The sequence below is a fragment of the Micromys minutus genome (genome assembly GCF_963924665.1).
Source record: "Micromys minutus genome assembly, chromosome: 13".
Taxonomy (NCBI): Eukaryota; Metazoa; Chordata; class Mammalia; order Rodentia; family Muridae; genus Micromys; species Micromys minutus.
The window spans coordinates 11,059,655-11,129,428 of NC_137982.1; the positions used below are offsets into that span (position 1 = coordinate 11,059,655).

Consider the following 69,774-nt stretch of genomic DNA (forward strand, 5'->3'; position numbering starts at 1 on the left):
GGCACCTGGAGGTTTCTCCATGCCTACTATGTGCCGCCAGGCACAACTGGGTGACCCTTTTTTTCCCTTTCACAGTTGCATTGTGGTCCATTGTGTGATTGTCCCATCACTTATGTCCCCAGGACATTTTGGGTCCTTTCCAATTCTCTTGGAACAATGCTTCAATGACTATCCTTGTCCATTGCAAGCAGTTCTGTAGGGAATTGTGTGTTTTGAATATGCACAATCTACTTCTTATCTAGAGAGGTGAAGATGGCTTATGCCACCAAGAATGTCATTCGAGCAGTGTGGGCTTTAATCACCTCTCTGGGTCATGTCCAGGGTAGCCCACTGGGGGCTCCACAGGCTTGAGGGTGGGCTTCCTAGACCATGGAGCCTAGAGGACTCACGGCTTCTACATACACCTGATAAAATCCAGTTTCTAGGGGTACCCACCTTCCTTGCCCTCTTCACTTCCCTTGCCCCCTGTAAATCAGACCCTTGCTCTTCACTGGGCATGGCCCGTGTTTGCCTCTCTCTGCCCATAGGCTGTTCCCTCCCCTGGGAATGTTCTCAGTCTCCTTCCCTGTGACCTTTGAGGTGCAGGCTACATGAAGTCCCCTATAACCATCAGTCTCAGCTGGCCTCTGTGTTTCCTTAGCTGTGAATGGTTTCCTCTTAAGTGGGAAGAAACTGGGGAAGGAGAGGGCAAAGTTAGATAGAAGTCATGCAATGCAGGCTCCGAGGGAAGCTGGGGTGATGGCGCATTGTCACCTACAGACCAGGCTATCTGAGCAGGCCTGACCTAACCCTCTGAGACCTCTAGAAGTCTGAGGCACAGGAAAAAAAGCAAGTGGTACTTAGGAGTCTAAACTAGGTCCACACTTCCCAGTGATAACCTGAGGAATGAAGGAAGACTCAAATCCTGGCTCCTTTGGAGAGGGGAGAGGGTCTGAAAAAAATAAAGGTGCAGAAAGAAATGGAAGTGTCAGCCACCAAAGGGGCTAGATACAAGTGTTGCCCCGGGACAGAGGCAACCAGTCAACAGGCGACAACTTTGTACAACAAACTAAGATTGCTCAACATAGCAATAACAAAACAGAAAGAAAAAAAGAAAAAAAAATGTTATTTAAAAAACCCCAAAAAACAAACAAACAAAAACCAGCTAAAAGAGTACTTCAGTTGGAAACCGCCACAAACTTGTTAGTTCATGCTAGGTGTTTTTTTGTTGTTTTGTTTAGTTTTATTAGACTAATTGGACGTATGAGAAGGGGGCTGCACGCACCACAGAAAAATAGCTCTCACTGTAGCACCTGCTGTAAGTCAGACCACATGCGGGGTCTCCCGTTCCACACTAGGGTACAAGGGGCGACCGCGCCCAGTCGGTCCCAGTGGGAAGGGAACCCAGATGTCTCCGAGATCCAGGACAGATACCCGCCTCCCCCGCGGGCCGCAAGGCCCTCCCTGCAGGGCGGTCCCCAGCTAGGGCGGGATGGGACGGCCGATTACTTAAAGGTTGGGGCGAGCAAGGGGCCGCGGCCAGAGCCTGGGTCCTCACCGCCGCCATGGCTCCGTACGGCTCCCTGCTGCACTGCGCGCTGCTCGTCCTAGGGCTGAGCGCATTGTCGCCTTCCCATGCAGCCACCGCATCGCGGGGCAGGGCCCAAGAGAGGGCGCCCCAAAGTCGGGTGTCTGAGGCGCGGGTGAGTGCCCGGGGTGTCCAGGCTCCCCGAGTAATTGTCTATTGTAAGTTCTTGCAGATACAGCGCTAGGAAAAGGGGAGTAATTCAGGTGTAGAATGGAAAAACTGTTTTGTTGCTTTGTAAGTATGTCTTGCGGCTTCGGGGGCTCCTGGGGGCGGGTGGTGGGACCCGGGGTCAAAGCTGTTCCCTCCCTGCAGGCTAACCTCACCTTGGCCGGATCTTTCCCCAGTACTGATTCGGTCCCCGTCTCCTTTATCATGTCTAATTACTGTCCTTCTTGCTGGTCTTTCTCAGTCAGATTCCTCTGCGTTTGCTATTTGTCGTGTCCGTCCCCTCCCCGCTGTTTTCTCTGTGAAAGTCTGTGGACAGAACTGTTCTTTTCTCTCCTCTCTACCCGGACTCTTGTCTCCTCCCCTCCCCGACCCCTTCATTTTTTTTCACTCTTTCCCCCTTTATGTTCTCCACTGTCCTCTACCCAGCTGAGTTTTTCTCCTCAACCGCTTCTGACTTCTCCTGCCTGTCTTGTGTTCCAACCAGACCTTCCTCTGTCTGGGGTAACCTGCTGACTTCCCTCCTTAGGTGCAAACCTAACATCAGTCCCATTGGCACCCCCAGAGCATGTCTGGCACCCCCAACCCTCTCCTAACAGGTTCTCCTGCAGACTTCAGGCTCCATCCCTACCCCCTTTCCAAGGCGTGAAAATTTGGTGGGTGGGGTGCTGGGGGCGGGGCAGGAGGGAGGAGGCAGGCAGCTCAGGAGGCCACTTGGACCCACTAAGCCACTCCTTTCTTGGGCTGTGATGGAAGGGGGCTGAACTGACCCCACCCCTTCCAAGGAGCAAAAACAAACAGGACATGGGACCTAGGATCAGGCCGCTTCCCTTTTGATCCTCGGTTTCCCCATTTGCAGGGTAGGGATGGATAATGGGTTCTAAGCCATGAAGGTGCTGGAAGAGAGCACCTGGGGACCAGGAGATTGGCCACTGCCATCTGGGAGCATGAATCCACAGATGCAGAGAGTACCTTTGGACAGCCTGCCCCTTTGTGCCTTAGCTGTCCCCCCAAAAAGGGAGGGCTCACTCTGCCTTCGCTGTCACATCACCAAGTAGGAGAGCAGAAAGGGAGACAGACAGCCTGGCCTAGCCAGAGCTGAAGACTAGAATAGATGTTTTCCTAACTCCCAGAAAGGGGTTGATTCTCCTCTACTATAGGGAGAGCGTGAGGCTCAAGTGAGTCACTCTTGGTGCTGGAACCTGCCTTCCCTCATGCCTGGGGTCTCCCCTTGCTGAGGCCCACACTTCTGCTCAAGTTCGGTCCTGTCTCTCTGCAGCCCAGCACGATGGTGGTGGAGCACCCCGAATTCCTGAAGGCAGGGAAGGAGCCCGGCCTGCAGATCTGGCGTGTGGAGAAGTTTGACCTGGTACCTGTGCCCCCCAACCTCTATGGAGACTTCTTCACGGGTGATGCCTATGTCATCCTGAAGACAGTGCAGCTGAGGAACGGGAATCTGCAGTATGACCTCCACTATTGGCTGGGTGAGGGAAGTGCCCCTGCTCAGCCCCGCCCCACCTCCACTATTGGCTGGGTGAGGGAAGTGCCCCTGCTCAGCCCCGCCCCACCTCCACTATTGGCTGGGTGAGGGAAGTGCCCCTGCTCAGCCCCGCCCCACCTCCACTATTGGCTGGGTGAGGGAAGTGCCCCTGCTCAGCCCCGCCTCACCTCCACTATTGGCTGGGTGAGGGAAGTGCCCCTGCTCAGCCCCGCCCCACCTCCACTATTGGCTGGGTGAGGGAAGTGCCCCTGCTCAGCCCCGCCCCACCTCCACTATTGGCTGGGTGAGGGAAGTGCCCCTGCTCAGCCCCGCCCCACCTCCACTATTGGCTGGGTGAGGGAAGTGCCCCTGCTCAGCCCCGCCCCACCTCCACTATTGGCTGGGTGAGGGAAGTGCCCCTGCTCAGCCCCGCCCCACCTCCACTATTGGCTGGGTGAGGGAAGTGCTCCTGCTCAGCCCCACCCCACCCCCAGACTCCAACAGCATTGCCATACCTGGAATCTTTGAACTGAATCCTCTATATGTCAAGCCTTTCTCAGTGGTTTCATGACACTACACTCTAGGGCCAGCCTGGACAGTTCAGATCCTAGCTCTGCCTCTTGACCTGTGATCTGCCCTTTGGCAACTCACCAGTGGATTTTTTTTTTCCTTTTTCTGTAGAACGGACACACTGACGGGTATGCTATCTCAAGTTTTGTAGATGTCACGGAGATTCTACATTCCCCTCACCCCTGGACCTCCCACCAACCCCCCCCCCTTCGTGCTTCCTTGTCTCAGCTCCAGTCAGTCCTTCACTTCAGAGCTAGGAGCCTAGAGCCTCTGACACTGGCTCTGATCTGTTTGTTTTAAGGGCTCCTTATTATACAGATGGAGTAGCTGAGGTTCCCAGAAAGCAGGGAGGTCAGAGTGGGCTGTTGGCTCTGCCTGCCTCCTCCCCTAAGGGCCGAGACCACCTTCTGGAAGCCCGTCTCATGCTGCCCTTGTGTTCCCTAGGCAACGAGTGCAGCCAGGATGAGAGCGGGGCTGCCGCCATCTTTACTGTACAGCTGGATGACTACCTGAACGGCCGGGCCGTGCAGCACCGCGAGGTTCAGGGCTTTGAGTCGTCCACATTCCAAGGCTACTTCAAGTCTGGACTTAAGTACAAGGTGGGTCTGGTCAATGGCAGGGCTCCCAGTCTTTCAGCCTTGCAGAGAGATGGACAGACAGGCCGGGTGTCAAGCTTCGGAGGCTAGCAGCCGGGAACCCTGGGGTCCTTACCGCCATGGTCTTGGATGAGCTTTTTTATTCCTTATCTTACAATGAAAAGATTCTCTACAGCCTGGTAGAGTTTTCACAGCATTGCAGTGAGCTCACGGGAGGCCCTCTCACATCGGCCCAGGGAATGTGCCAAGTCCTGATTCTGCACTGACCTGGCACCAGGGTTGTTGAGGCTTTGTTGGCAGAGGGAGGGCCCTGTGATACGTATTTGACAGATCCCTCTTCCTGATCACCATCCCCATCATTTTCCTCTTGAACTTGGACTTTTACAAGTCGTGTCCCCCCCACCAAGCTTTCAGCCACAGCAAAATCAAGCTGGGAACCCAGGAAACTGAACCCCAATATGCTGTGCAACCTCTAGCCAGCCCCTTCATACCCAGGGCCTGCCTTTCCTCTCTGGTTGCTGGTGAACCAGTTATACCTGCCCAGGGCCAGGGAGAGGATGTGGTGAAGAGAGAGCTGGGAAATATCCCACATGGGGCTTGGCTCCTTGAAGTGCTCAAGAGAAGCCAGATATTTGTGAAGCTCAGCTCTCTTTGTGTAGGGCTAGAGAGGGGATCACAAGTTTATGAAACAGATGAGCCTCGATCTCTCATTTTATAGGAGCTAGGGCAACTAAAGTACAGAGAGTTGACCGAGTAATTGGACTAGGGATATAGAGTCAGTTAAGGCAGGGGCTAAGACCAGAACCACATTGCCTGCCTGTGTCCCAGTGTTGTCCCCACCAAGCCACCCTGTTTCCCATGACTGGGTTCTAAGGAGGACACATGCTCTACCCATGTCCCGGACCCTCTCTGGGCTTCAGACTCCTCTTTTGTCATTGCAGAAGTGACTCCTTCTTTCCCAGGTGAGAGGCAGGGATTGAGTGGTGGAGTGTGTCTGTGAGACTTAGATAACAAGGCAGGGTGTGTCCTGGAGCAGCCGCCTAGGCTGGGTGGGGCTGGGCTGCCTTCCCGGTGCTCTCCTCAGCTCTATTTGCTGAGTTACCGTGGCTGAGCAGCCGTTCTTCCTCCTGCTGTTGTCTGGGGTCCTTGCAATCCTGGGAAAGAAGAGATGGGAAGCCTAGCCCTGGGCTGCAGAAAGACCCATATAGTCTCTCCATTGACTATTCACTTAGCAGACGGTTTCAAACTCCTAGATCAAGCTGGGCAGAGTGGTACGCACTTTTTGAAGCCAGAATTAAGGAGGCAGAAGATCAGGAGTTCAATGTAATCTTCTGCTAGATACTGTGTCTGAGGCCAAGTTATGTACACACTGTGTGTGTGTGTGCATATACACACATGTGCGCACACATAGACACACGGACATGCGTACACATGCACACAGGCTGGTACACACATGTATATGAAGGAACGAGAGGAAGCAGACAGATCTGTCTCACTTCCACTTGTGGCTGTCATCCTGCAGACGGTACTGGGAACGTATATGACCTTGTTTTATCCCTGAAGGTAACCCTGGGAGGAGACCCAAGGCTCATAAGGGTCACACAACTGTCCGTGGTGGAAGCTGTGTTCAAGCCCAGCCCCGCCCCAATCTGTCAGGTTCTTCACTGAGCTCTGGGGGTCCAGGTGAGGCAGATGGCTTCCGTTCTGAGGATTTGAGGGTACTGGCAGGAATCGGAAGTCCACTGAAGGCAGGAAGGAGGAGGGGAGTCCACAGGATTCACATGGTCAGCCCTCATGGGGCTAAGTTACCTGTTGCTTTGGGAAAAGGTGAGCAGATAGGAATGTGTCATGAACACACGGGCAGATTACCTGAACATTGCAGAGCAGGCAATGGACACCCAGGTTTGAAGTGGTAGGTTCGACACGCTGAGGCTTTTCTATGGGGTTCCATTTCATTCTCGCTGTTGCTGTTAGGGTGTCGGTGATAGTCCCATTTCACAGATGGGAAGGCTGAGGTCCTGTGGAATGAACCTGCAAGCTAGTAGGATGGATGTTCTTACATCGCGTGCCTTCCACGGAATGTGCTATGTACTGTACTCAGTTCATGTCAGACCGCTAGGTACTGGCTAGTACTGACTCCATTGTGTAACTGAGGAAAGTGTGGTGCTCCCGCCCAGGGTCACACAGCTGGAGAGTCACGCAGAGAAAATGCCGACTCAAGTGTGAAGGGTCTAACGCAGCCCAGAGCCAGCCCAGAGTGGATGTCTTGAGTCCCTGACCCTCCATCTTAGCCCTGTGAGGCTTATCACCTGCATGTCTAACTAGCCACTCCTAGCTGCTCCCATATCAAGGGGATTTTCTGGAATGTTCTGGACCATGCTCTGAGATCTACTTGAGAGGTAGACCCTGATCAGGGCTCAGATTTGTGCCTTCAGTCATGAAGGAAGCTGGCCCCTGGGGACAGATGAGACCCACAGCCAACCCTGTTTACCACCTTCCTGCCTGTCCCCAGGCCGCCCCCGCACTTGGCTGGCTCAGACCAAGGCTCCCAGCCTCCCGACCCTCATCTATTATAGATGCGAAGGAGCCAGGGTTGTCACACAAGACGTGTTTCTATGAAAGCCTCCTGGGAACCACTTGTGTCTCGGAGTCAGAGAAGGGGCAGAGAGGGGGCGTGGAGCGGGCAGGGAGAGCTGTGTTTATTGTTGTTACCCTGGTCCTTCCTCAGTCACTGTCCTGAGTGGGGGTGGGAAGGGTTCTAGTCCCTTATCACATGCCCTCCCCTTCACCTTCACCCAGAGCCCTGACCCTCCACCCCAGAAAAGGTTGGGGAAAAGGTTTAAGTCGTTTGCTTCAAGGAAAGCTGGGTCAATGAGTCTCAAGAGCCCCAGACTTCGAGACAGAGTCCAGACATCCTCTGGGTCCTTTGTGTGGAAGGTGCACATTCCAGCCTCGCCAAGGAGATTTTCAGGTTTGACGTTTTAGGGTTTTCTCATGGACGTATTTAGTGCCCTCCTCCCATATCTCAGTAGCCGAGTAAGTCAAGCTTGATATACATTAGCCAAGACTGAGAAGCAGCCAGCTCTCTGAAGTGAAGGACCCTGGGATCCCACCCCTGTAGGCAAAGACCAGATGTGGTTGGTCACTTCAGTTCTTCCACAAACCTCTCTCTCAGCCTCATGACATTAATTCAGAGAGTGGCCACTTAAACAGCTCACCCTGTGGAATTTTGTTCAAAAAATTTGAAAATGATCTCTTTCTCTCTCACCAAAAATTAGACAGCAACAATCAATCCTTTTATAAAAAAAAGTTTAAAAGAAGTAATAGAAAAAAATTCTAAAAGTTCCTATTCTTTTTCTTGGAGATCCACTGGTGTCTTCTGAGAACTAGCTTTATTTATTGTGTGCATGTGTATATGTGTGTATGTATGTATGTATGCGTATATATATACACGTGTGTATGTATATATGTATATGTGTATATACATATGTATGTGCATGTATGTATGTGTATATATATGTATGTGTAGCTATGTGAGTGTGTGTATGAGTATATGTATGTGCATATATGTGTGTATGTATATGTATATACATGTGTATATGTATGTATGCATATATATTTGTGTATGTGGGTATGTGTGTAGGTATGTGTGTATGTATATATATGTGCATGTGTATATACATATGCATGTGTATATATGCATGTATGTGTATGTATATGTATGTACATGTGTATATGTATGTGTGTATGTATATATATGTGAGTATGTGTATGCATGTGTATATATATGTATGTGTATATATAGGTGTGTATATGTGTGTATATGTGTGTATGTATATATATGTGTATGTGTATGCATGTATATATATGTGTGTGTGTGTGTATATGTGTGTGTGTGAGGGGTGTATCTCTCCAAGTGTTATTCTCTGGGTCAGCAGCAATGAATAGAATACATCAGGACTCTCAGGCCACCAGATTCTTGGTGCCTCATGCCATGACTGTTCCCGTCTCAGAGGCTGGCTGTTGTGAGTCCTTATGGACAGCGGTGTCCAGCCTGACTGCTGCTCAGTCATCTGGCTCTGGGGTCCTGTGGTGACTGTGGAGGAAGCACAGGGTGCTAGGGTATGCTGCCCAGTGTCTGCCCCTCACCTCGTTCCCAGATGCCTCAACCTTGCCTCCTTCAGCCCTCACCTCATTCTTGGGTCTTAGGCATCATGGCCACCCGAACTCAGGTTTATTCTTCCTATGCTGGGAAAAGTTCCTGGCTGTCTGCCAACTTGTGTAGCCCTGCCCCACAGTGAGGTCATTCCACCCAGAGGCACCACTCTGCCTCCTGATGGACAGTGCTCTAAAGGAAAGCCTTTCCCTCCCACACCAAGAAAGGACACCAGAGGGCGCTCCAGCCCCCAGAAACTCGAAACTGCTTGTACCTGGGCCTAAGATCTGATAGTGGGAGGAAGAACATGATTTTGCAGGTTCCAACACACTGGTTTGATCCCGGCAGCACTGCCCATCCCACTGTGAGAGCTTGGGCGAGTCCCTCCATGTGTGGGCTCTTCTCTTGTCTGTGAAATACATGTGGAATGCGTGTTGTAGTGGGTATGATCATGTGACAAACATGTCCATTCCACTTGCTGTTACTGTGCCTAACAGGAGCCTCCTAAAATGGCTGCCTCTGCCTCTTTACTCCCATCAAGAGTGTATGGCTAGGGTCAGTGCAAAGAGAGGGTCAGACGGGGTCTTGGCTGGGGTGGTCTGAGAACCTAGAGAAGCCTCTGGGCTTCTAGCCCTGCGGTGTGTGGAACAGGGAGACACATGAGACCCACAGCAGGGAACAATCTGGAAGCCTTGGGTGTGCCACAGGCTTGCTGAGCTTGCCTGAGGAAATCACTTCTCTGGGCTTTGACTTACGCTGGGCAAAGTGAGGGCAAGTAAGGTGGAGGGCTGGTGAGCGCCTAAAGCTGGAGACATCCCAGACAGCTTCCTTTGGCTTCCTACTGAAACAAGGGTGTGTGTGTGTGTGTGTGTGTGTGTGTGTGTGGCTGAAGGATGGAGGCGAAGCCCGAGGCTGAGTGAGGGGAGGTGGCTATTGAAAGACATCCACTGTAAGGCTGTCCCTTTCCTCTACCCGCATGAAGGCTCATTAGGATCCGTGGGCTTGTGGTACCCCCGCAGGAGGAAGGGGACAGGATGATGTGGGCTGGGGGTGTCCAAGACGATCTTCAGAGAACCTCGCAGGATGGGAAGGACCGTAATGAGTTGGATTAGCACACTACCAATGAGTGTCTTGCAGAACAGGCGCTGGAACGGGGTGAGGTGGAGAAGAGTGTGGTGGGCTAGGGAGAGACTGTGAAACAGGGCAAGCCTGGGTGTTCACCACAGGAGACTTTGGGATGTTCGTGTTGATTGTGTAATGGTCAGTGTCCGCGAGTAAGGAACATCTCCTACACTTTGATGAACGCCTTCCTTGGAGAAGAGCTTGTGTAGTGCACCACAGCATGCTCCCTGGGGAATGCTGGTTTTGGAGAGGGATGTTTACAGTCCTTTGATCCAGGAAGTGGCTCCAGGGCCCGGAGTGTTAGGTTTTAGTTTTAGTTTTAGGTAGAGTGTTAGGCTCAATGGGATGTAGTGTGTAGGGAATCTAACTTCTTAGCCATGTGATTTTGGTAAATGTTATCCATTTTTCTGAACCTCAGAAAAGAATGTCTCAGTATCAGACACAGTAACAGTGAAAGTCCTGGGTTAGCTGAGCATCTGTCCATTGACCAGAAGTTTCCTTTCCTCAGTTCTGGGCCCCCTTTGTATCTACTTCACCAGACCTCCTCCCCTGGACTAACACTGTCCCCCTTGACCTGACAGAAAGGAGGCGTGGCATCTGGATTCAAACACGTGGTACCCAATGAGGTGGTGGTACAGAGGCTCTTCCAGGTCAAAGGACGTCGAGTAGTCCGTGCCACAGAAGTACCTGTGTCCTGGGACAGTTTCAACAATGGAGACTGCTTCATTCTGGACCTGGGAAACGTGAGTCTTGCCTGCCCTTTTCCAAGTTCCAAGTTCACCACAGGTCTGACTCGGGGAGGGTAAAACACTTGTGAAAGGAAGTGCATGAACACTTGGGGGATAGTGACCAGAGGCCAACAGATGTGTCAGTCAGACAGGTCTAGAATGGATAAATCTGGTGGTACTATATTCCCACATGTAGACTCAAGTTTGTCTTGCAAGTGAGCATGCATGGATCTCGGGTGCTCCGCAAGAGCATCCAGGGCTCCTGAGCTGCCTCTTCGGCCTCAGCATAGTTTCTTGTTGAAGTGATACAGCAAGCTCTGTTATAATCCCAGCTGCTGTTCTGAATTTCACCCGGGGAGTCTACCTGCCCAACTCCTAACTGTGGGTCAAGAAACAAAGCGCCACAGCCCCCTGCAAAGTGCTGGTTGTTTCTCCCAGTCCCTCTGCCCCGAGGGCAGCCATGGGAACTCTCAATAGGGTAGACCCGGTTTAGACCCCCCCCTCCCTTTTCTGCACATTTCTGAAATTTTGTGCAGGAGGCCTTTCTCTCTTATGGCGAATTCTTTTTTTTAAACCTTGCATATCTGATATTCCTCCATATTGTTGGGGTTCACTCACTCTTGCTTTGTAAGAGTCAACTCTGCCGGGACCCAGGTGCTCCATTGTTCCTGTTGCTGATGGACACTTGGGTGGCCTCTGGTTTGGGCTGTTCTGAGCATTCCGACACTTCCGTATCACACTTCATCCCTGAAGGGATTCAGGGCAGAAACTCAAGAAGGAACTGAAGCAGAAACCACGGAGGCACACTGCTTACCTGCCTACCTAGGGAAGTTGCTGCCCACAGTGGGCTGGGGCGCCCGCATCAGTGACCAATCAAGACAATCATTCATAGACATGGCCACAGGCCAGTCTGATTTGGGCAATTCCTCTTCCCAGGTGACTCTAGGTTGTGTCACAATGTTGACAGTAAAAATAACTATCATGTAGGCAAGATGTAGGTCAGAAACGCTAAGGATGCTGCAAACAAGTGGTGCTTGCAGTTCTGCTTCCCACCAGCAGGGGTCTCTATAACAGAAGCGCAGGGATGACATAACTTGTAAGTAAGAATTGATTTAGGTTCACAGGCTGGGGAGGGGGAGATCTGGCAGCACTGTCTGGATACTGACTGGGTGCTTTATAAAATGGCCAGTGTAGACAGGCAAATGGCTATGTGTAAACCAGTCAAGATACAGAGGTAAACTGATACAGAGGAAAAATTGAACCCCTGAAAAACATTAATCCTGCTAGTCACCTCACAACCGACAGAGGTCTTTTCCCCCACCACTGCCGCTATGCCACCAGACTTTAACACGACCTCCAGAGGAACAGGTCATATGCGAGCCACAGCAGCCAGCAATCTAGATGTCATTGTACAATCAGTATCCTTAAATGCAGATCACTCCGTCGCCCTTGGGTGATGTGTGCTCTGTCAGCCCTCACCTGGGCAAGCACAGGCCCACGGAGAGCGTGTGCACAGCCCCAGTCTGTGTGCTGACATTCTGCGTGGGGGGCTTGTGCAGAGGCTGGACCCTGACTTCCCGGGGGCTCTGTCTTCTTACAGAATATTTATCAGTGGTGTGGCTCCAAAAGCAACAGGTTTGAAAGGCTGAAGGCCACACAGGTATCCAAGGGCATCCGTGACAACGAGAGGAGCGGACGTGCCCAAGTACACGTGTCTGAAGAGGGCGGAGAGCCGGAAGCGATGCTCCAGGTGTCTGTGGGGTGTGGGTGGGGTGGACAGGGGCCAGGTAGTAAGGCCCCTTCCCTGCCTCTGAAGACCTTGCTCTGTTGTTTCTTTGTTTTGTTTTGTTTTGTTTTGTTTTTTAATCTGGTCTGAACATTTAGGGGGTGGGAAGATAGCTTCCTGATAACTTCCCTGAGATCTGAGCTGGAATCTCAGGGTGTGAGGCATGCTGGGAGTGCACGTCACAGCCTTCAGCAAAGAGGGCCGAGTCTTCCAGAGAAGCAGGCCAGGAAAGAGGTCCTCCCAACAATCCTTGAGGACTAGCTGCCAGTACCCTCTCCTGACGAGCATGCTTATTTATAGCTCCTTCAGTTAACTGATGGGTTTGTCAGCTCAGCTACCAGGCTTTGAGAATCTGCCAACAGAGTCAAGGCTCCCCAGGAAAAGGAGGGGCTAGTTCTGATTTTTTTGCGAAGGGATTTTATGGGGGAAAGGATCCAGACACCAGGGATAGTAGCAGGGATGGAACAGAGCAAAGGGAAGCTCTGTAGCGATGACAGCTGAGGCTGACCGGCTCCTGACAGCAGCGGAGACAAGTGAGCCGGTCTTTCCAGATCTCTGTTGTTTTTTTCTGTGAACACGGAGTGGTGAGATCCCCTCCAGTCCTGGCTAGAAGTTTCCCAATTGTCTTTGGCTCAAGTGCTCAAATGCAAAGCAGATGGGGGAGGTGGGGGGTGGGGAGTGGGGGTGGGGATTCAGCCTGGGGGTGGAGCACAGGGAGGGAAGGACAGCTGGTGGGTGATGTGAATCTCAGGAGTAGATTCACGATGTCAGGGCCAGGCAGGTTCCATGTGAAACATGAACATGGCTGTCCGTGAAGCCTGGCCTCCTGGGGCGCTCCCTCAGAAGCCCCATGTTCATGGCCACTCTTCCACCCCACTTTGACACCTCCTCCAGGTGCTGGGCCCCAAGCCAGCTCTGCCCGAAGGTACCGAGGACACAGCCAAGGAAGATGCAGCCAATCGAAAGCTGGCTAAGCTCTATAAGGTGAGCCCCAGGGTCGGCCGGGAGGCAGGAGGCCCTGTTCTTTCCAGCTACCCTGGCTGGGAATTAATGTCTCAGGTCCCAGTGTGTCCGTTATTATGCCGAAGCCAGAGCGTAAGAGGGGATCCTGGGCTCTTCTGGACCATACAGCACTTGGTTCCCTGCTCCTTCCCTGCAAAGTAGAAGCAACTTTTGTTGTGGTGGTGGTTTGCTTGGGTTAGGTTTGCGAGATTTCTTACTGTTATTTGTTTGACGGGATCTGGTCTTATTGGACAGCCTAGGCTAGCTTTGACCTTCATGCCTTAGCCCTCTAAGTCCTGGGGTTACCGGTCACCACTGCTGTGTCCAGCCAGAGGGTCATCTTTGTGAAATTTTGTAGGATTTCTGGGAGTCTGAGCTGGGGTGCTGGTGATGACACTGTCTAAGGAAAGCATTACACTACAGAGCCAGGCAAGGGATGATGTCTTCCTTGTGTGCGTTTGGGTCTGCTTTTCAGTTCTGAGGCGATTGTTGGGCCTTGGCTTGTGCACACTAGGCAGATGCCAGCCCTTGGCCCTTCCGTGTCTTTATAGAATCTGGGGTGAGGGTCATGGGCTTTGCTGTGTGGCAGTCCCCAGCTCCCAGATCTCCCTCCCCAGGGACTCAGAAGTCCCTGCTTACCCAGAGTGGGTCTTGTGAAATTTGGGTAGTGGACAACTCTTGTTTCTAAGTTGAACTAATTCTTTATGTTGGAATTTCTTAGATGTATAGAAATATTGCAGATAGTTCATAACCCTTATCTGGTTTCTCCTTAGCCTAATATAAGTAAGCAGGCACATTTGTCAGCTAAGCGACCAAGACTGGTGAATGCAGGCCACCAATGATAGGTGTGATTCTGTTTCTCCCAAGTTTTGTCCCCAGCATGGTCCAGTCTGGCATACCATGCTTGCCTGTCGACATTTTTTTTTTTTTTTTTTTTTTTGTTATTCATGGTTTCAAAAGCTACATCTTCTCAGAGGCCCCACACTTTTACTTAGACAGGGTCTCACATATCCTGGGCTGGCCTTCAACTCTCTACTAGCTAAGGATACATTTCTGGTCTTCCCGCCTCTACCTCCTTCTAGGACCGCAGGTGTGCACCGCAACCCCTGGTTTATGTGGTGCTGGGGGAATAGAAGCTCTCAGGCTTTGTGCATGCTAGGGCAGCACTCGACCATGCTAGGGCTACGCGCTGAACCTCAAGCTCCTCCTCCCCCCTTCCACCCACCCACTCTCCTGCTCCAGGTACAGGAACATCCGTGTTGCATGCGAGGTGAAGAGCCGAGGAAGGCTTGGCTGTGCTGCGGAGCTGGGTGGGCCTGGACACTGATCCTCCCCTCTCCTACCTCTGGTGCCCACACGCCCCCTTCTCTGTCCCCACAGGTCTCCAACGGTGCGGGTAGCATGTCAGTCTCCCTCGTAGCGGATGAGAACCCCTTCGCCCAGGGCGCCCTGAGATCCGAGGACTGTTTCATCCTGGACCATGGCAGAGATGGGAAAATCTTTGTTTGGAAAGGTATGGGGAGGATTCTAGGTTTCTCCTGTCACCACAGGCTTCTAGGATCTCAGTCCCAGGGAGGACAGAGCGCTGGAGGCTGCTGGGACAGTGAAAGCAATCAGCATTTTAAATCAGTGTCACATATATATGTGGATCTAGTGCTTCCTGGGCCCAGCATGCTGAACGGGGTTAAACAGTATGTTATTGGAAGGGAAGGGAGGGAAGTGGGTAGAGACAGCAGGAACTTGAGAGGCTCCCAGGGCTGAGTTGACTGTCTAAGGGATGTGAGCATAGACTGGCCAGGGCCTTGCCTGACTCTTCAAGGCTCTCAAGGGCTGGAGCAGAGGCTAGGCTGCGGCTACGGAGGATGATCTCGCCTTGAAAGGAGGCTTCTGTGTAAAATGTGCAGCCTGGGTGTCTGCACAGATTCAGCAAGCTAATTTCCTATGACCTCCCTGAGACCCCTGTTTCCTTATATACGAGGGCACAAGTCAGCCATGACCCCTGTGACTTAAGGCTTCTGTGTGGATTAAATGCAATTATCCACGAACCTGTGTTCAGTAAATCAACCACAGTGGTTGTCACGCTGTTACTGGCCAGGAGAGGGGGAGCGTCTTGGAACTAGCAACCCTCGGCACTTAGGGGTGATGCTTCCTGGCTATTGTCTAAGTGTGAGGAGAGCAGGCAAGTGGGCTGGCTAGCCCTCCCCAGGGACCTCTGCTGCCAACCTTGCACTGTTCCTCTGATTTCTGACAGGCAAGCAGGCCAACATGGAAGAGCGGAAGGCTGCTCTCAAAACAGCTTCTGACTTCATTTCCAAGATGGAGTACCCCAGGCAGACTCAGGTGAGGGTCTGATGCTAGGCATGTTCTGTAGGGGTGAGGGATGGAGAGGGTACCCCATTCTTCTTAGGGACTAGCCAGCACCCAAGGCCCCCTAAGACCCCTGCTAGGGAGCCTTGTCACATCCGAAGCCTCTCCTCCCTTTCCAGGTTTCTGTCCTCCCAGAGGGCGGCGAGACCCCTCTCTTTAAGCAGTTCTTTAAGAACTGGCGGGACCCAGACCAGACGGATGGCCCCGGCCTGGGCTACCTCTCCAGCCACATTGCCAATGTGGAGCGCGTGCCCTTCGATGCTGCTACGCTGCACACCTCCACCGCCATGGCCGCCCAGCATGGCATGGATGATGATGGAACCGGCCAGAAACAGGTAATCGGAGCCACAGGTCTACAGCAGAGGATCCCACAGCCCAGGCTCAGGCACTGGTCCCGACACCAGCTGAAGGATGTCATGGGGCTTATCAATGTAGCCAATGTGGGGAGAACAAGAAAAGGGGTCTCAAGACCTCCCCGCCCCCAAGTCCATCTTCACGGCGTGGACATGAGCTTTGGGTTTAAATACAGAGAGAGTTGGGGCTAGATATGAATCAGCAGCCTTGGGCCAAGCATGGCCTGGTTAATCACCGCATATCAGGTTCAGAAGGCGAGGCCAGCTTGACTCCAGGGTGTTGCCCCACCCTCTTGGATATTCACCATCACTGGAGGCGACCAGCCCCTCAAGAGTAAGCAGAGATTTAGGACAATGACTTATCTGTGTGCCTTTAGCCTTGAAGGTGCAAAGACAGGTGTGCTTGGTGTGCAAGACTTCCCTTAAGGAAGTAACATGTTCACAAGCAAGTGACCCAGAACATGGAATCCTCTGAATTCCATGTTCTGGCTTCGGTTGGCCTGGGAGCCAGTGCTTCCCAACAAAAAGCAGTTTTAAGTGCTTGTTAAGTATCACTGTGTCTTGACTGGCTCAGTCTAGATGCCTCGCCTCCTTTCCGTGTCTTCCTCCCAGACAGCTATGGCCGGCCCTCTGCCGCCCCGAGGGTGTTTCAAGTTTTCACCACAGTTGGGATGCAGGAGAGTCTTCACTTTCACTTGGTTTGTTTTTTGGCAGCAAACATCCCCTGAGTACCTACTGTGTGCCAGGCTCTTTGCCAGGCTCCCAGACCCCATCTTCTTCCTAAGGATCACCTGGGAGGGAGGGGAGGGATCACAGCCACAGCAGAGTCTTGAAATCTGTTGTTCTGGGAGTTGAAGGAAAGCTCTGGGATTCTGTGGGAACACAGAAAGGGTGTGGGGCTGGGGTGGCTGGGATTGGCTATCACAGTAGGAATAGGAGTTTGCTGCGAGGGAGTAGGGGGCACATTCCAGGCAGGGCCTGCTATTTGAGGAGGAAGGTGCCTGTGGCATTCTCAGGAGGGACTGTGAATGCAATTCATGGGGTACGGCAGTAATAAAATATTTTGGGTTTTCTTTTGTTTTTAGTAGATTTATGACAGATTTGGTTCTGTGCTTTAGAAGCCCACCATAAGAATAGATAGGAGGCAGAAACGTGAGCTGGAACATCTGGGAGTGAGGGTCTTTGTGATTGGTTAGGGAGAGAAGATGAAGCACTCGGGATGCAAGCGCAGAGGTGGAGGTGGGTTTGTAGATGCTTAGGGCCCAGAGTCCATTCCAGGACAGTGTCCACTGTCTCCCTAAGAGACGTAGTGACAGTCACCATTACTGTCGTGGGTGCTGTTCTTTCCTTGCTACTGGACGGTGTGTAGAGAAGGCAGCAAACGCATTTGGTAGACGGAGAGTTGAGCCTGGTCATTTTACGCAACCTCTCTGAACCTCACCTTCAAAATTCCACGCTGGAGGCTCAGTGCCTCCACTTTACCCCCAGGTGTCGCTGCAGGGCCTCCCGATGACTGGTTGCTAGCGCTGTCTGTACAGATCCGCCTGCAGAGGGGTCACTCTGAGGCCACCCAACTATGGCCCGGATGAATGAGATGACCCATAAAATTTATAGGGAGAGTGGAAATATTGGTGATTTAAGGCCGGTCCTGTTAATAGCAGTTGGCCATGATAGAGCCAGCTTGTGGTAGGGTCGTCGTGGTATTTTCATGACTAGAATTTAAGGTTTGACACCGTTTAAGGCTGTTGTCACCATCACTATTCAGGTGAGAAAACAGAGGGGGAGGGGCTTAGGTTTGACTTGGGCCTGGCTCAATCTTCTAATCTAGAGCTGTCTTGTGGGGCTCTTCAGGGGGAAGAACAGGTCATCTGGCCAGATGTGGTGGGAGGAGCCAGAGCAGGAACCCTGGGATCGTACCCTGCTGTGCCTCTCCATGACTCTGTGTGCCAGACAAATTATTTAACTTTGCTTGGGCCTAGACGACACCCACTCCCATGAAAATCTTGTCCCGTCTCTACACTGTCCACTATACTGGGGTCTCCAGCTCACCCAGGGTGACAGAGAGCACAGTGCAGTGTCTGATCTCAGCTCTGCCTCCGCAGATCTGGAGAATCGAAGGTTCCAACAAGGTGCCAGTGGACCCTGCCACATACGGGCAATTCTATGGAGGTGACAGCTACATCATTCTGTACAACTACCGCCATGGTGGCCGTCAGGGACAGATCATCTACAACTGGTGAGGACCCTGGGTTGTCTGCTGGGTCTTAGGGGGAGTGTGGGGCCATGACTGTGTCTAACATGCAAAGAGAAGAGACTGAGTTGATCTGAGGGAGTCTGGTGTATAGAGGTCTGAGCCATACCTTGATGGGACCCATACTTACGCAGAGTCACAACCCTGAACTTCTTGTCATCAGAATATAACTTAGGGACAGAAACACACCTGTCCTGTCCCTAAGTTATATTCAGCAGCTCCTGCCAGGCAGTGCCAAGTGCTAATACCAATTTTCCTTCCAGAGGCTTTCATTGTAATAATTACAGATTATCCTGTAATACAGAAATATGTTTTATATATATCAACATATATATATATATATATATCAATTACAATAATTTTTTAAATAATTGTTTCACAGCAAAGCATAGAATCACATTGCTCCAGACCCAAAGCAAAGCCCAGAGGTGCCTTTCTGAACTTTTCGTTACACCTGTGACTCATCCGCCAAGCCCCACCCTTTCCTCTTGAGCAGTTTGGCAATTTTATTTATTCTTTTTGCATAATTACTGGAAGGATGTATAATGTAAGCACACGCTAAGTGCATTGCCCTGTAGCTGGCCTTTTGGCTTTTACCTTCCTGGAAACTGACAGCTTCCTGATGTGGGTGTTTGTCTAACAGCCATTCCTTTGGGTTGCTGTACCATGGTTTATTGACAAGCTCCCACACCCATGCATATGTGGTTGCTAGTCCACTGTGCCATCAGCATTCATGACGGTTAGCAAATAGGTGGGTGTTTAGAGATGTTTCTATGGTGAGTTCCCAGGACTGGATTGCTAGACCTATTTCCCCAGCTAGTGCTTGGGCCTTTCATATCCCTGTATTCCTGCCAGCTCCCTGCTGGAGACCGTGATCCGGGGCCCACCTCAGCAGACTGTGTTGTTAAACTCATGGATGCTTGCCAACCTGATAGTTTATAAATCGGTATCTTGTTAGACTTTAAATTTGCATTTTTGGGTCAAGGTGTGGCTCACTGGTTTGCATACTGGTGGCTCTGGAACCCTCCTTAACTACTGAAAAACAATAAGAAACTGGTGTCCCTGTTGGTAGACAGACTTTTGTCTGAATAATAGTTGTCACACTTCTTCTCTGTTGAAGTTTTCATTTTGAAATAACTTTAGACCCATTGAAGCAGAACCAAACCAAACCAATCAATCAACCAACCAACCAACCAACCAACCAACCAACCAACCAACCAAAACAAAACGAGAAACCCTAGTCAGTTCTCACGTAGGTTCTGCTCCACCTGCTTTTCTTCACAGCCTCGGCTGCTATGGGCCAGCTGATGCAAGGCTAGGCATCTGTCCGTGCACATGTCTGTGCACCTACCTGTCCATGCACCTGTCTGTGCAGCTGTCTGTTAACCAGCTGATGCAAGGCTGGGCATCTGTCTGTGTCTACTCTGTGTCACCAGATCTCTATTACTCAGCCTTTCCTGGCCCAGGCCCTAATCCAAGATCCCGTGGAACATCTCTAGGGCTTAGAACCCCACAAGGGGTCCCCTCAACCTTCTGGGATTGGGACACAACAGCCTGTCCTTTTCCTTTATGACCATAAATCCATGAAGAGTGATAAATGCTCAGGAGTCATGTACAGGGACTGTTTGGCAATCCCACACTTTTAAAAGCATCTGCTACAATTCAGTTTTATGAGGCAGGGTTTTTCTGTGTAGCCCTGGCTGTCCTAGAACTTATGCTATAAACCAGGCTGGCCTTGAACTCACAGAGATCCACATGCCTCCAATTCCCGAGTGCTGTCACTAAAGGCATGCACCACCATTGCCTGGCCGAGAGCATCAGTATTTTAAAGCTAAATACAGATATCATTATAGCAGGGACAAGGGGATGCTGAAGTTTGAACCCAGAGCCTGGTACATGTTCGGCAAGCCTCTGCCAGTGATCTATAAATAAGCCCTACAGCAAGCAGATTCATGGGCTGCTAGAGGTCAGGGCTCTATGGAAACTAGAGCTGTGTCTCCTTCTTCTAGGCAGGGTGCCCAGTCTACCCAGGATGAGGTTGCTGCTTCCGCCATCCTGACTGCACAGTTGGATGAGGAGCTGGGAGGAACTCCTGTCCAGGTGAGCCAGAGCAGTACCTCTTAGGGCTTCAGTCAGGGCCTTGACTGTCTACTCACTTAGCTGCTTGATTATCCATACATTCATCCATGCATCTGCTCACTCACCCACTCTTCCATCCATCCATCCACCCACCTACCCATCACCCCTCCATCTATTCACTTATCATTCCACCCACCCATCCATCCATTCACCCATCCATCTATCCACCTACCCACCCACCCATCCATCCATCATCTATTCATCTATCCATCCACCCACCTACCCATCCATCATCTATTCATCCATCCATCCATCCATCCACCTACCCAACCATTCATCCATCCATCCATCCATCCATCCATCCATCCATCCACCCACCCAACCAACCATCCATCCATCTATCCATCCATCCATCCATCCACCCATCTACCCATCACCCCTCCATCTATCCACTTATCTATCCACCCATCCATCCATCATCTATTCATCCATCCATCCACCCACCTACCCATCCATCCATCCATCCATCCATCCACCCACCCAACCAACCATCCATCCATCCATCCATCCATCCATCCATCCACCCACCCAACCAACCATCCATCCATCCATCCATCCATCCATCCATCCATCCATCCATCCATCCATCCACCCAACCATCCATCCACCCACCTATCCATCCATTCACCCAACCATTCATCCATCCATCCACCCACCCACCCATCCATCCATCCATCCATTCATCCATCCATCCATCCATCCATCCATCCATCCATCCACCCAACCATCCATCCACCCACCTATCCATCCATTCACCCAACCATTCATCCATCCATCCACCCACCCACCCACCCATCCATCCATCCATCCATCCATCCAGCCAGCCAGCCAGCCCTCCATCCATCCATCCACCCACCCATCCATCCACTCATTCATCCATCCATCCATCCATCCATCCATCCATCCATCCATCCACCCACCTATCCATCCATCCACCTATCTATCCATTCATCCACTCATCCACCCATCCATCTATCCATCTGTCTATCTACTCACCTACGCACATGATACACATTTATACAGGGCTTCTATGCACTAGACTTAATGTCAATATCTAGATATATAGGCACTGTCCTTACAGGGCATTGTCTCCATGCCCTCCCTTGGTTGTCCAGCAGGGGATGACAGTTGATCCCTGCAGAGCACATGTAGGATGAGGAAATACATGTGCTGTGTTTAGATCTAAGTAAGAAGACAGGCTAGGGACAGGGGAGATTTGGGAGTTGGGATCACATGGGGGGTACAGTGGTGCCTCCAGAGCTGAAAGGCTCTTTGCATCGCCTCCACCCTCCCATGTGTCTGGGACTGACATCAGCATTCTGGAAGAATGTACTCAAGTAACTGGTCCTTCCTTTTAAGGTTATGTTTATAAACTTGGGCTTCCTTGGTTCTTGGACCAGACTCAGGGGCTGCAAGGCAAGGCTTCACAGGGGAAGATGGTGGGAAACCAGCACCCAGGGGACCTGGGCAGTGACATCATCTCCAGCTTTCTCCTCTCAGTACCATGGTGTTGTAGAGTCATGATGCTTGCTGCATGGTGCTCACAACAATAGTCAGACGCAGTGTGGTAGCCTTACTGGAGGAATGGTCCAGAACCACATCCAAGAAAAAAGAAAAGAAAAGCTGACTTTCTCCTTTCCCACTGCCAGAGCCGAGTGGTCCAAGGCAAAGAGCCTGCACACCTCATGAGCTTGTTTGGCGGGAAGCCCATGATCATCTACAAGGGTGGCACCTCCCGAGATGGTGGGCAGACGACTCCTGCCAGTACCCGCCTCTTCCAAGTCCGAGCCAGCAGCTCTGGAGCCACCAGGGCTGTTGAGGTAATGCCAGGTTCCAGAACATGGGCAAGTCTGCCCTCCTAAAATCTTCTAGGCCCAATGAGTAGACCCCCAGTAGCCTGGGGTTGGGTGGGCCTGGGTGGGAGGATGAGGAAGATTTTCAGAGCTTCCTGTCCCGGCGGCCCCTTCACCTCTCCAGGATTCCTCACACACTTTCCATCACTACCTTCCCTAGAACTCATTCTGTGCAGCCATGACACCGTTTCTGATTCCATTCTCATAGACTACTATGGTCTTGGCCCTGTGGAGAATTATTCCATTACTGCCTTTGCTTTGAAATACAACTTTGGTTAATTCAGCCCCAAATTCCAGAAAGTTCTTCCTCACACAGTGCATCTGAGAAGCATGAAAATTAGCCAGACCTTTCAGTCTCCAAACTCTGCTCTCCGAGTCTGTCCAGCTGCAGGGTCTCCTGGCTGTAAGGAGGGGGCAGGGTTATTCTGGCTCCTCATTAGCTGAGTGCTGTCTGTCCCACCCACCTCCAGGTGATGCCTAAGGCTGGTGCTCTGAACTCCAACGATGCCTTTGTGCTGAAAACCCCCTCAGCTGCCTACCTGTGGGTGGGTGCAGGAGCCAGCCAGGCCGAGAAGACCGGTGCCCAGGAGCTGCTGAAGGTGCTGCGGGCACAGCACGTGCAGGTGCAGGAAGGCAGCGAGCCAGGTGCGAGCGGGGACCCACCGATCGCCACTGCCCCAAGGCTCCAGCTCCACATCCGTCTCTGGTGCCTTCACCCTCGTGTGGTGATGGAGTGAGGGTGGTAGCCAGTGATGGACAATCTTCTGTCTCCTGAAGAAAGGGGAACTTGGCATGGGTGGTCTAAGAGGGCCTCGGGGGATGATGGACATTTCCTAGGAAGTCTCGTGAGAGCAATGAATGAGAGAGTCAGAGAGGCCACTTGCACCCTCAGATCTATAGAGAGGATGGCCCCACTGCAGCCCTCAGCCCTCTTTCTGCTGATACTCAGAACCCCTCCACCCCACCCCCACCCACACACTTTCTTGGTATCTCACAGAAGCGGTGAAGGAAGCTTGCTCTATGTGTTCTCTGCCCATGCGTGCGTGCGTGGACATGCAGCCTCCGTCCAGCAGATGCCTCTATTAAGATGGGTGTTCTATACCTCCCAACCCAGTTTGGTGGCTGATGGTCCCTGTGGCTTTGGAGGACTTGAAATGTGGCCGGTGGGAATGAGTGGACATGAAGAAGTTGTATCTTTGATGGTGATACATATCTTTAGAAATGGCCACAGACAGGCAGAGCACACATAGACGTCAGGTGATGTAGAAAGAGCGTGGGCATTGGGCTTCAAAAAGATTTGCCTCCTGGATTTTCCTCTCCCAGGCTGTGTTGGGTGAATTGCTGTCTCTGGGCCTCTACCACCTCGTGTGCTGAGTGGAGCTAATTAGCCCCACCCTGTAGTGTTGGTGACTCAGTGCCTGGTCTCCTGCCAGCTTATGGATTATGGGTGTGGCACTAGGAACCTGATAGGTTGGTGAATTGTCAGCAAAGCCGATGATCTGGGATTGGGGTTGTCCCTCTTTGTCCGATGGTGCAAATGGCTCCAGCTGCCATGGGAAGTCTTGAATGCCCTCATGAGGACAGAGAAACGGGAAGAAGATAACTACCTGCTTGTTCTCCCCAGACCTTTCTTCCCCTTTTCTTCCATCCTGAGCCTCTTGGGATCCTTGAGTGAAAAACAGCCAGCTAGATTTGGGCACAGTTTGGTCTGGGGTCTGGTGAGATGTGCTCCTGGGGCAAGGGTTTCTCTTGGCAACTGATGTGATCTCCCCTCACAGATGGCTTCTGGGAGGCTCTGGGTGGGAAGACTGCCTACCGCACATCCCCCAGACTTAAGGACAAGAAGATGGATGCCCATCCTCCACGCCTCTTTGCCTGCTCCAACAGGATTGGACGATTTGTGGTGAGTCTGGAGGTGACACCACACCTTGTGCCTAGGGTTCAGGGGTCAGAGCCTGGAGAAACACTTGATGGCCCAGAGCAGGGAAAGGGCCACTGAAGGCACACCCTCTCCTTAAACTCATCCTGGGAACTGATGGGGCTGATGTTCCTTCCTTGACCCCCCTTTAACCCTTCCCAGATCGAAGAGGTTCCTGGCGAGCTTATGCAGGAAGACCTGGCTACTGATGACGTCATGCTCCTGGACACCTGGGACCAGGTGAGTGAAGAAGAGAGACAGAGAAGATCTGGGTAGAGGGAGAAGCTGGACTCTTAGCTCCAAGAAGAGCCACCACAGGGAGGACATAAAAGAGGCAACACCAGGTGCTTCTGGGAATGGCTGCAAGCCACACCCTCTCTCTGAACCTTCCTGTAACATGGAAGTGGTGGGACCTACCTAGCAGATACATGGCCGTTGGGGTGTGCTTGGCACCCTAGAAACCCAGGTCACATAACCCTACATCATGTTATTCTCCCCTAGCTCCAGGGGAGTGCGAATCCTGGCTTTAAATATGTCTTTGTAGAAGGTTGAACTTAGTAGTGTGTTGTGTGCAGGTGTAAACTTCCCAGTGTGATTTGGAGGCTTGAAAATGTAGCTGCCGAGCTCTGAGCCCTCTTGTGCCAACTGCTGGGATAGCTGCTGTGGAGGCCCCAGTGGGATGGCATCATTCATTCATTCATTCATTCATTCATTCATCCAATATCAGTTGATGAATATCTATCTGCACAGTGCTCTGTGTTGAGGATGCTGAGAGGGAAAGATTGCATCAAGTTGACCTCTATCCCCCTTTGAATCTATTCCCGTGGGAATGTCAGCTCAGTAACTCTTCTAGCAAGTGTCTGTTCCCAGCATCCTCCAGGCTGTAGATGGCTGAACACAAAGTCCCATGTCTTTCTCCCATGAGGCACCCTTGACACAGCTCAGGGGAGGAACAGTGTTGGCAGCTTGAACGATATGACTGCTGTCACTGACTTAGCAGCCAGTGACATTACCTGCTTATGCACCTCCTCCGCGGTCCTCGGTCAGTGTTTCTTAGCATCACTCACTGTCTCCTAAGAAAAATGCTAAGTGTCAAAGGGACACAGGACCAGTCCTGACTCAGAAGGCCTTCCAGTTCTGTAAGGAACACACTTGTCAATAAGGAAAAGCCATCGAGCCTGGCTTTTTCTCCTCTGAGGCATTTGATAAAATCGATTGCCACTGGAAAACGGCAGTCTGGTTATCTTGAGAGAAGCGTAAAACTAGGTGGCAGAGCTGGGGAGATGGCCTAGTAGAAAGTACTCGCTACCCACACATGAGGATCTGAGTTCAGGTCTTCAGAACCCAAGGAAAAGCCGAGGGTGATGGGTGTGTCATGCTCCTGAGGAAGAGGGGTGTTGGGAAATCAGAGGTAGGAGACTCCCCAGAAGCTCAGGGGCTAGCTTATCTGGCTACATCACTATGAACAAGAAGATCCTACCTCAAACAAAGTGTAACGCAAGGACCCACAGCCAGGGTTGTCCTCTGACCTCCATGTGCGCAATGTGGCTCAAGTACACATATGTACACACACACACACACACACATACATACACACACACACATACATACACACACACATACATACACACACATACATACACACATACAAACATACACACACATATACACACACATACACACACATACATACACACACATACATACACACACAAACACACACATACAGACACATACATACACACACATACACACACATACATACACACACATACATACACACATACAAACATACACACACACACATACACACATATACACACACATATACACACACATACACATACATACACACACATACATACACACATACACACTTACATACACACACGCATACACACATGCATACATACACACACATACACACACACTTACATACACACACGCATACACACATGCATACATACACACACATACACACACATACACACACATACATACACACACAAACACACATACACATACACACACATACAGACACATACATACACACACAAACACACACACACACATACGATGGTGTGTAAGAATCAACAGAGGCTTTTATATGTCATAAGTCTCACAGTGACCTGGGCTTTTCATTACAAGCTTTACACACATGTCAGTCAAGATGGGCATTCTAGAGCATTTGTTGAATGGATGATGAAGAATCTGTCCACTCATCTGTTGAATGAATGCGTCTACACCTTTAAAGGTGTGACTTGTGAGCTCTTAGGGCTTTCCAACAACTCTGCCACTGTTTTGCAATGCTTGTGAGTATGCAGGCTGGGATGAGAAAACATGAGGAATGGTGTAACCTGAGTTAAACTGGACCTTCCCACCAAAGGGACACCCCTTCAGCTTCATCCCAGTGAAGGTGATGGCCCAGCTCCCAGATTCTCCTGTGTTTCAGGAGAAGTTGAAAACCCAGACTCTTATGACATCATTGATAACTAACTTGGGAGACAATGCTATCGCAGGCCAACACATGAGAATGACAAACACTCAGTGCTTTGCAGCGTATTCCATGCCCTTCCAGATACTGTCTGAAGGCTCTTAGTGGTGGAGAGTTTTGTCTTTTGTTGGCACCCAGGACCTGGCTCCACCTTGGTTCTTTATGAGGCAGTGACTGTTGCTGGCACCTTACGTGATTTCATTTTCACTTCTCACCTCCAGATCTTTGTCTGGGTTGGAAAGGACTCTCAGGAAGAGGAAAAGACAGAAGCTTTGACCTCTGGTGAGGACCCAAGGGGGGGGGCGTCTCTGGTTGTGGGGGGGTGGGTCTTAGGCTGTAGTTGGGGTGGGGGTCTTTGGCTGTGGGTAGGTAGGGCTGGAATTTTTTGGCTGAGGTTGAGTCTTTGGCTGTAAGTGAGGGTGCGGTGTGGGCCTTTGGATGTGGGTGAGAGTAAGATAAAGGTTGGGGGTTGGTAGGAGCAGCTTTTCCTGCTGTTCTAGGAGTTAGCATCGGTGGGAATGGGAACTTCCTGCTCATAGTCTGACCTAGGGTCCTACTTGGGGTGATATCCCAATAGTTGTTTTGGGGGACCAGAGGCAACCAGTTCATAGACAGAAAGTTTACTTTGGAAGTTTCAGCCTGGGGTTGGCTAACTTCCATGACTGAGCCTGTGTGAGGCATCGAGGTGGGAGGTGTGTACAAAGTAAAGCCATGGAGACTTGGAGGGGAGATGACAGCATGGGGTTTTCACCTTCATCACCTTCAAGGTGTCGCTTCAGAATGCCTGAGGGCTTACTGGGGAAAGAAGGAATCCAGGAAAGCCCATGTCTAATTCCTAGCATGCCCAAGGGATTCCTTTGTTAGGGACCCCAAGTAGGAAAGCAGGATCCTGGAAGCCATTCTAGAGGCTGGGAATCTAAGAGCAGTTTATTTAATATCTTTTAACCACCAGGGGGGAAATGATACACGCAGGGAAGGGCTGTGGATGTCGTGAAGCAGGAATTTGTTCTTCCTGTGTTGGGGGAATTTATGTGGGATCTTTGTCTGTATTCAGTGTTGGTGATCAGTGGGGCTATTCTCTCCCTGAGGAGAGCACACTGAAAGCCCCTGGGTCTCCTTCCCCTTGTGTGTCTGCAGCTAAACGGTACATTGAGACGGACCCAGCGAATCGCGACAGGCGGACCCCCATCACTGTTGTTAGGCAGGGCTTTGAACCTCCTTCCTTTGTGGGCTGGTTCCTCGGCTGGGATGACAACTACTGGTCTGTGGATCCCTTGGACAGAGCCTTGGCTGAGCTGGCTGCCTGAGTAAGGACCAGAGCCACCAATGTCACCAATCAGTGCCTTTGAGGGTTGGCCATCTTCCAAAGAGATCATATGGCAAGCAGGAAACTATGGTGTGCGCGCGAGTGTTTTTGTTTTATTTTTTACGGTAGCTAAAACAAGCCCTGTGAAAACTCAGGGCCTTTACAGAATTTCTTCAGATATCTGTACTTTGGAAATTAAACCCAATAAAAGCTTTTTGAAGTGTGTTCTCCCCAGGTGTTTCACTGCTTTCTAAATTCTATGGCTCTGGACTCTCCCAGCTTATGACCCTGGTGATCCAGAGGTGCCCAGGCAGATGCCTCCCATGGGCCTGTGAGGAAAAAAGATGGATTTTTACCCATCTTGGTCCTTGAGAAGCTGATGGAGCACTGGGGAAAGCTGTGCATAGACCGTACTGTGGAGTGTCCTTGTCTGCTTCCCATTGTTGTGATAAAGACACTGACCAAAAGCAACTCGAGGAGGAAACTTCTGCCATCTTATAACTTAGATCCTGTCATTAAAGGAAATCAGGTCAGGGACTCAAGACAGGAACCTAGAGGCAGGAACCAAAGAAGAAGAAGAAGCCATGGAAGAACGCTATTTATTTGGTTTGCTCCCCAACCCGCTCCGGGGTGACACCTCCCCTAGTGGGCTGGGCCTTCCCACATCCATCATTAACCAGAAAACTGTCCCCATTGACTTGCCTACAGGCTACCTAATAGATGACCCTGTCTTGTGTCTAGCAGACAAAAGGAAACAAGCACAGGAAACCCAGGATGCGGGCTGACATAAGGGAGTCCAAGAGGGAAAGAAGGCTGAGTGAAAATCTCTTATTGTTTAGTTTAGTGAAATTTGCAAAGCTTTTAGATAGGCCTGGGCCAAAGGTAAAATGTCTTGTGTGTGTGTTTTTTTTTTTTTTTTTTTTTTTTTTTGTTCTTGTTTGTGTTTTAGTTTGATAGAATGGTCTGTTTTTGTTTCTTTTTTTCAAATGTGAAGCCCAGATCCTTGCAAGGTAGACAAGTACTCTCTACCACTGAGCTGTATTCCTAAGTCATTTTCTCTCTTGTTGTGTATGTGTGTGCAGGTGTGTATGTAAAGGTCAGAGGACAACTTTGAGAAGTCCCATCTTTTCTCCTGCCACTATGTGGGTTCTAGAGATCAAACGCAGGTCACAAAGCTTGCCAAAAGCTCCTCTACCTTCTGAGCAGCTTCATCTTCCTTTCCCGAATCTGTTCTATTTGGTTTGAAGAAAGGCTCTCAGACTAAGGTGCCCAGATTTGGTTTGAATTGCAAATCTCAGCCTCCCTCAAAGCTGAGATTCTAGGTATGTACCGCTATGTCCAGTTTTTTTTTTTTTTTTTTTTTTTGGTCTTGTTTTCATATATCAAGCTGTGTATAAAGGATTTTAGTTGCTCTTAGGTGTATATTCAGTGATATTATAGGAATATAATGTGATGTAAGCTGTTAGCATTACCTGTACCAAAAAGAATTTAAAATATTTTATGTGTTTGAGTATTTCACACACACACACACACACACGCACACGCGCACACACAGGGTGCATCTGAACAGGTGAGAAAAAGGCATTGTGTCTCCTGGAACTGCAGTTGCAGACACTTGTGAGCTGCCATGTGGGTGCTGAAAATCTAACCTGGGTCCTTTTGAAGAGCATCTAGTTCTCTTTAACAGTTGAGCCATCTCTCCAGACCAACCCCAACATTTTTCTTACTGTTGGACAGAATAAGAGCCTTAGAACGGTGGTGGGGATAGAGTTCAAAGCCAAACCCATTCCCTGGAGTAGGAAGTGGGCATACTGCACTGTCATGGGCCCACATCCTGTGATATCTACCTGTACCAGCTATAAAATCTCCTCTGTTCATTCTGCTGCTCAAAAGACTCTTTGGTGAGATCTCTGCATTGGCAACTGCCGCGGCCAGAGATGCTCCTGGATATACCCGTTTGTAGCCCTTGATGTGCAATGTGGTCCCTGTAGGCCTTGATTGCTGCTGGTGCACCAGCACCAAAGCTCCCCTTAGGGTATCCCCATGCACTGTCTCAAAAGCCTTTCTCCACAGAGGTGCCAGACCAGTGCAAGGAGCTAAAGACCAGGGCTTGTTCCCTTCCTTCCTTCCTTCCTTCCTTCCTTCCTTCCTTCCTTCCTTTATTTCTTCCTCCCTCCCTCCCTGCCCCCTCCCTTACTCCTTCTCTCCTTCCTTCTGCTTTCTTTTTTCTGGCTATCCTCCCCTTGGTCCACCCCACTCCAATTATGGAATGGCTTCTGTACGTGGACTGTAGAGTTGAGCTCGGGGAGAGGTTTGAATGATGGAAACCTGAGAGAGTTGTGTGTGTTTACACTATTGTTTCCAACTCTGGCTGGGCCCTGATACTCTCCAGAGAGCTTTTTAGAAGCGTGAATCTCTTGTGGTCCTTTCTCCGGAGATTCTGAGTCATTGCCTGAGTGTTGAGGGCAACCGAGGAGGAATTTTCCAGGTGGAAGAGGCGATGGGTTGGTTGTGGAGGCAGATCATTACAAGCAGGGCTGTAGCAAAAACAAAGGCGGGTGCTGTGGGGAGACTGGTGCGCTCAGGGTCAGATACGTGGCTGGAGCAGCCTGGGAACGCTGGACTTCAACGCTGAGCAGTAGGCAGGTGCCTTGAGCACCTTGTCAAGAGACTTGCCCTTGATTTCAGGACTGCCTTGCCTAGGAATCAAAGCAACTAACCTGCTAAGTGTAACACGCTGAAAATGCATAGCAGGAGTCTGTTCTTAGGGCCTATGAGCAATTTTTTCCCCAGAGATAAAGCATTTTATCTTGGAGTGTAACCCATGAAGCTCGGGCCAGAAGTAAACAACAAAAAAGCTTCAGAAAGTTCCCGAAATTGACCTGGTCTGCTAGATCTCCCTTCCCAAATTTATATAAGCTGTTAAGGACACTGAGAGACACCCTTAGAGAAGCCAGGCTGCCTCAGAGCAGCTCAGAATGACTGAAGGGTCTAGAAGAGACACCCCTGAGCCCGTTGAGCTACCAGTTCCTGTGAGCTCCGTTTCTGTGAGCCGTTCCCCTTGCTGTGGTGGGCTGCGATGATGCAGCTGTCTCTGAACCATCTAGTCCTGTAAGCAACCCCCCAAAAAGCCCATTCGGTTCATCTAATTGGACTTCAGTTGTATCACTATCTGGGTGAACAGGTTTTTTTCACACCTCCCCAGGGACAGCATCACACAACAGGGCTCTTCCTACAGGGAGGTGGGAAGCTGCTCTGGACAAAGTCAGCTTACTTCTTGGAAATCTGTGGTTCTGGCTTAACCCAATGTAGGACTCCTGCTAAGTGGCAGAAAATTACATGTACAGATTTTAGTGCAACATGGGAGAAAGCCTGTCTTGTGCTGGGTTGGATAGGATGTATTGAACTGTATGTGATAGAGAACCGGCCCAGACCAAATTGCTTCAGGATCTCTCTGTGAGCCCAGAGTCTACGGGCCTGGAGTCTAACTGAAACTATGTCTAGGTTTCCCACTGTCTCTCTTGGCTTTGAGCATCATTTTGGTAGCAAAATGTCTGCAGGTCTTTTGGCTCTCAACTGTACATGGGCAAGCTTAGGAAAAGACAGATTCACCGTTTGTAGAATCTGTTTTTCTGGGAGAGAAAGGATGAGCTGCTTCCAAGTCCACTATCCATTTCTCAAGAGTCCTCACACCACTCCTGGTGAGAGCACAGGTCAGAGAGGTGCATCTGGCTGCTGGGTGAATTTCTCCTCTCCTGAATGAACATTTTCAGTGGGATCCCTGGGAACACTGCAGAGATCCCAGGGAAGCTGGACAAAGTGGATGGCAATTATTTATTTTATTTTATTTTATTTTTACTTTTTGTGGGGGACAAGATGCTAAGACTAAAAATTTGACCGTAGACTTCCTACAACTTTGTGGTGTATAGTCATTCTCAGAGGGTTTGATTTCGAACCTGTTTCTTCCTTCCCCAGCAAAATCTTAAGGATTTATGTACTTGTATTTTTAGGGGCATTTGCCTGCACGTATATATGTGCACCATATGTGTCTCTGGTGCTCAAGGAAGCCAGGGACTGTTGGATCTCCTAGAACTGAGTTGCAACTGATTGTGAGCTGCCTTTTGTGACAGACAAGACAGTGCAGGAGCTCCTCCATCTTGTATTCTTGCCGAGGCCGTTTCAGGTTGACCTTTATGGAGAATCCTTTGGACATTGCCTAACTTTATTTTAGGATCCTAAGGTCAGGATGTTTCAGCTAACTTATCTTAATGTCTGCTGATGTGGAACCCCCTCCAGCTACCTAGTATGGCTTCTGTCTAATTGCTTGCTTGCTTCTGAGAAGCCTGCCCCTGAAGCTGCTAAGCAAGTGTGAGACCAAACAGGAACAAGAACAATACACCTTGCAAGCTATTGGGAGAGACCAAAACAGGAAAAATACACCTTGTAGGTTAAGGGTTCTGTTTTCAGTTAAGACAATTAAGTTCCTGTCTGTCCTGTGTTTGACCCATCTGTACCAGATGTGCTTGATCACATGTGGAGGTACATGGGCAGGAAATTATGTCAAGATGTATGCTTTCCCCTGATTGGTCCTGATGGCAAATGCAATGAATAATGGGTTTTACCTTCTTAAGTCTCTGCAAAATGTGACTCATAGCCATTTCTTGGGGACCTGGGTATTGACTTGGCAACAGTCCATCCATTCTGCCAGTATTTAATTAAAGCTTGCTTCAAATTTGGCTTTAACTTGTGGTAGTGGTCTTATTCTGGACTGGTGGGATTAACACAAGATGTCAGAATGGGTTTCTGTCTTCAGAAATCTCATGCTCTGAACACTCGGGGCTATACCTGGGTCCCCAAATCCTTGTCCCAGACTGGCATTCCAGGAGGCTATTTCAGTTGACTATAAGCTGTGTCTGAATGATCATCTCTTCTCCGTGTTTCAATGTGGATCCTGAAACCGAGCCTGGGGTTCTCTGAAAGAGGAACAAGTTCTCCTCACCTTTGATTCACCTTTCCAGTTCCTTCCCCCAGAATCTTAAAAAAAAAAGTTCTGTATATGTGGGTGTCATGGCAGATCTGGGGAGATCAGAAAACAACCCATGGGAGTCAGTCCCCTCTTTCCACCATGTGTGTCCTGGGAACTGAACTCAGGTCATCAGGGTTGGGGGCCGGTGGCTTTACTCACGGAGCCAGCTTGCTGTTCCTTCCCAGAATCTTTTAAGGAATATCTGTAATGTTTGTTATGAGAGTCAAGTTTCTAGATTCCTAAAATCTGTTTCGACAATGGCTTTCAGCTTTCTCTTACCCAACCTCCAGGCAACAAGAGCAGACCCCAAAAAGTTGCCTGTGTCCTCTGTGTCTTCTTTAGACAAATCCTAGTGTCGCCTGTGCCTGCGCCCACTCTCTACCTGATGCCATGGGCATCACTCTAAGAGACAGACAGCCCTGACTTTATCCAGAGTCCCCACAGGCTGGTCCACACACACCAGGCAGGCCTGTGACTTGCAAGTGAACAGTGGCAACCTGCTGTGCAAGCATTCGCCCTGGAGACATTGCTCTTTCCTGAGCACCATCTTTAGTTGGTGCAGGTATTCATAGAGTTGAATACAGAGCTAAAGTTGTCCAGCAGTTCTGATGTCTTCAAGTCATGATAGCCTGACCAGAGTGTCCCCGCCTTAAGTACAAGTCCCCCTATTTGTGCAGTTTTCAAAAATGGTCTACAGCTTTCAACACATTCTCATAAGGACAGCAGATAGAAACCAGCCAAGGTGATGCTCCAGGCTGGGCGGTGCAGAGACTGGATGCTACAGAGGGAGAAACCCTCAGGAGCATGATTTTTGAACCGGGATCTTCAGAATTCAATGAGGCTCGTTTGTGATCTTACAAACAGTATTCAAACTCCATTTAACTGGTAAGAGCATCTAAGGCCATAAAGCATAGTTGAGTGGAGACTCAGTTAACTGTTTTTATTTATTTTTTTAATATTTTATGTGCATTGGTGTTTTACCTGCGTGTATGTCTGTGTAAGGGTGTTGGGTTCCCTGGGACTAGAGTTACAGACAGTTGTGAGCCACTATGTGGGTGCTGGGAATTGAACCCAAGTCCTCTGGAAGTGCTCTTAACCACTGAGCCATCTCTCAGCCCCCAGGGCCAAAGTTAAAGGCTGCCTTTCACAGCTGATTAACAACCTCATTGTCCTCCCTGAATAACTTAAGTGTCACAGATGTGACCTCCCAGCAGCAGACATGTGAAAATCACTGGTGGGTAACCAGGTCTGGAGAGACAGGCAGTACGGGGACTCACAAGAAACAACATATCTGAAAGCACAATCAAACAAGTCTTTTGAGTCCTTTCCTTTGTTCCATCCCAGCCAGTGTTGTAAACATGTGATTACAGACTGGACCAACTCTCTGCCCTGAATTGGTAAAATCCAACCTAAAACTGAAGTTACAATTTAAGGCCCCCTTCAAGTATGAATGCAAAGTCCAGTGAACATCTTCAGAACAGAAACAAGACTCACGGAGTCGGGTCACAGGGCACACACTTTATTGTACATGGCTGAGGGGAGGATGCGTGGAAACCCTCACACCAGCACCCCTTCCTATAGGCTCACTTTCCCCCACCCTCCCTGTGACTGCTTTAGCCTACTGCATTACTAATTCGAAAGGCACAGAAGCAAAGGCCAATTAGAAAACCAAGGGCATTGTTTGCTACCTCTGAGGTGTTTTCAATGGGACACAGTTTCCTGGTCCTCAGTGGAGGGCTAGCCACTTCTCCAAACAGATAAAATCATCATTTTAAATTCAAAATGTAAATGCAACTTGAGTCTGGGAGGAAGTGCTCTTTACAGCTCTAGAAAACCCGGCTGGGCTCAAGGCTTAGGAGCAGGGTGGTGCCATGGGTTCAGTGGGCTTGGCAGGAAACAGCTCCGGGCAGGTGTCCACAGCACTACTGTTACAGGAAGCCGTTCTTTCAGGCTCCTCCAGCTCAATCAAGACCCTCCAAGATGCTGCAAAAGCCACCACCAAGGTGTTCAGGGCAAAGGATGGATGTCACAGTAAGAAACTGTGGTCCAGAGAGGTGGACCACTTCCTCTATTGGTATCAATGTTTTATATGAGAAAAAAAAAAAAAAAACCCACAAAACTAATCAAACATAAGCATTCTCCTTCTGCATGGAGAGCTCAGCATGGTGTCTATACAAGATCAATCACAAGCTCCACATGTTAGGAATTCCTTATGCTACTTAAGCAGGATTAGTAATCAAAATATATCACAGTATATAATAGTTAATAGTATTCAGAGAGTCAAGTATAATGGGTTACTTAAAACGTTTAGAGGTGCTTCAATACTTAAGCTAATTAAATGGACATAACAATTTATTGACAGAACTTGGTGTTATTTTTAAAAATCAAAATGATTTAAAAACCTGATCCATGAAAATAGGCAAAAGTAAGAAAGGAGCACTTCTGTGGCAGGAATTAGCTGCCTTAAAGGCCACATTCGGAGGGGGCATTAAGTTGTGGAGGGAGGCCCAAGAGGCTTCTAAAAACTGCACCTACTGTTTTCAGAAGGACTGTGGCAGGAATGACATCTGGTCTCGGAAGGGCCAGCGTGAGCCTCTCTGTTGGCTCTGACAGGATCAAGCAGGAGGAGGGAGAGGATCACTCCAAAACAAGGTCTGGGCTTAGTGTAGATGGATGTCCTTTGGGGAAATGTCCTTCAGATTTCCTGAAGGTCGAGGCGGCGGTGGTAAACACCTGTAAGCACTTGTGAGGCTGAGGCAAGGGTACCTCTGAGTTCGAGGCCAGGATAGCCAAGGCTACTCGGAGAGACCCTGTCTCAAAACAAAACAATCCAAAAGACCCCATGAATGGAAGGCACAGGTGGCCAGAGAAGAGGGTGGAGCAATGCTTCAGTGTCACAGAACATTTATCTGGGCTCAGATGGTGTGTCTAGGATGTGTCCCTTGCCCTGACTTGCCTGCTTGCTCATGGTTCAGAACGCGTTTAAGAAAGTCAGATGGCCTCAACCTATTTCAGAATAAACTTAGAGAGTAAGAGTATTGTGCCTAAGTCAGCCTCTTTCTCCTATTTACAAGCCAACATGTCTCTGTTTTGGTGCTAAGGATTAAGCCCAGAGCCTTGAGCATTCTAAGCGAGTGCTCTGTCACTGAGCGACATTCCCGGCTCCAAAGTGAGTGTCTCATCCGCTTTTATAATTCCTATCCATTCTAAGAGCCCCTGCCTATACTGTACATACAGGAAAGGAGAGGGAGGGGACAGTCAAGCTTTCAGCTAATCTCCCCGTGAGTTAAAGACTAATTTTGTCCCCACTTTACCCTGGGAAGGATCAGCACAGCTCCCCATAGACCTGGACAGCTCACTTATTAGAGCCCATGATGCCCTTCAACATGTCGATGGGCAGAGGGAAGACAATGGTGGAGTTTTTCTCGGCAGCGATGGTGGTCAGGGTTTGAAGGTACCGGAGCTGAAGGGCGGCAGGAGACTCGGTGATAACCATGGACGCTTCTTTCAGAGCTCTGGACGCATTCATTTCCCCTTCGGCTGCGATCACCTGCGCAGGGGGAGGAAGAGCTCAGCTGGCAAATGGCATGGGGCCACGTAGCCGTCTTCAAGTCAGACAGCATAGGGGACTTGCCAGGAATCCATCAGTCCCCTAGACGCCCAGTTCTCAGATAGTCTTTGTCCTGAAACTGAATTGCTCAAGCATGTGTCTGGCTCAAGGTACTCTCTTCTACCGCTGCCTCGTCTCCCAGGCAGGGGTGAAACTGTTGGGCCAGGTACCAGACAAAGGCCCAGCCCACTGCGCTGCAAAGGGGTGAGAGACTGACTTAAATGCGTGGATAGAAACCCCTAACAAGTTAGGTGGATTTCCAGTCCTTTGAAATCAAAGAAAGGAAGTGTGCAGATCATGTTTGATGAAGTTGACAAACGAGTTTTAGCACACTGACTTGAGTGCATGAACGGCAACAGACAAAAGCTGCACCTGTCACTTAACGTCTCTTAGTTCTATCCAGATAAAAACGAATGGGTTAGTGTTGCATGCCTTCTCTTTCTATGAGGAGTACTAAGCAGCCACAGACACGAGTGACTGCCACACGCACAGCATTCAGAGGAGTGTGTCCAGTAAACAAGCATACTAAGGGGAAAGTCTGAAACACCCACAGAATCCCCTTCATACTTACAGAAGGCTTCCTATCTAGCCCATCCTAAATGTATGGCTGTAGGTTGATAAACTAGTTCCGAGTAAGTTGCCCTGGTCATGGTGTTTCAGGACAGCATAGAAAAGTAGCTAATACACTACACTCTTGAAATGGGGCAGCACCTCATGGTACCATCAGGAGGTAGATGACACACAAAGCAGGGAAATCAAGTTCTGACTAAGTAAGTGGAAACCTATAGAGGAACAGTGAGGGAGAAGCCCAGACCTGAGACAGGTGTGTGTGTGTGTGTGTGTGTGTGTGTGTGTGTAATATGGTTTTTGTTTTTCTTCTTTGTTTTTGAGACAGGGTCTCACTATGAAGCTCTGGCTGGTGCGTGCTAAGCAAGTGCTCTGATACTGAGCTACACTCCCGGCTCAGAGTGAGTCTGTCATCTGCTTTTATGATTCCTATCCACTCTAAGTGCCCCTACCTATTCTAGTTTCAGACTCATGGAGATCCCATTTGCCTAATGTGAGTGATGGCTAAGGAAGGGGAGGAGACAGGATCTGAGTCCTAATCCAAATTCTTGTTCATGTGTAGCGTCATTAGATAGGATAGAGGTACCAGGCACCACACGGAACCAGGTAGGTAACAGTGTTCTGAGGCAAACACTGGCGAATGCACGAATACACTCCCACAAAGTGTGGCAGGTTCACGCTCTCTTCCTTGTCATCTCTTACATCCAATTGGACATACTGTCATCTGGGCATGGACCACAGATAGTTCGTTTCCCTCTTCCAATCAATAAACAATGTGTTGGCCAGGAAGCCAGACCCACTCGGATGGGCACACATTTAGTTCATCAAAAAGCAACAAACTACCAAAGAGGTGACCAGATGTCACAGGCTTTCTTTCTAGATAGAACCCAAGGACACTTGGACGTGGAGAGCATCTTCGAGCAAAGCAAGCTCCTTGTGGCTGGGTGGGTCTCTGGCCAAACGTGCAGCAATTTGGTGTCAACACACGCCATTCTCACAAACCACCTATACTTTGATTATGGGGTTCACTGCTGGAGCCTGAGCCCATGAGCTGATCTTTGTTTGAAATGAGAGTTGGTAATGTGACTAGAGCGCCTGCCCCCATCTGTGCCTTCCTGTGCGGATAGCCCTGAGCAGCTTCCTTTGCTCAGACTATGTTTGGGAGCAGGCCTGTGCTCAGTTTGTTTTCTGCGTAGTATTATGTCCTATGAATAACCATGCCCGTATCTGTCCAACTCAGGATGAGGACCAGAACATTTCCAGGGTGGGATGAAGTGCTGCCAGGACATACCACTTGTAAATGTGCGTGTGTATCTGTGAGGAGGTGAGTGTGTGTCTGTGAGGAAGTGAGTGTGTATCTGTGAGGAAGTGAGTGTGTGTCTGTGAGGAGGTGAGTGTGTGTCTGTGAGGAAGTGAGTGTGTGTCTGTGAGGAAGTGAGTGTGTGTCTGTGAGGAGGTGAGTGTGTGTCTGTGAGGAGGTGAGTGTGTGCCTGTGAGGAAGTGAGTGTGTGTCTGTGAGGAAGTGAGTGTGTGTCTGTGAGGAAGTGAGTGTGTGTCTGTGAGGAAGTGAGTGTGTGTCTGTGAGGAAGTGAGTGTGTGTCTGTGAGGAAGTGAGTGTGTGTCTGTGAGGAAGTGAGTGTGTGTCTGTGAGGAAGTGAGTGTGTATCTGTGAGGAAGTGAGTGTGTGTCTGTGAGGAGGTGAGTGTGTGTCTGTGAGGAAGTGAGTGTGTGTCTGTGAGGAAGTGAGTGTGTGTCTGTGAGGAGGTGAGTGTGTGTCTGTGAGGAGGTGAGTGTGTGCCTGTGAGGAAGTGAGTGTGTGTCTGTGAGGAAGTGAGTGTGTGTTTGTGAGGAAGTGAGTGTGTGTCTGTGAGGAAGTGAGTGTGTATCTGAGGTACATACTGAGAATGGAGTGATTGGCCACAGGTTCTGCCAACATCAGTTTTTGGTACACTTTTCTAGACTGTCTTCCAAAGTGGTGGAACCAATGGGTGTCCCCACAGCACACAGGGCATCAGTTCACACCACGTTTTCAAGCCATCCTGATGGGTATCTAGTATAGCATCTGCCAATTACGGTAAGGGCTTTTATTCTGAAGCCTGTGTGTAGGGTCTTCACCTACTCTCTTCTGCAACTTGCCTACTGAAGGGGCCAACTTCTGCTTCCCATGAGACCTTGCATGTGAGCTCACAGCTATTTCAGAGTATTTTACTGGTGTTTTTCTGAAGCAGGTCACACTGTGTGAACACTAACCTTGGGGACAGTCAGCCATGAGCCAGGCTCATGTCACAGCTGCCAGGCTCATCTTATAGCCTCATCCAAGGACAGCATTCTAAATGACCTCTTTAGCTTTGCTCCTTGTTATGAAGTGAAGAAGGCAACTGTTGAGAACATTGTGGAAGGTCCATGGTGGGCGGCTCTGGAGGAATCAGGAAGGGAAGGAGGGGAGTAGGACGGTCTCATTCCTAATCAACCGTGGGACCTTGAGGAAATCACTCAGGATGGCAAACAAGTTTCATTTCTAGGGATAACTCCAAGTAGTTGAGGGTTTTGTCTGGAGCGCTGCTCTGATCTCATTTAAAGGAATCTGGATGCCAAGGCTAAGCTTGGCGAGAACAGCTCTGTGTTAATTACTGACTCGGGGTAAAGGTGAAGGTTCCTGGACCCTTTATTCTGAAACTCGGTAGGAGACATTATTCTGTGGTCTAATGATGGGCTTCAGGTTCGTGTCAAGTAATAAGGTAAAGGCAATTCCCACTTTTCGGATAACTGGGAGGTGACAGGGAACATTTAACAACACTGTGCTGTTTTAGTTCCTGAAAGTGAGGAATCTGCAGGAAAACATTTGAGATTTCTGCAATATCAACATGAGTGTACTTGAAAGACATGACAAGAACTTCTGGAGGCAGACAGAAGCACAGGGCGCTGCTCAATTTGGCAGCAGCTAAGAAATGATAGTGGCCAGTCTGCGCTTAAATGGGTATCCTGAGACGGACAGGGTTCTGTGTTCAGCCAGTCACCAGCCACTATGACTTTCTAATGATGACAAACTGGCTTTCCCTGGTGTTTAGGAGATCTGTCAGAGGCACAGCAAACCCTCCTATGAAAACTGTGTAGCTGGGGCTGTGTGGCCATGATCGAATGTGGTCTCATCCTTGTATCAGAGAATCCCTCTTCTAACAGGAAGCCTCTGTCCTAACTGCTCCAAGGAATACTATGACCTCAGGAGTGAGAAGCCTTCCACCATGGGCTGTGTGCAGCTCTAACAAGGTCTACCTGTACCTCCAGTCCTTGGGTTTGATGAGATGCCTTCATATTTTGACATGTTGTCATTGTACAGGAAACTTTTTTTTTTTTTTGAGGTTACCTTAACAAATATTTCCTCAGCACTACCAGAAGGACATTCACTCAGGCGCTTAAGACAAAGGCGGAGATGAGAAGAAAGAGCAAACACGGAAAGAGAAGGAAGATGTAGAAACAGACAGGAGGAAAGAAATGCAGAAGGAAGAGGCTCCCGGGGGAAAGGGGGAAAAAGACCGGAATAAGCGAGGGACAGACAGAGCAAGCTGACACACTGTCACGTGCTCTGACAGTCAACTTGCCTTTAATAATGAGTGGGGAAAATAAAGCCTGCGGCTCACAGACTTGAGACAATGAGACAGCTTTAATCAACCAGTGCTCCCATGAGACTCAAGTGGAAAGGCCAGGTACATGACACTGCGCAGTGCGGTTCCTGCTAATAACGCAACGACTTAGTCAAATAAAGCGCAAGTACAGGACCAGGGAGGCGGCCCACGGAGAGGGTGTTTTCTGTACCATCTTGAGGGCCAGACTTTGGATTCCCCAGTAATCATGTAAAAGCAAAACACGGTAGCACGCTCTGTAAACTCAGTATGGAGGAAGGCGGGTGGCTCCTGAGGCCTTGCTGGCCAGACAGTCTCACCAGATGGTTCAGAAAGGCCTTGTCTCAAAAATTCACATGCATACTGCATACAACACACACACACACACACACACACACACACGCATGCACGCACACAGGCTCACACATAGGCATGCACATGCACTCGAGCACCTATTTAAGGTGATGACCTCTGAGGAGAGAGTTTGAGGTGATGGGCAGGACTTTACTAAACGTTCACGGCTATTTTACTCTTTCAGTGAGATTGTGGAATTTAAGGAAACCAAACTAAAACCAAGTAACACAAGAACCTAAGGCAACAGAAAACATTACCTTGGCTCTAGCCTCGCGGGCGGCTTCCGCCTCTGCAGCCATGGCTCTCTGGAGCTGTACGGGCAGCTTCACATCCTTAATCTCCACGCGCTCCACCTTTATCCCCCAGTCGTCCGTGGCATCGTCCAGTGTACTCTGCAAAGAGAAGGGGCGGCAAGCGAGGCACTGTCACCTGTCCCAATGCCAAGAATGGCACATTCACTGGGATGTGTATGGGCAAGATGGGTAAGGTTTGGTGGGTGGCAGAGAAACCTCGGCAGAGGAATGCCAAAGCCGGGGCTGGAGAGCAAGGAAACAGATGTGATGCTGTGACCCCTGTGCTAAGGTCAGTTGGCAAACTTGTAAGGGGCCATAAAGGAACTGTCTGTAGTCTCCACTGCAGCTGTTCCACATTCTGCGCTGGTCGGGAGCAGTGTGGGTAATGGACAAGCAGGCAGCTGAGGCTGTGGTCCAGTGAGCCATTATTACACACAGAGTAGTCAGCCTCGGGCTAACTCCCCAGTAGTCTGCCTGCCCTAGTAGACGGGAGCATGTAGGTGGTGGTAATGCTCAGGTAGAGATGCAAGGCCACTCCATGGTGCAGAGTGGTCTATTCAACACCAAACAAGCTGCAGAGTTTAATCATGATGAAACCTCTATGAAGCCGAGTTAGCATTTATAGCACGGTAACTTCACTGAACAAGCCATGAACATCCACGGCACAGGCGAGACTGGAGAGCAAGGTGATCACATGGGCCTCACGTCTGAAGGCCAGAGCTTTAGCAGTGCCTATACAGTTTTGCAGAATAACCCCCAAGCCATGACGATCCACTAGGATAATATGGATTCTGGGTAGGGGAGAGGGGAGTTAACACCAGAAGGAATTTAAAAACAGCATGCACCTGAGTGAACCCACGGGTGTTTGTCTGAAAACATCTGTAAAGTCTGGAAAACCTGAGAAGGAAAAAGACTGACCCATCCCCATCTGGGTGAAGGGTGATGAGCTCAGCCTCAGCTCTCCGACTCTGGCTGACTAACCAGCAGTGAGCACTGCACCTGCACACAGGTGCCAGCTCCTCTCGGGCCTCACCTGCATGTGGTGTGCGATCTCTTCTCTGTCGGAGAGGATCTGGGACAGGTTCTTGGTGCCCAGCGCATTCCTGAGGGTTGTTTGTGCCAAAAGACGGGTTGCCGAATCTGCATTGGTGATATTTGCCACAGCCAGGGTTGCGTTCTGAACTCGGTAATAGACCACACCATCCACGCTGATTGTCACCGAGTCCTTAGTGAGGACCTACAGGAGGAGGAAGGCAATCACACACCAGCCAGGGCTTCGCCGTTGACATTCCACAAACCCTTAAGCAATAGCTGATGTTCTTCGGAAGGCATCGGACGGTTATTTATACCCCTTTAGAGATTTAATAAGGTTCTCCTATGTATCCGAGTTCACAGATGCATTCAGCCCCTCAACAAAATCTGAGATGCCACTCAAAGGCTGACATTATTCTGGCTCCTTTCTTCCCGCCATTCGAATGACTTCTCCGTGGACTTCCTGACTCTCAGGAAGGCTACCCTGTGCACATCCACTGTGCCTCTGTGCAGTGACCCACTGAGGAGACTCGAGGTGGATACCTCTGCTTCTCCTTACACAGTGAGTTTCTTAGGGGCGGCTCTTCTGTTTCTCTAGCACTGGCAGTGTGACTGACACTCGGTGGAGGGCCACAAGGTGAGAGACAGAACTGTAAGGATGCCCTAGGATGTGAGCCTAGCAGGCGGTGGTGGGCTGTAACCATGTGACCTGCTAACCCTTCATCTGTAGAATGAGGCTGGCAGCACTGCCTCCTAACCCTAACCATAGTTCTGCCAACCAAGGGAGGAGGTGTCCTGCAGGAAGTCTTTTGAAAGCATCCCAACCATGTCAATGAGAAGTAACGGTTACAGCAGAGCCGCTCTGAGGCCTTAGTTCTGCCAGGCACCAAAGTAACCCTCCTCTCCTTTGTTTCGAAATCTAAAACACCTCTGACTCAAGAGCAGGGGCGTTTGGTGACAAATGTGCAGGGTGTGACTGTCTTGGGAGACAACCTCTCTTAACGTGGTGGGGAAATAAACTACTCAGATTCCTGCCACTGTGGCTGCCACAGCTGCCACCTCTCAACAGGGCGGCTTCTCTGAGCACTGGTTATTGCAGGCAGTGTTTGACCTCCCTCTGCAGTAAGGTCCCAGGGGCTGGGAAAGCGCTGCTTGCCAAGCTCCAACCACTCCAGGTTGGCAGCTTGCAGGGAAAGAGGACAGGGAAGGCAAAAGCTCAGGGCCACATGCCAGATGCCCATGGTATTTACACAAGAGAATGCCACAAAGGAGCTGTGGAGAGCCCATGTTCCCGAATAACAGGGAAGCACGCGGCGGGTCTGGGATGCTCTCGGGGTTCTTGTAAGTTGTGGAAGGAACTACTTCTGCTTTACTAAGTTCATGGGATTTAAAAGTCTGACCTTACCAAGTGCTTGATCAGCACCAGTAAGTGAGTGGCTAATCTGGCTTCTGGATTTTGTTACTCGTAAGAGAAAGCCATGCTCCAACCCCACGCTGCGCTCGCTGTACCAGGGAACACTGCTCTTCCAGCTCTCCACAGCCAGCCCCTCAGCAGCTGCCGGTGTCCTGTCTGTGATGGTTACTACGCCTCCTGACATATGGGCACCAGACGCCCACAGCAGAGTGGGTGTCAGTGCAGCTAGCCCTGAACTGGGGGGAACAGAACATCCCAAGAGCTGCGATCTGAGGATTTGCCTCCGTGTGACCAGCATTATTCTAGGAACCGGCTGTCGAGTTAACTAGGTACTGTTTGTGGTGAAGTCTGAAAAGGTTCGGAATGATCACAGACGCTCTTTAAAATGCCAAATGAGTACTTTCTAACTCTTTTGCTTCTCTTCAATTTATCTCAAATAAAAGTGAAGGCCCTTAGAAAGGATGTTAAACTAGATTTTTTTTCTGTCTAAAACCCATACAAGAGAGTTGTAGTCAGAAAGATGATTACAGCCGTAATGGTAACTCCATGTCCTCGGGCATCACACCATGTCTCCAACAACAGTGACAAACTCTCACACAGTGCTTCACTTCCGGGTGCAGTGTGCGCTAGGCATTTGGCAGCTCCGTCTCTCGCTCACTCACAACACCCCCTGGCCTTACCATTACAGCCTCTGTTTTACAGCTGAGGACACTGAGACACAGGAACTAGAGACCTGCTCAAGTCACAGAGCTGGACAAAGAGAAGGCTGTCAGGGCTGCAAGCTCTGGCCTCCCAGTGTGCGGCAGCCGTAGTGAGAACTGCTCACCTCCTGTGGAGGAATATCGAAGGAGATGGTCCTCATGTCCACCTTGATGAAGCTGTCAGTGCATGGCAGGATAAAAAACAAGCCTGTAACACACAGCGTTGGAGACAGTGATGAGGCTCAGCTCACCCTTGATCAGTTCTTCAGAATACCTGGGGCGGCTTCTGTAACACAGCGCACGCGCTCCCCTTTCTCCACTAAGAACTTATTGGCGTTTCTCCCTATGACCCATTGTTCTGAGCCGCAAGACCTGAGTCTTGCAGCCTCTCAGGACTCGCCTTGCCTCTGCCACTCTCCTTGTCCTGGGGTCCTGCATCCTTACCGGGCACAGTTCCTACAGCACCTCCACTCACTGTATTCTCTCCCCGCCATTGTGTCTGTCAGGAATAACTCTCCGTGGCTGGCACTTTTCCATGCCTCAGAACATGGAGGGCCTGGGATGGCTCAGCGGCTGAGTGCTTGTTGCTCTTCTAAATGACCCACATTCAGTTCCCAGCACCCACACAGACAGCTCACAACTCCCTCCAGCTCCAAGGACTCTGACTCTCTTCTGGATTCTGAAGGTACCTGCACTAAAGTGCACAGATCCACACACGCCCACACATAGACATATAATTTTAATATAATAATAATAATAGGCATTTAAAACAAAACAACAGTGGGGAAGCTTTGACTGAGGTCAGATGCTCTTCTCTGGGTCTCCTGTGCTTCTTTTTCAGGGTTCTGGGGTTCCTAACACTAAGTGCAGGGTGTAGCTATCTGTTTCTTTGTTAGTGTCCGATTGTTGGACAGTAAGGCCTTTGATAAGGGGACTGTGTTCTGCTCCCCCTTGCATTCCCAGACTTCACTGGAGGCACCTTCTTGTAGGCCCAGCATTTTAGTGACCGCAGTCCGTCCTTTGGCCGAGATCCTCCTGCTCAGCCTCCCAAGGTTACAGCCATTGTTGGCCAAGGCAAATAATAACCTAATGGTGGAATAACGGTGGAAATAGATAACGGTGGAAAGGGTGGGCAGCACTGGACTGGCCAGAGCCACTGCCTTTGCTGTACAGCTTCTGCTCCAAACAAAAGTCCCATTGGAGAACTCATATCAGGAAGACAGTTCAGTGTCATAGACTAGAGAAAAGGCTCACAGTTAAGAACATCTGGTGCTCTTTAGAGGACTAGAGCTCAATTCCAGCATCTACATTAGGTGGCTCCCAAATTCTGTAATTCCAGCTGCACAGGGATCCCTCTGGCCTCTGAGGGTACCAGCACTCATGAGCACACACAGACACACACACAGACACACACAGACACACACAGACACACACACACAGACACACACACACACAGACACACACACACACACACACACACACACACACACACACACACACAGAGGTTTTAAAAGTACAAAACATGACACTTTGGTTTCCAGACTGCCATCTAGTACTGACCTGGTCCTTTGGCGCTTCCTTGCAAAATTCGACCCAGTCTAAAGATGATGACTCTTTCATACTCTTTTACAATCTGGAATAAAAAATGTGAATGAAAATGAAACAATGAATACAATTTACACTCAGAGCTTCCTGAGCACGATTCTGCTCGGGGCAGGCTCAGTGCCTCCTGTTGCTGGCTCTCTTTCCTGACAGTATCTGCAAACAGTGTATTTACTGTTTCCAAGCACCATGCTTATTTCTTATATACACTCATCTTTACTTATTATAAAGCAATAGACCCCCTGGGAGTGGCGACAATGCCTCTAACCCCCGGGCTCTATAGGCAGAAGCAGGAGGACAGACGGTGAGTCTGAGCCAACCTAAACTACAAAATGAGTTCAAGGCCAGCCTGCTCTATCTAGGAGCCTCTGACCCAAAACACAGAACGAATATACTGGCTTCTGAACACTGGAGAGCAGAGAACAGAAACACATCTCAGGCCCATCCCTGGCTGTTGGCATCCTGCTGACCATTCATATTTTGTCTGCTCAGGAAAGCTAACAGTGCGTCTTCTGATTTCACTAGTTACAATGACATTTACCAGAAAATGCAGGCAGCATATTGGTTAGTTTAGCAATATGCAAATGGCAGTTATTTGGCTAAGTATTGGTAACTCTGTGGGAAAGTAACTGCTCCGGGGACCATTTGTTCTGTGCCAGGCTCTGCAGTGAGTAGGCACTTAATCCCGTCATCATCCTAAGGAGGGACTGCCGCTGTCTCCAGTGTTACAGGGGAGGAAACAGCAAAGGTGGAGCTGTGAGGGACCCTACCACCCAGCCCCACAGTATCCTCGCAGAATCATCCCACAGCCGGACAGACGCAAAACTGTTGCCCGTGAGGAAGGACTTAGCAGACAGGGGCTGAGTTTTAAGATCTGCTATAACTCATTAGCAGAATCTATCCAAAAAAGAGACATAAGAAAAAGCACAGTTTGGTGTCTGTCTACCGGCCGGGTAGGTCACGTGGCTTATGGAGGGAGGAGCTGACCCTGCTTCAGAAAGGAAAGAAATGCTCTTTACCTTTATGCAAATCCATATTGATATTGGGAAGGTTATAACTACGAAAATGAATGAAACAATCACCAAAATCCATCCACAAAGTCTCAGTTCCGCCTTGGGATTATCTGTTAAAAACAAAAGCACACAGCCTGTTATGAGCACTGCCATTGTTTTATCTCCGAGCTCACTGGCTTTGCCTGAGCTTCCTTGTCTCTTCTCACACAGCCCTGAAACACGTGTACCTTATCCCACATCACTTTTTATGTTACCCAGCAGCTGCTTCTCAGATACCGCTTGCTTATTTTGCCTCATGATGTGAAATAACAAAAATGGAGACCACTCAGCTTCTAGCTCGATCAAGTATAGCGAGGAACAAAACCAGTCATGACACCAGGAGGTAGACAGAGGAAGGAGGGAGAGTGACCAACGGTGTCATGACGTGGGATGGGGAGTTGACAGCCCTTGTCAGCTTCCTAACAGAAAGGGAATTGCCAACAGACAGGCAGAGACAGAAAGAAAATGGGTATTCTAGCTGAGGGCACAGTATGACTCCAGATGACAACCTCGATCCAAGCACATAATCCCATTATACTGTCTTTCTACAAATTACTTGTGCATGTGGTTGCTCTGGGCTTGCTCTGAACTCATTTCCTGATTAGTGACCGGGCAGTTTCTGGCTTCTTGCTCTGGCAAAGAACAATGCAGTGCTGGGTATCACGGGTTCTAGGTCTTCCTCCCTCTTCTGCATATAAACAGTGCTTTTGTCTGATTACAAATATAATTACATACAAATATAATACAAATATAATGCTTTTTATACGCCTGCTGTAAAAAGTGTAGCAAGGTATAAGAAGGAAAGGAATGCTACTTCAAACCCAGAGACACAAATATTTCAACACATTCTTACAGTCCCTTTCCTGATTTACACTATATCTTAACATTCAAATAAATAAAATTAGTAGCATATTTCTCCCTTCAAGCTATTATTCTTTGATATCTTTTATTAGCCTCTGTAGTCATGAATTTGGGCTCTTCCTGGTTTTGTTACACTTCTGAAGTTTAAAAAGTCAAACTCGGGGCCAGTGAGAAGGCTCATCAGGTAAAGTGCTCACTGCCAAAGTGGAGACACTTGAGTTTGATCCCTGGGACCCACACAGTAGAAGAGAACCGATTCCTGCAGTTTGTCTGCTGGACTCCACATGTGTGCTGTCACATCAGCACTGTTGCATTTGTGCTATGGCATGCCTGCCCATGTGGAGAATCCAGTTCTAGAAGTTAACACAGAAAGGTGCAGTGTCTGCTCTGCTCGCTTCTCCCCTTTTCTGTTTCCGGCTGCACTTGTTGGGTTTACTTCCGGGGTCCAACCGCCCCTTCCTCATCTCCGCCTGGGCTCTCCCTGAAAACTGCATTTTCAGGTCTGAGCAGTACCACGTGACTTTCCACTATAGGAGAGAATTTGTTCTTATCTCTTCCTCCCACACGAACTTGTAAAACTGCATCGTAATTTTGGTTAGATTAATGACCATCAATATGGCAGTCAAAGCTAAGTCATGGTAAAATTCAAACTAGTGTTGTTTTCTAGTAAGCTTTTTCCTGTTTTGTTTTATTTGTTTTTTCACATCCCTTAGTCTGATACAGTTCTGGCTGATCCAACCTTAATCCTCCACCCACAGTCTAAATGTTTCACACTCCCAGCAGTTCTCTGGACTGCACAGCTACTATTTGGCTGTTTCCCTTCACTCTCAAGCCTGGGAATCTGCCTCTGCGTCCAGCATCGTCTTCATTTCGGTGGAGCAGAGGGACTGAGGGGCCTTCGGACCCCAGGCTTTTCATCGCCTCTGGTGCTGCTGCAGTTACAGAAGTGACAGGAGGGAAGGTGTGCTCAGGTATTGCTCAGGACAAAGGGGGAGAGCAGAAGGGTCCGGCTTGGGAACACGGGGCTGGGGGTGGGGGTGGGGGAGGGGGAGAGAAAGGCGTGGGCAGCTAGAGCACTCTGAAACACAGGGAGGGGGCCTAAGAAACACGGCCAGGAGTCTGTTATGTTTGTAGTGTTCTGATGTGTATCGTGGCATCAGGGGACTGTCCTCACATACACTTACGTTCATCTTGGCACTCCTAAGTCACTATTCTCAGGGCACAGTCACTGGCAGAGCACTTGTGGCAGGACCTCCTCAACACACTGCGTGTGGGGAAGTTTTAGCAAGTATTACATGAAGGGCAATAAAGACGTTGACAGAAGCAGCGTGCCTTCCCATGAACAATGAGAGGTCTCCTACCAGGCAGGCCTTGTGTTTTCTAAATACTTTTCTAACCAAAGAATGATTGATTGATTGATTGATTGATCTCTTATAAGTACATTGTAGCTGTCTTCAGACACACTAAAAGAGGGCATCAGATCTCATTACAGATGGTTCGGGGATTTGAACTCAGGCCCTCTAGAAGAGCAGTCAGTGCTCTTTGTGTGTGTGTGTGTGTGTGTGTGTGTGTGTGTGTGTGTGTATTATTGTTTTCTTACAACTTTATTTTAAAAAGAGAGATATATGTACAGATTTTGAAAGCATTTTGGCATAAAACTATATGAATATATTTTTGTCAGTACTTAATTCTTTTAGAGATTTGATAGTATGCATTGAAATCTTACTAGTTACCATAAGCATAAAGTACATGTAGAACAGAACGTAACATGGAAACAGTCAGAGTTTTCTTAGTGTATATAGATTAAACATAATGATTTTTAAATACCAAAAATTGCCACAAAGCTATATTCTTAGTTCTTGAATTATTAATGATTTAAGGTCTAGGTGTACCCCACTCTGAGAGGGTGCTATACACTTATTGTTTTTGTTTTTTTTTGTTTTTGTTTTTTTTTTTTTTTTTTTTTTTTTTTTCTAAGAAGGACTGAGGCTTTCACTTTTTGGCCTTTGTGTTTTTTTTTTTTTTTTTTTTTTTTTTCTTTTTTTGAGCTTCATATGGCCTGTGAGTTGTTTCTGGGGTATTCAGAGGCAGCCAGTGCTCTTAACCAGTGACTTATCTCTCCAGCCCTTAGATACTTTTAAAATGTGATGCGTATCATAATTTTTAGAACCTTCCAGTGAAATTTTATTTGTTTGTTTTAAAATAGATTCTTGCTATGTAACTCAGGCTAGCCTGGAACTCACATTCTCCTGCCTCAGCCTTCTGTGTTCTGGGATTAGAGAAAAGCCCACCATTCCTGACTAGGCTGAGTAATTCTAATTCCATTTTATGATCGAAGTAACAGAAACAGCATGACTTTCACCAGGTCATGCCAGAAAGGACAAAACCTTTGTCTTAAAGACCGTGCTCTGAGTCTCCTCGACCCCCTCACCGTTCAATGTAAAATGTCGTCACTGAAAAAGGGTTCATGCCTGCAGTACTTTTTCAATATAATATCCAACCAGGGAACAGGGCAGACAGGCAGTTTTGAGGATGAAATCTTATATCCTGACTGAAGAAGCCCTTCACCCTCAAATAGGTGGACTTCCTACTTTTAGCAGAATAGCTTCATGGTTCTGAGCCACACGGGTCTAGATTTTATGTGAACTGGATTCCAAAGATGAGCAGACAGGCCACAAATGTGTATCTGGTGACATTTGGTGCTGTTGGAAACATTGCTGTAAGTCCCTCCCACTGCAAGCAAATCACCAAGCTCCTGATCACAGTACACCACAAAACCCCCAGAAGCGGGGATGGTTCTTAATCAGTTTTTTTCTTTATGGTGCTGGGAAGCCTTGAACATGCTAGAAAGGGCTTTCCCACGAATTATAAATACAGCTCCTCTTGCTCAGTTCGATGCTTCCATCACTGTGTTCTGCAAAAAAAAAAAAAAACACCTCCCAAAACAAAAACAACTCCTCAAACCAAAGTAACAACAAACCAGGACTGATGGGAACACAGTTTCTTCACTGTAGAAGGACAATGAGTATTAGGCTGGTATTCTGGAACTGAGATCAGAGGTTCCCGAGCCTTCTACTATACTCAGGAAAAAGAATATTCCATCCAAATTTCCTAATTTGCTCTTTTTGAAAAAACAAACTTTAAAAAATGAGTTAATTCACCACTTAACATTCAAAGATCTGTAGAAAGTACATTTTCAAAGATGTCCCCACAGGCCAGGAAGCTTGACTAAGATCTTTTCTGGGCTCAGGTCTCATCATTATACCAAAATTCTTCGAAGCCCAGATAAGTGCATGGCATCGGAGGTGAACAGCAGCCAGTTAGTGGTGCGGTCTTGTTCTAGCAAAGGCGTGGCTAGAAATACTGACACAATTCCACACCAGGAAAATGGCCCCATTACACTTACTTTCTTAATCCCTTTCTATGGAAATGGTCCCATTTTCCACCATAAAATTCTCTCACATCTGGTCACAGTTCAGCAAGGCATATAAACCCCATTTCTCACAAATGAATCTCAGTCACCAATAATTGCTGAGCAAATAAGGAAAAGCAATTCTCAGATGCCCACCAGAATTCATGAGCCTGTTTCCTCAGTTTCTCAGTTTAATTTAGGATGTCTCCTTCTATTAGCGTATGAGACAAATGACAGTCAAGTGACGGGCAATCAATATTCCTGAGATATTTTGGTTTAAATACCTGTCAATGCTTCACTGGGGGAAGACTTTTGAAGATCAGGGATCCCACAGTACTTGGGTGTAAACATTGCTTTGACATGTTTTAATACATGATTCCACTATAAAACTTTAAAAAAAAACTGGATTAAAAATAAACTTTTAACCAACCAAAACTAGGACCCATGGGGTTGGAAAGGTGGCAGCTCACGGCCCACTGTAAGTCTCATCGCAGAGGATCGAATGCCCTCCTCTGGCCTCCACAGACAATGTATGCACAGACATGCCTGTTGGCAAAGACTGATGCAAATAAAAATAAATAAACTGAGAAGAGTAGCACACAGCTTTAATCCCAGCACTTGGGAGACAGGGGCAGACAGATCTCTGAGTTCGAGGCTAGCTTGGTCCACAGAGTGAGTTTCAGAACAGCCAGGACTATGATAGAGAAACCTTGTCTTGGAAAACCGATAATAATAATAATTCCAAAGGGACTTAAAATATCTATACATTCAGATGTATTGTTATTCAAATTGACCTTACCTCAAGGAAATTAATATAAAGTCAAACCAAATCATAGAATGTATTACAAGTTGTACAGTCCCTTGTCATCTGGCTGCAGGGGAAGTAGAAGTACTGTACTCGTAAGCTCCTAGACCAATGTGCAGAGCGGTATATACTGCTTTCCAGCCCGTGTCAGCAGGTTTGTTCTAAGACTGGAGCTAGCATGACAAAAGTCTTTGGGAGTAAAAAATTCCATTCACTATTGAGATTTCATTACTCCAAAGTCAAAATGTTTTGGATTTCCTCTACTGAGAAAGTCCAGAAACAAAAAGTAAGTTTTTTGTTTCTGAAATCCAATGTTCACTTATAGCAAAACACTGATCCTTAGGAAAAAACCATATAAAAATGTAAAAACTGGACTGAGTGGATTTTTTTAATGTAAAAACTATTAACAGAAGCTGCAGAGACGGCTCAGCAGTTGAGACTGCTTGCTCTGGCAGAGGACACTTTATCATTGGATTCCCAATTCTCCCTAGATGAACTGCTAAGATATATGGAAGAGCATGGTGCCAAGTTCCAATCCTACCACTTCATTTCCTTATCAGTAAAATGGGAGAACAGAACTTAGTGCATGGTGTTATGAAGACCCAATGAGAAAATGCTTGACATTTAAGGGTAGTCAAGCAGTAACCACTGCTACCAATATAACCATTAAGAAAGAACTTATAAGGTTTCTTAGTTAGGGTGCTGTTGCTGTGAAAAGATACCATGACTGAAGCAACTCCTATGAATGAAAACATTTAAGTGGGGTAAGTTCAGGAGTTTAGTCTGTTTTCCTCATGGCAGATGGCATGCAGGCAGACACCGTGCAAGAGAAGGACCTGAGAATTCTAAATCTTGATCCAAAGGAAGCAGAAGGAGACTGTCCTGAGTTTTTGAGACCTTAAATCCCACCCCCAATGACAGATTCCTTCAACAAGGCCACAGTTCCTAAGAGTGCCACTCCCTATGGGCCAAACATTCAAACACTGAGCCTATTCAAACCACCCACATAAGGAATAAGTGGTTTTATTGCGTGAATTACCTTCTGGGACCTTCATACCACAGAGAAAATATCAAGACTAACAATCTGTTTGGGGATTCCATCTCAGGGGAAGAACAGATCACACGTGGGGCAGTAGAGAGTTCTGAACTTGGTCAGGGTGTCCGTCACTCGTATCTTTTCCCACTTTCTCCTAAATGTGAGCTGAATGGAAAGTATGTTCCTGCAAGTCTAGCTACCATTAATCTTTTTATTCTTTGTTTTCTCATGAAGTAATACCACAATAATCCTTAAAACTTCAAAAGAAAATTCACATATATCTGTGGGGGTCTCTGAGACCACCATGGCCAGCAGAGTGTTAATCTGTGAGACACAAGAAGGCAGTTTGGTTAACACCACTTTAGTAGTCAGTGTTGGCTCAAACGTTGAGAGTCTGGCCCCAAGTAGTTTATTTTAGGTGTTTTTAAGCACAGCACAATTCAGTGAAAGAGTTCCTGATAATAATGACTCAATCCCAAGTGCACAGTAAAGCTTAAGACATGGCTACGTGAAAACTCTCTATGAAGCACATGTGCCATCTTCCATAAAGATGGGGTCAGTAGGTTGACTGAGAAAAACAAGCTCATGATGAAGGTTTGGGGGAGGATCTCGAATGACCTTGGTCACAAAGATGGTACCTAAGGTCATCAAGCTTTGACCTTTCTCTGTTTTCAGTCTTCTGGGCAGAAAACAGGTTGTACATCCCTCTCTTTGAAGAACCAACCCTGTGTGTCTAACGTCCCTGGCTCCCTCTATGCCTCCTTCATAGATCGGCTTATTTGACACTTAAGATCCTGGGAGATAGGGCAGTAAGGTTGTGCCTGACTGTATGATGAGGAACTAACACCCTGGAAGTCGAGGAACTTGCCTAAGGGGATGGCACTGAGACCACAACCCAGGCTCTTCATTCTAAGGCCACTCACTTTCCTGGACCACACTCCCTCCCGCCAGTGCTCACTTCGGTGCACAGCAAATTGGGCGTCCTTTTTATTGTCTCATAATTGAAGGCATTTTCTTGGTTATATCTCAAGGCTCCATCTACTAAAATATCAAACACAAGCACGAGGTTCAAGTTTCTTTAGTAGTCCCAGAATGTTGGCAGAGACAGAAAAGGGAGGACAAGTGTCTTATAAAGAAGTGAAACACATTTTTTCCCTCTTGATCCTCTAACTTCTCTGTTTTCAGTAGGTACAATACATTTCCTTGCCAATTATAGTTCCTTTATTGTTAATACACACCTGAATAAGCAGACTGTCTATAGTAAGAATAAGTAGACTGTCTATACTTAAGAATACATAAGGGAAGTATTGCCACATCCTAAAATCAATAAACAATAAGCTATAAACGTTTAACACAATGATTTGCTTCCATTTCCCTTCTCTTTCAGCAAACATTTATTCATCTGCTATGTGCTTCATACTGAGTTGCTTTTTGTTTGAGATATGGTTTCTCTGTGTAGCCCTGGCTATCCTGGAACTCATTCTGTAGACCAGGATGGCCTCAAACTCACAGAGATGCACCTGCCTTTGCCTCTCAAATGTTAGGATTAAAGGTGTGTGCCACCACCACCTGACTCATCCTGAGTTCTTAACGTGTGGCTAAAGAGGATCGGGTAACAGATGAGTCCAACCGAAAATCACAACATCACACAATAAAAGTCATGTCAGAAGTCTGTACAGGATTCTAGGCAGATACTGCTATGTGGTCATGACAGTCTATAGGAAAATGCCTTTCTGTGCTCTCTTTAAAGACCCATCCTTAGTCTCCTCTGAATCACTTTATCAGCATTTTACATTTAAAAAGTAGACTAGACAGTCACTCTATCTTTTACAGTGTAAAATGTGTGCGATTCAGTGACACTGAAATCTGTTTTGTAATAAACTATATAAACAAGAGCTCCTGCAGTCTCAGTCTTCCACTTGAGTTCATTTATTACTTCTGGTGATTTAATTCAGGTCAATTATTGAAGTTACAAAGTCCTCCCCAATCTGATCAACTATAACAACTGAAATAAACATATCAGTCCCATGGTTCTTATTTCCAAGGGCTCCTCCCCAGGGATCCATCTTGTTGACAAGGCTCTTCTTTACAACAATACTTTCCTTTGCAAACCACAGGCACTGTTGTTCCACTGCAACCCGAATGCTCTGGCTCTAGCTTAGCTTCCTGGGTTAGTCCTCGGTTTGCTCATGTTTATACTGACCCTCTAGGCTCCCTTTGTTTACCCTCAGGGAGGTCCTGAAACTGGACCAGACCCTCTATTTTGCTACCTCCTTTATGGATAGCTGTGGGATTGGGAAAACTCATTCGGAAAGTCAGAGACTGGGTTGTAAATTTTTTACACTGCCTGAAATTTTTATCACGCTGACTCAGTTTCTTTACTGAGAGACAGGGAATAATGACATTTCCTTGTCCCAGGATTGCAATTAGATGTTTGTAAATCATTTAGCTATGTTTGGCAAATGACACACAGTGGAGAAATTCTGTTTAATATGTTAGAATAATAGATTTCTTCCTAGTGTTAAATCTCTGAGGCTTACCATTTAAAAAGCAAATAATAAAAGGTGGGCAGGTGAGCTGCCTCAGCCCACAAAGGCATTTGCTGTCAGCAATGATGGCCTGAATTTGATCCCTGGATCACACATGTTGGAAGAAGAGAGCTTGCAAGTTGTCTTCTGACCGCCACAAGATGGACAGACAGATGGGGACACACACACACACTAAATGCAAAGCTTTTAAAATAAAAAAGTGACAAAAACCAAGCAAAATTTCAATTGTATACATACTTGGGGAAAAGTCTAATCATTTTCTAGAAATTTTCTGTCTAATTTTCAAATTTTAGAAAAATTCTGTCTAAAAAAGCTAAATAGAGAATCAAGAAAGGGGATCTAGAACTAAAACTCGAACTGGTCTGTGGCCAGAAAATATAGCAGTCTTTAAGAACAGAGACCGAGTTTATTCCCAGGGTAGGGCTCCAGATCCATGTCCCACTGAGGTCATCCTGGTACACTTCCATCTAGGCACAGACCACTGCTGAGGGGTACACTCGACATTTTCCTCCTGTTCCCATTTTAGAATTAATTAAACTTGAATTTTAAGTCTGTGTGACTAGTCACTAAGTATCAGTTGTGAGGATTCAATAAGATAACATTACAAAATACTTAGGATAGTGCTTAGCCTATCAAGGGTCGTTTTTGCTATTACTCTCTTTAATTTTACTATACTCCCAATTGGGGGGAGGGTTAAAGTACAGAGAAAGACAGACAGACAGACACACACACACACACACACAAGCTTTTATGCATGATATTAAGGAGGGAATCCAGTAGTTTCCCCATTACTATACTCTGGAGCCATCTGAAATCCTCGCCTGATAGACCTAAGAAAGAGTTAAATGTGGATGCAAGGAAATGGGACTTAGGAGAACAGGCTGGCTTTTCAAATTATCCTGGACGACAGCGTTCTTCACAGGATGATTGAAAAAGCCCACTCAGCCTTCTAAATCTCTTCCCTGACACCCCATCTTTAGAAATAATTCCTTTACATTAGTAAAGCTCCCGAGAGGATAGCAGGATTCCTGCGAGGTTTATTTTCTCTTACTGGGCATCTCCTGACCCCAAGGAGTTATACAATTTAAAGGCTCAAGGAGGTAGTTCGCTAAAGGATTCTTAATTTCTTCGCGGGTGTGATGGGGCCTCTTAACAGTTCTTGCCTTCAAGACTAGGAAGGCTCCAGGAGAGGGGTGAGCACAGGGGCTATTTACCTGTAAGGGGAGATCTCTAAGACAAAAGTGGACACAGAATGGGGCAGACAATGTTACTGAAAAGAAAGCCAGGGAAACTTCCTTTTTTCTGCCAATACTGCCTACTGTGTCAAAGGCTGAAGCCTGGCCCTTTACTGATTAGTTTCCAGAACCTGGGGATGGCGGGAAGCACATGGAAGTTCTTCGCTGGTTCAGAGCAGTGGGGATCACGTGGGGGGTAGATGAAGGCTACTTGTTGGGGATAGCGTCCCTTCCCAGGCACCAGGGCAGAAAAGAAACAAGGCTGAAATCCCAGAAGAACCGTCTCTACCACTCCTGACTGCCCCGGTCTGCGTGCACCGCCCGAGATAAAGAAGCGCTGGTGATAGGCACCTGCCATCTAGGACCCAAAGGATAAGCCAGCCTTTGCCTGCCAGGGTGCGGAGCAATGGAGCCAGCCCCTACCGCGGGTGCGCCCTCTTGGCTGCCATGCAGGTTGCACCCCAGCACCCCCAAATCATCATCTACCAGCCTGAGAACCCAGGAGTGAAGGAGAAAAACGGCGGCTCTTCGAAGCGCACAGGGCAGCGGAGACGCGCCTTTCAGAACCCTACCATCTACCGGGTTCTCAGTGCTGGCCGTGGGGCTCGGGACCAGGGGCGAGCTCACGGCAGCTGTGCCGGGGTCAGGGACTCACCCCTGAAGGATTCGGGGACCCGCTGAGACTGGACTTGGCCGGACTGCCGTTTGTCAGACATACTGCTGGAGTCGGAGTCGCTCTTGACCTCGTCAGTGCCCAAAGCCGGAGCTTTACTGAAAGCCGTTAGTTACCAAGAGGCTCCAGCTCCAGTGCAGTCCCGCCCCCCGCTGGCGGCCCGTCCAATAGGTGCCAGGGAATGAAGGAGAAGACACGCCCCTCCCGGGCCTTCCACTGCGCGGGCGATAGGGCGTGGCCTGAGGAGGCGTGGCCTGAAGGGGGTTGTTGGGCGAGGAGGGAAAGGCAGTAAGGCTGGAATGCTTAAGGCCCTGCCAAACTCTCTCCCCAGCTTCCGGTGGGTTGACCGCAGGAGAAGGTGCGAGAACAGGGTGGGGCTAAGGAGCGGTGCAAGGCCTCCTGTGATCATAAGCATTACCGAAAGGAAAGGAGGGTCCTCCTCTAGCGGGGTCGTGCGGGTTGAGGGGCACGATGAGAGTGCTGAGGATAGCCTGGAGCATCGGGTAGGCAGTGTGAGAGGAAGGAGTCCGTGCCAACGCTCTTACCTAGAGAGGACTGATTCCAGGACGTGCACTTACTTTTTTCAGGCAAAATTAACTTACGGAGCACCTAGCCTTTAAGAAGCAAGGTCCTCTCGGTTGATGCAGTGGGCCGGGGTGGACAACCCTCGTGAAGTTTATATTATACCACAAACAAGCTAAGGGTGTTTCGAAAGCAACAACACAGAGTTCACCTTGATTAATAAAACCCGGAAGGCTTCTTTCTATAAGTAAGGATGTGGCCCGTAAAACATGTCCCCTGAAACCGAGGAGCCAACCTTGGAATGGGGGCAGACTTGTTCATGAGAGAGAAAAGGTCAGGCCTGGATTTTAACATTACATTTTACAGTGTGCAGGCTGTGGAGGAAGCCTTTGCTAGAACCCTCGGAGTCTCTGAAAACCTCAGGTTTGAAAAACCACTGCTCTTTCCTTCTCCCCGGTCGGTCCTATTGCAAACTGTTCAGGGAAATATTAAGGTACACAAAGTAAACTTTTAAAAGCATTTTATTTTTTAATAAGCATAGACTCACAGAAAGCTGAAAAGACATTACAGCAGTCACTAGGACCCTCTATTCACATTATTCCTATAGTTAAATCTGTTTTATGTGCAGTCTCAAAACAGGAAATGAACCCTGACAGGATAAATACCCAAATAAGCCATTTTATCATATGTGTGTGTATGCATGTGTGTGTACATAAACACACACACATGCATGCACACACACACGCACACATAGATTCTTATAAATTCTGTTATAAACACAGAGCTAGTTTGTCACTGCTGAGAGCTCCCTCTTGGAAATATTCTCTCTGTCTCTGTCTCTGTCTCTGTCTCTGTCTCTCTCTCTCTCTCTCTCTCTCTCTCTCTCTCACACACACACACACACACAGAGTTTTAGCTGTGTAATTCCAGATGCCTTGTGTTGGTCCCTGCTATGAAATGGTAAGTGTTCCTTGACTCTGTAGTTCTGGAACTTTGATATTGTCCAGAAGAAAACAGGAACCCGTAACAGTGAGAAGGATCAAGGCGACCTTTGCTTGAGGGTGAAGGTTCTAGATTTTTATCCCTTGTGATTCAGCTCTCCCAAACTGACTTCCCATAAAATAGGTTAAATGCTTTCAAAGAACTGTTTATAGTCCTGGGGATGATGTCGCAGTTCATGTAATCTCACGATTAGCCTTTTATAGACAAGCTGCTCAGTGGAGAAGGAGGGGCTATCACAGTTTAATGGTCTGTTCTCTCTTGACAAAATCTGTAGCTTCATTTGTTCCCCTATTCTGCCATAAATAAACTCCAGGGGCGTGAGCTTCCTGTACATGCTGTGGTTCTCAGGGAAGCAGAGCAAATAGGAAATTAAACCTTCTTGCATATTGTGATAAAGTATTTAGGTTTCACTGTCTTGTTTTGCTTTTTACTAGAAAGGAAAATGGTATTTCCAAGTGTACTTGTCTGTGCTGCTCCTGCTGCGGAACTGAACTCTCAGGACGATCTCAGCCAGCGTCATAGCTGCGGCACCGCCCTTTGGGAGAGGGTTTGGAAAACATTTGCTGGCACCCAGTTCAGATTGCATCAGTTCCAGCATTAATTCTGGGTCCCAGATGAAGAACAGACTTTAGGGAATGGGTGAGAGTTTCCAATTCTGAGTTAAATATTTTGACTTTCACTCACCCATAATACTGTCGTATTTTGGCTTTCACGCACATTCTCTGTAAATGCATGGTTTAAATATTCTTTAAAAAATAATTTTAGGAGGCCCAGTACTTAAGAGTACTTCCCCTTTTTTTCAGAGGATCTGAGTTCAGTTCCCAGTAACCACTATGAGCAGTTTACAACCACCTGTAACATCAACTTCACAGATCCAGAGGTCTTCTGGCCTCTGTGAAGACCAGGCACACATGCCAGTAAAATACCCATACACACACACTCACAAACACACATGCACCAAGAGCTCCCTCAAGCGCGCACACACACAGCTACACATGCACATCCACACACACATTCATCTATCTCCCTTTCAATTTTCAAGAATATGTAGAAGTTAGAATTTTCTAAAAGAGGGCTGGAGAAATGGCTTGCTCCCCATTCATAAGGAGTTTGGATCCCAGCGAGACTGTGGACCCCTGAAGCAGAGGGAAAGAAAGTTGGGAGGGAGATGCTCGTAGGCAGAAGCACGGGACCAGATGACTACACCAGTAGAAGCACATAAGCAGTGTAAGCACAGAAGAATAGGAGTATCATCAAAAAAGACGATACTCGAACCCATAGAAAACCCCTGCGTATCATGGTTTTCAGCTCTGGAGGCCCCTCAAGTCTGAGAGGTCGGTAAAACTTGCCAAAAAGTTTTTGTTTCACGCTGAGCCTTCCCCTATCTTTTAATTCCTTAATTAACAGAGAAAATAAAAATCTGCTAGCTGGTGTCACTAATGCCCATACAGCAAGCCTGGCATCTGGCTCTGAGACATCTGACCTCTGTGCACACAAAGCATGCGCTTATATGCACAAATTGTTTTTAAAAAGTGTCTCCTAAAAGAACTTTAGGCTTTAGAAGTGGAAACTTAGGTGGAGTTATGGATCAGTAGAAAGGAAAATTGCCTGTAATTTTATCACCTGTAACCAAACTATCCCAAGGATTTGTAAAGGTTTATGGAATACTTTGCTTGGCATGTATGTCTGCGCACTACTGGTGCGCTTTGGTTCCTGCAGAGTTCAGGAGGAGGAGTGGGATGCCCCGGAGCTGGAGTTATAAACCAGCATGTGGGTGCAGGGAACTGAACCCAGACCTTTGATAGACATTTTAAAAGGATTTTATTTGTTATTATGTGTATATTGTTAGGTCTCAAACTAGGGACAAATGGCTAACTGAGGTGCCTGTTTAACAGATCAAGGTAGACATGGCCACCAGATTCTCCCAGCATCCCTCAGTCCCTACCTGGTACTGGGTATGGTTGGCACATTCCACCCTCTCCTGCCCTTCCTATGTACTCCAGCCATTCCAGTTACCCTGCCTTCTCTGCTCTACCCTTTACCCTCCTGGTTCTTCTCTCTCTCTTCCCTCTCTCCTCGGGTGGCCTGGCTCAGGGCCATGTATACTCTGGACTCCCTCAGATGTCTCTGCCTCTGATGCTCCCCTCATAGCTCCAATAAACCTTCTCCACCATTCCTTGGAGCAGTCATAGTCTCCTTTCTCTCTCTCTCTCTCTCTCTCTCTCTCTCTCTCTCTCTCTCTCTCTCTCTCTAATTCATATATGTATGTGGGACTGTGCATGTGTGTGTGGTGCTCATGGAGGTCAGAAGATGGTGTCAGAACCCTGGAGCTGGAGGAACAGGCAGCTGTGAGTTGCCCAGCAATGGGTGCTGGAACCAAACTGGTTCTCTGGAAGAACATCACCCCTCCTAACATCCTCTTAACCCAGCTACCCTTCCAGTCTTTTGGTGGATGTCTTTAAAAGGGTATTTGTAGCTAAAAATCGGAATATTTCTTAATGGTTTATCTTCTGTGTTGCTGCTATCCGATTAATATATTCGGGTTACCAAATTAAATACTGATTGTATGTATAACTGGCGGATGACATTAGGATGTGGAGATGGAGCTGGAAGATGTTCTGTGAATCCATAATTGAATGAGTCCTAGGGAAATTTAATTAGTCTTGTTCTCTACTCATAAAAACAGAAAAATTCTTAATTATCTCATACCTGAAACTGCGGATCCAGACTGTTCTTGCTGCCTTCAGTGAAGTCAGCTAAATCAAATACCATGCAGAAACATGTAGAGTAACAAGCTGTGTGTGTGCCTGTCTGCCCAGGATGGCAAATCTGATATGTTTCTTTGGTGATTTAATCCTAATTCACTGCATCACAGTAAGATCTTTTCTGTCTTTTCTCTTCGTAAGAAAATTGCTTCAGGATGTGAGTCACCCCCAGAGGACTTTGTGCTTCCAGGGTGTGGCAGCAGATGCATTGCATCACAGTGTGTACTAAGACATCAGGAGTCCAGCTTTGGGGGACTTACGGGGGAGAGGAGGCACTATTATAGATTCATATTACCTAAGGGAGACTCTTATTAATCAACTCTATGAGTTCACTAGGCCAACATTTGTTGAAGACCTACTGTGTGTGGAGTAGCATAGTAGGTTTTGTAGTGTTTCAACAAGCAAAATTGATAACCATTCTGACCTTGTTGATCTAATATTCTCTTTGTACATGTTAGTTATTAGAGTCTATAGCAAAGTCTTAAATGGCTTGAACATTAAAATTTTGTTTTTCTTGTTCTGGAGCAGTGTTTCTCAACCTACAGTTCCTCATGTTGTGGTGACTGCCCCCCCCAACCATAAATTATTTTTGTTGCTACTTTATAACTGTAATTTTGCTACTGTTATGAACTGTAAAGTAGATATCTGATACATGTTCCCTGTGGAAGGGTCATTTGACCCCAAAAAGGTTGATATTTGCTATTCTAGCTGCTGGAAGCCAAAGATCATTGTGTTAACAGGTTTGATTTTTTTTTTTTTTTTTTTTGGACTTTCGGAGAATATTCCCTCTGACTTGTAAATAACTCATTTCTCTGTATCTTCACATTCTCTTTCCTATTTGCTTGTTCTAGATTTCCCTTTTCTTAGAATAAAACTGTGATGAATCCAGGGCTACTCTAAGGACCTAATTTCAACTCAGTTACCTTATAGATCTTGTTTCCAAACACAGCTGTGTGCTGAGGTACTGACACCCAAGGCTTTAGCATCTCAATTTGGGTCATAGTATTTAACTCATGATAACATACAAGACCACGTGTGCCTTCTCTGCTGTGACAACTGTGAAGTATGTGCTAAATTAAACCCCCCTCAAGTGTGTGTGTGTGTGTGTGTGTGTGTGTGTGTGTGTGTGTGTGTGTGTGTGTTGGGGAGCTCATTTTACTATTTTATGGTGACAAGAAAAATAACTAGAAACAAAACACTGGTGCAGAGAAGTGGGCCATGGTGTGTCTGACCTGGCCGTATGGTCCTCGGGCCTTTGGAATTGGTTTGTAGGAGGGCTGTAGGATGCTGTAAGCAGAGTTTACTGGGTCGTTTGGAGGGAGCATGGGAAGTCTGCAAAGCTGACTGGACTGAATACAACAAAGGCTGGGCTGAGATTATAGACCAGATCAAGGGCACACTCAGGAATGAGGTCCGAGGCCATTTAAGGCATGGTCTAGCAGAATGGGATGTTGTTCTGCTCTTGACCTGAAAATTTTGCTAACCCTATGTTTCCAGATAACAGACAAGTGAAGCGATCTGTTTGGTGGCGAAAAGTTCAAGATGGCAGTGTGATCCTTTTCACAGCCTCCAATCAGCACTGGGGTCAAGAGGGGAGCGAACGGGCAGAACAGGAACATGGTTTCGAGGAAAGCAGAATGGCGCATCAAAGCGTGAGCAAGAGCCAGGACATGCCTCAGTCCCAGGGTCTGGGTGCAGAGGGAAGAGGGTGAGGAGTTCAAAGCCATCCTCAGGCGCGTAGTGTTCCGCCTGTCTCAACTACACAGAGCCATGTCTCGTTAATAAGGAAAAGGCAAAGTAAAGATACAGACAAGGCAGGCTCAGGGAAGCCGTGTTGTTGAGAGAGGATTGCACTCCGTGCATCAGGGATTGGGAGGCCCCATTTCTCCTCGGACTTCCTGCTCTCTATCTGCTGCTCCTGTCCTGCTTCCGTAGACTACCCTGGCACAGGTGCCATCTTTTCTGTGCGGTGACTGCTATATCTCCTGTAAACCAATATAAGTCTCTCCTCCTTTAAGTGGTTCCTGCCAAGTCACCATGACCAAATGAAATAATAATAATGATAATGATAATAATAATGATAATGATAATGCAGAAAGGAAACAGAAGGCATGAGCTGTGAGAAGGAAGAAAACAAAATCATATAGGAAATCTCAGAGAACTGACATAGACCTTTTTTAAATTAGTAAGCGATTGTAGCAAAATGGCAGGAATAGGCCAATATAAAACAGTCAGTAGCTGCCTCAAGAATTACCAGTAAAAAAGTGGGATTTGAAGTTCAGAGCAAACTGCAATTTTCATTAGCCCTGATTGCTGGAAGAGACTGACAGAGACACTCAAATGTCTTTTTATAAGTTGTTTCTGTTGGATGTGCGGAGTCTTACCGTGTGTGCAACCCCACCATCTATCTACCCTAAGGTTAGCATTACTGAGGTGTGAGCACATACTTAGCTCGTGTTTCTCCTTCCCAGGACCACAACCGTGTATGCCTGTTCCTGTCAGTCTGTATTCTGGTGACCATCAATTCCTCAAATGACTGCCCACTGCCCTGGGTGAGAGAAGAAACATGAGCTCTCTCTCTCTCTCTCTCTCTCTCTCTCTCTCTCTCTCTCTCTCTCTCTCTCTCTCTCTCCTTTTAGTATTGGTTGCAGTTTTAAAGCTTTATATTGAAATCATTCTTAAGTTTACAAAAGAGTCTTAACAGACGGGACAGAAAGTTCCTGTATGCTTTCCTCTGAGCCTTCTCTCCTGTTAACACTGAGTGTAATCGTGGTGTGTTTATCGAAACTAAGAAACCACTGTAAGTGCCATCAATAACCAATCCAGAGTTCATTTGTATGTCACCGGTTTCCCACTGGTGTTCATTTCCTGTTTGAGAAACTCACACTGAGTCTGGATGTCTTGTCTCCTTTGTCTCATCTCTGACGTGTTGGATCTGCCTTTTGCTTGGCCTTAGACACTTTGAGGACTCCAGGTCAGCTTGGAGGATCTCCGTGTAAGATTATGTGGTATATCACTTCAGATCTTGACTTTTCCCACAGTACTTTGAGTTATTTCCCTTGAGAATGGCTTCTAAAATTGTGCTACTGTTTCCTCTCTGTGTACTGGTGGGGTTGGGCGATTTGAAACATCCATTTACATGGTGGTGGCACATGCTTTTAATCACTGTGCTCCAGAGTTGGAGGCAGGTGGATCTCTGTGAGTTTGAGGCCAGCCTGGTCTACAGAGTAAGTGCCAGGGCTACACAGAGAAACAAACAAACAAAAAATAATAAAATAAATCCATTTACTGTGCTTTAGTGGGATTTCAGAGGAAGTGATACTGTATTGTTATATTAAATCTGCCATCTTTATTTGGGATAATAGATAAAAACTTTGGAGGAACATTTTTGATCATGCTAATTGCTGTTACTCTGTGGTTAGTATTGTCATAATTCTGTCGTGGGTATAATCCACAAATGTCAAAATAGCTTTTGTTTCAGGCCATTGTTGTGATCTTTAGGCCTGTGATGAGGGTTGCAGTCTAGGCCACAGCCTGTGGAAATTCATTACTACATCGCCTCAGCCCACAGAATGCTGTCCGTGTTCCTAGCCTAGTGCACAAACCCCAGAGTCTTTCCCCACTGGCCCTTTCAGTTTCTCTCTCATCTCTCCCCTGCACTTCCTGCTTACAGTCAACAAATGGCTGCTGCCAGAACCACATATTAGGTCTTTGCTTCTGCGCTTCTGTTTTCTAGACTGACTTCTGTTAGGTAAATTCTCAGCAGAACTGTTGAAATCAGGAAAAGAGTTTTTGTCAGGAAAAAGCCTTCCATAAAGAAGTAGTAAAGAAGTGATCACCTTTGTCCCTTCATGTGTGTAGACAGGACACACACACATTTTCTTACCTTAATACAAGTCAAGAAGCTCCTGCCCAGAAAACTGTGCCATTTTATGTACAATCACATATGAATAGGTGACAACTATTCATGTCCTGTTGCATTATCAAAAGTATGTGTGAAATCTTTTCCACGTTTAAGATCCCCAGAGTGTCGATTCTAAGACTTCTCTTGTCTCAAGGCAACAGAAACCCTGTTTATATGCACTAGTTGGTCTTATTTATAACAAGAGACATATGACCACTGCTTCTGGGAGATGCCCAGGACAGGAGAAGGCTCTCCATGGGTGTTGCAAGTCACTCAGCTAGCCTCAGCCTATCCAGCAGTGCCCAGAATATCAGTGGTTAAAGTTGCATGGCTTCTTTGAGCAAGACTCAACAGGAACATTGCCAGACAAATAAATAAAGTCTGAGATCACAACTATGCCTACTTCTTCTGTCAGAACCATTTATTCTTGTTTGAGGTGCCCATAGCTGACTCTCTTGTACCCTGAAAGAAACAGAATGATTAATATGGAATTCTAAATGGTTGCCTTCACTACCCATTTTGAGCAATAGCTGATCGGGTCATACATTAAATACTGTGCCAAGGCTGGACATGTTCAGCTGTCTGTTATCAAATGGAAACCATGTGTAAGTGTGCAGAAGACACCCGTTCTTATGTGAGTGCACACAGGGTTCTGCCACCCACTGCATCTACTTTTTGCTGCCTGTGGTTCCCTCCTCACCTTCCACCTGACAGCAGTATCACAGGGCATCCATATAACACTTTGAAGAATAAAAACTTGGGCTTCACTCAAAGAAAGATCTCTATCTTATGGTAGTACAAGTACATTCATGCAGGGATGCCAATGAAGAGGAAAAGTCAAGAGACATCGTTCCCGACACCAGGACTTTGAGCAGTGTATCTCACTGTTAACTGTGGTCTGGAAAAAGAGGTGGCCTATGATACAGGTCTGCACATACTTATAAATGTATCATGAGATACATGAATGGATGGATCTTTCAGAAATGAGCACAGGGGAAGGAATTAGCATGGACGCCATGAATAGATACCTTGTAACAAAAACAGAAACAATGGCTTGTCCTGTGGCTGTCAGCATTCATCTTTCTTCACCCTAGTTTTAATTAGCCTGTACACAATGTCACAGAGAGAGGTAGCAATTAAACAACATGGACTCCCCCTATTGAGTTATACTGTCTGTTGGCTAAATCGCCATGAGAAGAATCCAAAATTTGAGTTCCCGATAGGTAGTACCATTTTTCCAGGTAATTAGCCAATCATCTGTTGGTAGATTGAGTAGTGTGTCCTTCCCACTGTGGAAGATTCTTTTAAAACTATAATAGACAAACAGTTGGGTGTGTATGGATTCACTTTTCTAATTAAACTGTTTCTGCCAGTGCAGCCACACCATGCCTGTCCATTGTCGTGACATTCTACTTAATACAGGACACAATGAAAGAGTGTAACGAGAACATGTGAGCTCTGGAAACTTCTAATCTCACCACATGCACCTGTTGTCTGAAACCAGAACAACGGATACAACTGCACAGTCTACTGAAAACTCAGCAATGGCAAAAAAATAATGTGTGGTAAAGTTGAGGTTCTTCTTTAAAGTGTGTGTGTGTGTGTGTGTGTGTGTGTGTGTGTGTGTGTGTGTGTGTATGAGTATACGCATGTGTGCCTGTTGGAAATATCAATCAATATGAGGTACTTCCACACCGTAAGTTCTCTGTTAAGTGGTTAAAGAGAAAGTAACTTTCCTCACTGATATTTTCTCTCCCCTCCCCATCTTCCAAAATCCCTCCAAATTGTGCTTTGTGGGAAGAGTGATCCTGTTTAGCTGAAAGGAAAAATGGCTGCGGCTGAAAAGAGAGAGGAGAAAATCAGGGACAGCTCTGAGTGATTTCAAATGATAGTGAGAGTTAAGGGGAAACTCCGTAAGGGAATTTAAACCCTCGGGAGAAAGAGAACATAAAATAACCCAGGAAAGAAAATAAGCTATGAATAAACTGAACAGGGAGGGAAAGATCTCTATGATAAAGTCTTTAAAATGCTGAAGAGAGAATCTGAGGACGACAGAAGAGGGAAGACCTCGAATGAACGTGGGGTTGCATTTTAGTTCTATGAAAATGCCCAAGGGGCTAAATGTGTTCCAGAGGTTCGATGCAGACTTCATCAGAATTCCAACATGGTTTTCATAGAACTAGAAAAAAACCTTAAAATTTATACAGAAGCACAAAAGACAAAACAAAAGAGTAAAGCAGGGAACCGAACCTGAATCCTCTAAAAGAGCAGCCAATGGTTTTAACGGAGCCGTCTCTCCAGCTTCCCCTGGCTTAAGGTTACACGGAACTCAGGCAGATCTAGGTCTAATGTAGAGCCACCAGCTGCTCTAATTATCTGGGATTTGAGACCTCCAACACTGTAACTGAAACATGATGGCCACCACAGCCTAATGTGACTTGGTGGGCAGATGAGTGACAGGACTTACTCCTATGCCCAGACACTTTCTAATGACTAGGACCCAGTAAAAGGATATTCGGTTGGATGAGGAATGTTATTTCGTTTTTTTAAAATGATGATCGTCAGTTTTATTCCTCTGGCTAAGCAATCCAGATGTAATTCTAAGTTTACATTTCTTTCTAATAGCTCATCAAGAGTTTGGTGCCTTTATTGCCTCTACAAGCTGGTTACAAATTAATTTTAATTAACTCCTATTTATTAAAAAATCTGCAGTTCTTTGTGAGACACGTATTCATTTAAAAAAATCAACATAAGCAAAAGGCAAAATTAAAACACATCACACCAAAAATAAGCACTGTTACATTTTTATACATATACATATATAATTCTACATGTACACACATAATTAGGAATTTTACTATATATGTGAGCTGATTCTAAATATGCTGCTTTTCAATCTGCCGTTTAATTTATTTCCATGCATAAGTGTGAAACTTTCCAACTTAAAGGTAAACGTGGAAAACGGGCTTCAGGAGCGTCTTCGCTTTCAATGGCTCAGCACAAACTTGCTTTTTACTCCTCTCTTCCCTAGGCCTTTCCACCTCACACACTCCCCTTATCACTTCTTTGGGGTTCAGATGCCTTGCGGGAGTGTCCGTTAGGCTCTGGGCCTGGCTCAGCAGGCTCTCCTCTAAGGTTTCCATCGGTTTCCTCCCTCACATTTTCTCCAGAAGCCGGACGATCTCCTCCAGTTTGCGGTGGTGGACCTTCTGAAGGTGGCCTTCATATGCTTTTGGTGTGTTGTGGGGTGTTCCTTTGTTCTCCTCACAAGACTTTTGCGTGTTGATAATTTTTTCCTTAATTAAATAATCCTGTAGGTATCTGGAGATTTTCCTCTCTTCTTGCACCTCAGTTATGTCCCGCTCCCCTCGCAAATCAAGAGTCCTGGGCCATTCTTCTAGAGCAGAACTGAGCTCGAAATGTTATTTCTTAATGCTGCATGGTACCTCCATTCAGATCCATCCCTCAGCACGTCTAGTCTATTCCTGGGGGAGTAGATCGGAAGTGAGACGGAAAAGAAGCGCCCTGCTCATCCGTGACTCCCTTAGCAGAATGTGAGGGTAGCGTACAGTCTCCTTCTACACTGTTTCTACATTGGAAAGCGCCGGTGCATGGCCGACTTCAGCTGGTGACGAGTTGGAAGAATCCGCAGGATAGAGGAGGAAGAATTTGATCAGCTTTCCTGAACAGGAGAGTGGGGGGAATATGTAGGAGCACAGAATTAGCACACAGAAGACATTAGTCAGAAGAATTCCAGTTACTGCCAAGGCGACATTAACAGGCACCCTTAGAAGAAACTTCGTTTTAGACGTGAGAATCCGTTACTTTCTAAGGTGCGCCATCTAGTGCTTATGTTCGCGTACTTCTTGGCCCAGATGGGTTTAAA

At 47.7% G+C, this 69,774-nt stretch overlaps 2 protein-coding genes across 2 annotated transcripts; one reads left to right on the forward strand and one right to left on the reverse strand.

Moving 5' to 3' along the window:
• Positions 1-1,505: 1,505 nt before the first annotated feature.
• GSN (gelsolin) lies at positions 1,506-28,078 on the forward strand. Its single transcript, XM_080927515.1, has 17 exons — positions 1,506-1,682; positions 3,012-3,216; positions 4,227-4,381; positions 10,238-10,399; positions 11,985-12,134; positions 13,065-13,154; positions 14,553-14,685; positions 15,424-15,512; positions 15,659-15,874; positions 17,995-18,128; positions 20,153-20,243; positions 21,932-22,102; positions 22,606-22,780; positions 23,914-24,038; positions 24,216-24,293; positions 26,769-26,829; positions 27,685-28,078. Exons 1-17 carry the CDS (start codon positions 1,545-1,547, stop codon positions 27,852-27,854), a joined length of 2,343 nt encoding a protein of 780 aa, XP_080783641.1. The 5' UTR covers positions 1,506-1,544; the 3' UTR covers positions 27,855-28,078.
• Positions 28,079-34,419: 6,341 nt separating this feature from the next.
• STOM (stomatin) lies at positions 34,420-57,797 on the reverse strand. The gene is made up of 7 exons (XM_080928189.1): positions 57,678-57,797; positions 47,092-47,195; positions 46,031-46,103; positions 44,596-44,678; positions 42,357-42,560; positions 41,288-41,422; positions 34,420-36,429 (listed from the first exon to the last, which is right to left on the reverse strand). The coding sequence occupies exons 1-7, from the start codon at positions 57,736-57,738 to the stop codon at positions 36,235-36,237; spliced, it is 855 nt and encodes a 284-aa protein (XP_080784315.1). The 5' UTR covers positions 57,739-57,797; the 3' UTR covers positions 34,420-36,234.
• Positions 57,798-69,774: the final 11,977 nt, after the last annotated feature.

Excerpts from the sequence above, each read along its gene's own strand:
- GSN (XM_080927515.1), top strand. The coding sequence starts at position 1,545 with ATGGCTCCGTACGGCTCCCTGCTGCACTGCGCGCTGCTCGTCCTAGGG. Across the intron at positions 1,683-3,011 it reads GTCGGGTGTCTGAGGCGCGG|CCCAGCACGATGGTGGTGGA; the intron begins GTGAGTGCCCGG and ends GTCTCTCTGCAG. Across the intron at positions 4,382-10,237 it reads AGTCTGGACTTAAGTACAAG|AAAGGAGGCGTGGCATCTGG; the intron begins GTGGGTCTGGTC and ends TTGACCTGACAG.
- STOM (XM_080928189.1), bottom strand. The coding sequence starts at position 57,738 with ATGTCTGACAAACGGCAGTCCGGCCAAGTCCAGTCTCAGCGGGTCCCC. Across the intron at positions 47,196-57,677 it reads GGTCCCCGAATCCTTCAGGG|ATAATCCCAAGGCGGAACTG; the intron begins GTGAGTCCCTGA and ends TGTTTTTAACAG. Across the intron at positions 46,104-47,091 it reads CAATATGGATTTGCATAAAG|ATTGTAAAAGAGTATGAAAG; the intron begins GTAAAGAGCATT and ends TTTTTATTCCAG.